Source organism: Mus caroli, unplaced genomic scaffold, assembly GCF_978045245.1.
Source record: "Mus caroli unplaced genomic scaffold, Mus_caroli_1 scaffold_2, whole genome shotgun sequence".
NCBI lineage: Eukaryota > Metazoa > Chordata > Mammalia > Rodentia > Muridae > Mus > Mus caroli.
The window spans coordinates 68,827,933-68,900,021 of record NW_028227257.1 but is presented as its reverse complement, the minus strand read 5'-3'; the positions used below and the strand labels follow the sequence as shown (position 1 = coordinate 68,900,021).

The following is a 72,089-nucleotide window of genomic DNA, read 5'->3' as shown; positions in this document are numbered from 1 at the left end:
TGGCTATTATAAATAAGGCTGCTATGAACATAGTGGAGCATGTGTCCTTCTTACCAGTTGGAATATCTTCTGGATATATACCCAGAAGAGGTATTGTGAGATCCTCTGGTAGTACTATGTCCAATTTTCTGATGAACCACCAGACTGATTTGCAGAGTGGTTGTACAAGCTTGCAATCCCACCAACAATGGAGGAGTGTTCCTCTTTCTCCACATCCCCTCCAGCATCTGCTGTCACCTGAATTTTTGATCTTAGCCATTCTGACTGGAGTGAGATGGAATCTCAGGGTTGTTTTGATTTGCATTTCTCTGATGATTAAGGATGCTGAACATTTTTTCAGATGCTTCTCAACCATTCGGTATTCCTCAGGTGAGAATTCTTTGTTTAACTCTGAGCCCCATTTTTTAATGGAGTTATTTGGTTTTGTGGAGTCCACCTTCTTGAGTTCTTTATATATATTGGATATTAGTCCCCTATCTGATTTAGGATAGGTAAAGATCCTTTCCCAATCTGTTGGTGGTCTTTTTGTCTTATTGATGGTGTCTTTTGCCTTACAGAAGCTTTGCAGTTTCATGAGGCAACTGGTGGTTATCATGTAGAAGAATGCAAATTGATCCATTCCTATCTCCTTGTACTAAGGTCAAATCTAAGTGGATCAAGGAACTCCACATAAAACCAGAGATACTGAAACTTATAGAGGAGAAAGTGGGGAAAAGCCTTGAAGATATGGGCACAGGGGAAAAATTCCTGGGTCTTCATTCTATTCCATTGATCTTCCTGTCTGTCACTGTACCAGTACCATGCAGTTTTTATCAAAATTGCTGGGTAGTACAGCTTGAGGTCAGGCATGTTGATTCCACTAGAGGTTCTTTTATTGTTGAGAATAGTTTTTGCTATCCTAGGTTTTTTGTTATTCCAGATGAGTTTGCAAATTGCCCTTTCTAACTCTTTGAAGAATTGAGTTGGGATTTTGATGGGGAATGCATTGAATCTGTAGATTGCTTTTGGCAAGATAGCCATTTTACTATATCGATCCTGCCAAGCCATGAGCATGGGAGATCTTTCCATCTTCTGAAATCTTCTTTGATTTCTTTCTTCAGAGACTCGAAGTTCTTATCATTCAGATCTTTCACTTCCTTAGTTAGAGTCACACCAAGGTATTTTATATTATTTTTGACTATTGTGAAGTGTGTTGTTTCTCTAATTTCTTTCTCAGCCTGTTTATCCTTTGTGTAGAGAAAGGCCATTGATTTGTTTGAGGTAATTTTATCCAGCTACTGAACTGGAGCTATTTATCAGGTTTTAGGAGTTCTTTGGTGAAATTTAAGAGCACTTGTATGTACTATCATATCATCTGCAAATAGTGATACTTTGACTTCTTCCTTTCTAATTTTTATCCCCTTGATCTCCTTTTCTTGTCTAATTGCTTTGGCCAGGACTTTAAGTATTATATTGAATTGATAGGGAGAAAGTGGGCAGCCTTGTCTAGTCCCTGATTTTAGTGGGATTGCTTCAAGTTTCTCTCCATTTAGTTTGATGTTGGCTACTGGTTTGCTTTATATTGCTTTTATTATGTTTAGGTATGGGCCTTGAATTCCTGATCTTTCCAAGACTTTTATCATGAATGGGTGTTGGATTTTGTCAAATGCTTTCTCAGCATCTAATGAGGTGATCATGTGAGGGGTTTTTTTTCTTTTTTTTTTTTTCAATTTTTTATTAGATATTTTCTTCATTTACATTTCAAATGATATCCCGAAAGTCCCCTATATCCCCCAGTCCTGCTTCCCTACTCATACACTTCCATTTCTTGGCCCTGGCGTTCCTCTGTACTGGGGTATATAAAATTTGCAAGACCATGGGACCTCTCTTCCCAATGATGGCCAACTAGGCCATCTTCTGCTACATATGCAGCTAGACACACAAGCTCTGGGGGTACTGGTTAGTTCATATTGTTGTTCGACCTATAGGGTTGCAGACACCTTCAGCTCCTTGTGTACTTTCTCTAGCTCCTCCATTGGGGGTCCTGTGTTCCATCCAATAGATAACTGTGATCCTCCACTTCTGTATTTGCCAGGCACTTGCATGGCTCACACGAGACAGCTATGTCAGGGTCCTTTCAGCAAAATACTTTCAGCTGGCATATGCAATAATGTCTGGGTTTGGTGGCTGATTATGGGATGGATTATGGGTGGTGTAGTCTCTGGATGCTCCATGTTTTCACCTTAGCTCCAAACTTTGTCTCTGTAACTACTTCCATGGGTGTTTTGTTCCCCATTCTAAGGAGGAATGAAGTATACACATATTGGTCTTCCTTCTTCTTGATTTTTTTGTGTTTTGCATATTGTATCTTGGGTTTAAAAGTTTCTGGGCTAATATCCACTTATCAAGTGCCTTCTTTTGTGATTGGGTTACCTCACTCAGAGATATGGGCACAGGGCAAAAATTCCTAAACAGAACAGCAATGGCTTGTATTGTAAGATCAAGAATCGACAAATGGGACCTCATAAAATTCAAAGATTCTGTAAGGCAAAAAACACTGTCAATAAGACAAAAAGGCCAACAACAGATTGGGAAAGGATTTTTACCAATCCTAAATCTGATGGCAGAGTAATATACAATATTTACAAAGAGCTCAAGAAGCTGGACTACAGAAAATCAAATAAACCCATTTAAAAAATGGTGTTCAAAGCTAAACAAAGTATTCTCAACTGAGGAATACCGCAGGACTAAGAAGCACTTGAAAAAATGTTCAACATACTTAGTCATCAGGGAAATGCAAGTCAAAACATACCTGAGATTCCACCTCATACCAGTTAGAATGGCTAAGATCAAAAATTCAGGTCACAGCAGATGCTGGCAAGGATGTGAAGAAAGAGGAACACTCCTCCACTGCTGGTGGGATTTCAGGCTTGTACAGCCACTCTGGAAATCAGTCTGATGGTTCCTGAGAAAATTTGACATAGTACTACGGGAAGATCCAGCAATACTTCTCCTGGGCATATACTCAGAAGATGTTCCAACTGGTAAGGACACATGGTCTGCTATGTTCATAGCAGCCTTATTTATAATAATCAGATGCTGGAAAGAACCCAGATGTCCTTCAACAAAGGAATGGATACAGAAAATGTGGTACATTTACAAAATGGAGTACTACTCAGCTATTAAAAATAATGAATTTATGAAATTCTTCGGCAAATGGATGTATCTGGAGGATCATGTGGGTTTTTTTCTTTGTATTTGTTTTATAGTGAATTACTTTGATGGATTTCCATATATTAAACAATCCCTGGATCCCTGGAATGAAGCCTACTTGATCAAGATGGATGATTGTTTTGATGTGTTCTTGGATTCACTTTGCAAGAATTTTATTGAGTATTTTTGCATCTATATTCATAAGGGAAATTGGTCTGAAATTATCTTTCTTTGTTGGGTCTTTAAGTGGTTTAGGTATCAGAGTAATCGTGGCTTCATAGAATGAATTTGGTAGAGTACCTTCTGTTTGTAGAACAGTTTGAGGAGAATTGCAATTAGGTCTTCTTTAAAGGTCTGATAGAACTCTACACTCAACCCATCTGGTCCTGGGCATTTTTGGTTGGGAGACAATTAATGACTTCTATTTATTTAGGGGATATGGGATTGTTTAGGTCATTAATCTGATCCTGATTTAACTTTGGTACCTGGTATCTGTCTAGAAACTTGTCCATTTCATCCAGGTTTTCCAGTTTTGTTGAGTATAGCCTTTTGTAGTAGGATCTGATGGGGTTTTGGATTTCCTCAGGTTCTGTTGTTATGTCTCCTTTCTCATTTCTGATTTTGTTAATTAGGATACTTTTCCTGTGCCCTCTAGTGAGTCTCGATAAGGGTTTGTCTATCTTGTTGTTTTTCTCAAAGAACCAGCTCCTGGTTTGGTTTATTCTTTGATAGTTCTTTTTGTTTCCACTTATTTGATTTCAGCCCTGAATTTGATTATTTTCTGCCATCTACTAGTCTTGGGTGAATTTGCTTCCTTTTCTTCTAGAGCTTTTAGGTTTGCTGTCAAGCTGCTAGTGTATGCTCTCTCCAGCTTCATTTTGGAGGCACTCATAGCTATGAGTTTTCCTCTTACGACTGATTTCATTGTGTCCGAAAAGTTTGGGTATGTTGGGGCTTCATTTTCATTAAATTCTAAAAAGTTTTTATTTCTTTATTTATTTCTTCCTTGACTCAGGTATCACTGAGTACTGTGTTCTCCAGCTTCTATGTGAATGGTGGCTTTCTATTCTTTATGTTGTTATTGAAGATTAGCCTTAGTCAGTGGTGATCTCATAGGATGCATGGGATAATTTCAATATTTTTGTATCTATTGAAGCCTGTTTTGTGACCAATTGTATGGTCAGTTTTTGAGAAATTACCATGAGATGCTGAGAAGAAGGTATATCGTTTGTTTCAGGATAAAATGGTCTGTATATATCTGTTAAATCCATTTCTTTCATAACTTCTGTTAGTTTTCAATGTATCTCTGTTTACTTTCTGTATCCAGGATCTGTCCATTGATGAGAGTTGGGTGTTAAGGTCTCCCACTATTATTGTGTGAGGTACAATATGTGCTTTGAGCTTTATTAAAGTTTCCTTAATGAATGCGGATGCCCTTGCATTTGGAGCATAGATATTCAGAATTGAGGGTTCATCTTGGAAGATTTTACATTTGATGAGTATGAAGTGCCTGCCCCTCCTTGTGTTTTTGTTTTTTGTTTTTTGTTTTTTGTTTTTTGTTTTTTGTTTTTTGTTTTTTGTTTTTTGTTTGTTTGGTTTTGGTTTTTTTTTTTTTTTTTTTTTTTGGTTTTTGGTTTGGTTTTATTTTTTAATTACTTTGGGTAGGAAGATGATTTTATTTGATATTAGAACAGCTACTCCAGCTTATTTCTTTTGACCATTTGCTTGGAAAATTGTTTTTCAGCCTTTTACTCTGAGGTAGTTTCTGTCTTTTTCCCTAAGGTAGGTTTCCTGTAAGCAGCAAAAAGTTGAGTCTGGTTTATGTAGCCAGTCTGTTAGTCTATGTCTTTTTATTGGGGAGTTGAGTCCATTGATATTAAGAGATATGAAGGAAAAGTAATTGTAGCTTTCTGTTATTTTTGTTGTTAGAGTTGGAATTCTGTTCTTGTGCCTGTTTTTTTTTAGGTTTGTTGAAGAATTAATTTCTTGCTTTTTCTAGGGCATAATTTCTGTCCTTGTGTTGGTGTTTTCCCATTATTATCCTCTGAAGGGCTGTATTCCTGGAAAGATATTGTGTGAATTAGGTTTTGTCATGGAATACTTTGGTTTCTCCATCTATGGTAATTGAGAGTTTTGCTGGGTATAGTAGCCTGGCCTGGCATTTGTGTTCTCTTAGTGTATGGATAACATCTGTCCAGGATCTTCTCGCTTTCAAATTCTCTGGTGAGAAGTCTGGTGTAATTCTAATAGGTCTTCCTTTATATGTTACTTGACCTTTATCCCTTATTGCTTGTAATATCCTATCTTTATTTAGTGGATTTGTTGTTCTGATTATTATGTGTCGGGAGGTATTTCTTTTCTGGTTCAGTCTATTTGGAGTTCTGTAGGCTTCTTGTATGTTCAAGGGCATTTCTTTCTTTAGGTTAGGGAAGTTTTCTTCTATAATTTTGTTGAAGATTTTCCTGGTCCTTTAAGTAAAAAATCTTCATTCTCATCTATACCTATTATCTGTAGGTTTGGTCTTCTCATTTTATCCTGGATTTCCTGGATATTTTGGGTTAGGATCTTTTTGGTTTTTACATTTTCTGTGATTGTTGTGTCCATGTTCTCTATGGAATCTTCTGCACCTGAGATTCTTGCTTCCATCTGTTATATTCTGTTGCTGATGCTCACATCTATGATTCCTGATTTCTTTCCTAGGGTTTTTATCTCCAGAGTTGTCTCCCTTTGGGTTTTCTTCATTGTTTCTACTTCCATTTTTAGGTCTTGGGTGGTTTTGTTCAATTCCTGTTTGATTGTGTTTTCCTGTAATTCTTTAAGGGATTTTTGTGTTTCTTCTTTAAAATTCTCTACCTTTTTGGCATTGTTTTCCTATAATTCCTTGAGGGATATTTGTGCTTCCTCTTTAAGGGCTTCTAACTGTATAGAAGTGCTCTCATGTATTTCTTAAAATGTGTTATTAATGCCCTTCTTAAAATCCTCTACCAGCATCATGATATATGACTTTTAGATCCAAATATTGCTTTTCAGGTGTGTTGGGTTATCCAGGACTCTCTGTGTTGGGCATATGGGTTCTGATTTTACCCAGTTTTCTTGGTTTCTTTTCATTTATTTATTTATTTATTTATTCATGTATTTATTTATAATTTATTAGATTATTTTCTTGATCTACATTTCAAATGATATCCTGAAAGTTCCCTGTCCCCCCCCACCCTGTTCTCTTAACCACCCACTCCCACTTCTTGGCCCTGGCATTCCCCTGTACTGGGGTATATAAAGCTTGCATGACCAAGGGGACTCTCTTCCCAATGATGGCTGATTAGGCCATGTTTTGCAACATATGCAGCTAGAGACTCGAGCTCTAGGGGTACTGGTTAGTTCATACTGTTGTTCCACCTATCAGGTTGCATACCCCCTTCATCTCCTTGGGTACTTTCTCTAGCTCCTCCATTGGGGGCCCTGTGTTCCATCCAATAGTTGACTGTGAGCATCCACTTCTGGATTTTCCAGGTACTGGCATAGCCTCACACAAGACAGTTATATCAGGGTCCTTTCAGCAAAATCTTGCTGGCATATGCAATAGTGTCTGGGTTTGGTGGCTGATTATGGGATAGATTCCCAGTAGGGTAGTCTCTGTATGGTCCATCCTTTCATTTTAGCTCCAAACTTTGTCTCTGTAACTCCTTCCATTTGTATTTTTTTCCCTGTTCTAAGGAGGAAAGAAGTATCCACATGTTGGTCTTCCTTCTTCTTGATTTTCTTGTGTTTTGCAAATTGTATCTTGAGTATTCTAAGTTTCTGGACTAATATCCACTTATCAGTGAGTGCATATCAAGTGACTTCTTTTGTGATTGCATTACCTCACTCAGGATGATATTCTCCAGATACATCCATTTGCCCATGAATTTCATAAATTCATTGTTTTTCATAGCTGAGTAGTACTCCATGTCTCTGGTTGGAGCTTGTTTCTCCTATGATTCTTTAGCCTCTGTCAGCACTCCTGGATGACCAACTCCCTCCTGCGTCACAGTGAACAGAACACTCTCTGCAGCTTAGCTCTCCTCTTGCAGGGCAGAGGCACAGAAGTCTGGAGCTCAGATCCACCTCCTGATTCCTGGGGTCAGAGCCCTCCCTGGAGTCCCACTCTCCCCTGGCAGGGAAGGGGTCCAGGAGTCTGGGTCTCAGATCTGTCTCCTGGCTGAGGATGAAGGACCGAAGGGACCCTGTCCAAGAAGCTCTTTTGCTTCTGCCACCCATGTGCTCTCCTGTGTAGACTGGTCTCAGTGATCCCAAGGTTCTGGGTGTGCTAGGGCCTGCCTTTGTCCTTTGACCCTGTTGCTTCTAGCACAAGACCCTCTTGGATTTTTGGAACTGATGTTGCATTCCACTCACCAGTGATCTCAAGATCCAGGGTGTTCTAGGGTGCCTGCAACGTGGAGAGTCCTCTGGGGATCTTGGGGCCCTCCACTGAGATCGCCCCCAAGATAGTGCAGTATCGACACTGCCAGAACGTACCCCAGCCACTACTCAGGCGGGTGTCCTTTTCCCTGTTCCTGCTAGCATAAGACCCTCTTCGTTTTTTGGAATTGATGTTGTGTTTCACTCACCAGTGATCTAAGATCCTGAGTGTGCTAGGGTTCCTGCAGTATGGATAGTACTCTGGGGACCTTGGGGCTCTCCACAGAGATCGTGCCCAAAATAATCGGTATTATACAATATTAAGTAATAATTTAAAAAATAAATTTTGGTACTAAATGGAGATAACTTGAAACCTAACTAATATTTATTCATGTTTTATTTTAATTTATTCATCTGCTTCTGGGGATAAAAAGTAAAGTTGATTGCTAGTGTTTTCTTCTTGAGGTTTATCTCTTTGTTTAATCTTTCTAAAAATTTTTCTGCCCACACCATTAGTAATTTGATAGATAGTTGAGATAAGACAAGAATGATGATGTTGGTCATTTGGCAATGAAATTTAAGAATTGGGGGCATATATTGTATATACAGAATGATACTCAGGTCAAAACTTGCTAATATTTTATTTATAACATTAAATATGTGAATTTTGTAAAAATATTAAGCATGTCTTTATTAAAAATATTGAAGAATAGTATCATGGCATTCATGTGGGAAAGCATGTGTATTTATATTTCAGCTGTATAGGTAGAAGAGGATGGTCTTGTTGGACATAAATGAGAGGAGAGGACCTTAGTCCTGAGATGGCTTGATGCACCTGTGGAGGGGAATGCCAAGAGAGGGAATCAGGAGTGGGTGGATGGGTAAGCAGGGAAAGGGAGAATGGAATAGGCGGTTTTCAGAGGCGAAATCAGGAAAGGGGAAAACAATTGAAATGTAAATTAAAAAAATCTAATAAAAATATCTGAAGGATTCATAATGACTGGATAGTTCATCAGTAAATGCCATATTTTCTCTAAAATATTAATTTATGTCTCTATTGAAAGCTTGGTAAAATTTTAAATCAAATAATATTTTGTGATTTTAAAGCTTTTAATATAGTCAGTCTTATTATGTAGAGAAATAAGTTGAGATTTTTATATTAGGAATTTCCTTTGGGACACAGAAATTTGCCAATGAACCTTTTCATAGCATTTTTCATCTCTTTATTTCTCAGTGTATAAATGGCTGGGTTTAGGAGAGGTGTAAAAACAGAATAAAATACAGCAAGAAATTTGTCCAGCCAGGTGATACTGAGGGGCCACACATAGATAAACATGCAGGGCAAAAAGAAGATCATTACCACTGTGATGTGTGCAGTGCATGTGGACAGAGCCTTAGAAGCTCCATCTTTTGAAGTCTGGTGAACAGTGATGAGGATATATGTGTAGGAAAAAAGCAACAGCATAAAGCAGGTAACAGCCACAACCCCACATTCAGCATTCATTAAAGTATTTAAATCATGGGAATCCATGCAGGCTAGCTTAATTACCAGTGGCATGTCACAAAAGAAACTGTCTATTTTGTTGGGACCACAGAAAGGAAGCTGCACAACCACTAAAAAGTAGCTTATACCATGTATGAATCCAATTATCCAGGAAGTCAAGACCAAACCAGTGCATCTCTTCAGGTTCATGATGGTGAAGTAGTGGAGTGGTTTGCAGATGGCCACATAGCGGTCATAAGCCATTACAACCAACAATACCATCTCTCCTCCAGCAATACAATGGGATAAAAAGACCTGGGACATGCATCCTGCAAAGGAAATGGTCTTGTTTTCCCTGAGAAAATCTATGATCATCTTAGGAGTGGTGTTTGAGGAGAGCCACATGTCAACAAAGGATAGGTTGGCCAACAAGAAGTACATGGGAGAATGCAGATGGGGGTCAGTGGTGATTAAGATTTGGATGATAATATTTCCAGACATGATGAGCAGATAAAGCAATAGGAAGATAAGAAAGAGTAAGACTTGAAGATTCTTGGAGTTGGAAAGTCCCAAGAGTACAAATTCTGACAAAACCGTCTGATTGTCTCCATCCATTTTATTCAGAGTGTCCTTAGAAATAACCTGAAAAGAAAGAAAGATTACTTAAAAGAAAAGTAGGTTTAAGGTAGATTACTTAAAAGAAAAGAAAGTAGGTTACTTCATTTGTAAAATTAGGCATCCATATTAGAACTCACCTGAATAAAAATGCATAAATATAAAGGGAAATCTAATGTAACTATGTATGGCCTTATTGACCAAGGGAAATTCAAGTCAAGAGCAACTTTGCAAGAAAAGAAGCATGTGGTGTGACTGCTATCTACATCCTCTATGAGGAAATTCATTTTACAGTAGAGTAATAAGGAGAGAAAGAAAATAATGTGAAATCATAAAAATGTGTTTTATAATTAACTGGTCTGAATTAGTTAGTAACATTTATGATATTCTATAAAAAGTTGAGTTGTAAACTCAGAAACTTATGGGGAATTGCTTTGAAGTTCAGAACAAAAGGTCAGACAGAATGCTTAATTTTTTGAAAGCAAGAATAATTCTTTCAAGGGAGCATTAGTAAAAGAATATCTATGACACTGATGAATTAGAATTTAAGCTTAAAGCTCTAAAGTACCTGTCAAGAAAACCTCAGTGAGCAACAATACAGAATTTTATAAGATATACACGTATACCAGATTGAAACATATGTACTATTGAATTTGTGTACTCAACTAAGTTGATTCTCAAAATACCATCACAAGTATCTTTAGGAGTGGATATTCCAAAGAACAAGACATCCATATTTAAATCTGAGCTGTAATAGTCAGTAAGTTCAATCTTAATACTAGAAAATATGGATTTTAATTTGTATCAACAACTTATATATTTTACAACTACAAGATATTGAAAATTCTTACACTTTTAAACCTTATAGTTTCTTGACATGAATAATGTATCATCTCTCATCAATGTATTGTCAGTATATGTCCTTATTATGTTACTTACATACTAATCATCTTTGTTGCTTTAAAGAATAGATTGAAGCCGGGCGTGGTGGCGCACGCCTTTAATCCTAGCGCTTGGGAGGCAGAGGCAGGCAGATTTCTGAGCTCGAGGCCAGCCTGGTCTACAGAGTGAGTTCCAGGACAGCCAGGGCTACACAGAGAAACCCTGTCTCAAAAAAAAAAAAAAAAAAAAAAAGAATAGATTGAATTACATAAACATGTAAGCATAGCTGTTTTTTGACTGTCAGGCTTTGTTGAATGTGAAGTTATACTAGCATAAGCAGCAGTTATTCACCTCAAAGTACAAGCAGGGTGCTTAAGCAGATTGAATGGACAATATTAACACTGGGTGGTGGATAATCATTCTCTATTTTCTCCTGAATTTAGTAATTCTCTTAGTAAATTTCATCTTGTGGGTTTTAGCATCTTTTAATACCTTGAAAACTCTAGGTGGGGGTAACACAGCAGATGAACAATGAGATACCTGATGCTAACATGAGAATGAATTACATCCCTATTTTTTGAGGACTCAGAAGGGTAAAGTAAGATTTAAAAGAAAAAAGGTCTTATGACATCAGGTAACACATCCATCTGCCATAAATGCATGGCAACATATAAGTAAATGCATGCACCTTACAAGGGTTTACCAATTATCTAAGGATACCCTGATTCTGTAGCAGAGAGTTTGTGTTCCTTAATAATTTTGATTTTTTTTTACATGACAATTTTTGGCCAACTTGAAAATTTCAAGGACTACATTTTGGTTTGGTTTGGTTAAATTATTTCTTTTATGTTTTGAGATTATAGTATAAATACATCATTTCCCCTTTCCTTTCTTCCCTACAAATCATTCAATAGACCTCCTTCATGTGTCTTTCTAATCCATGGCTTCTTTCCCAGTAATTGTTGTAAAGTTTGTGTAGGTATATTGATATACATATTTATTCCTATGTCTAACCTTCTCGGTCTGTAAATGTTACTTGTGTATACATGTAAGTTGTAAGTGCTGATCATTTGATCTTGGATAACCTATTGATGTGCTTGTTCTGATGAAAACTATTGCTCCAGCTCTGGGTCTTTCTTATTTGCCTTTGTTCTTTGTGCAGGGCTGAGTGTTCCTGGACATTTCCCTCTATGCCTTATCACGCCTTCAGGTATTGTGTTTCTTCTGCAACAGTTTAGGCAGTCAGGATAGAGCTGTGCTTCAAATGAAGAAATCACTATCTAAGAGAACAAGTACATTTCTTTAGGGTTTTTTAGATTAAATTATATATTTATTCACTTTATGTACAGAAAAAAGCTTCCTCCTCTCCTTCCAGTCCCACCCTTACAAATCACTCCCCTCATTACCCACTCCTCTTCTCTGAGGAGAAAGTGAAGCTCTCCTTGGGCATCCCTACCTTAGGACATCCAGTCACTTCAGGATTAAGCACAACTTCTCCCACTGAGGCCCAACCAGGCAGTCCATTAGGGGAAGGGGTTCCAATGGCAGCAACAGAGTCAGAGACAGCCCCACAACAAGACCTAAAGAATCAACTAACCTGGACCCCAGAGGGCTCACTGAGACTGAACCACAAACCAAGAACATGTAGGGGGTAGACTTAGTACTCCTATATATTGGGAGCAGTTGTGCAGCTTGGTCTTCATGTGGGTCCCCTTACAATTGGGACAGGGTCTTACCTGACATGAACATTGGATTACAGAGCTGTGCCAGACTATCCAATTTGCTGGAAAGTAGAATCAAGTCTCAAGTGATGCGCTTTAAATTATCCCCTCAAGTAGTAGAGATGTAGCACACTTCTAGATCATACATCTAGATGTATGTAAATAACCTTACATGTAAAATATGTAAATATTATGTAAAATATCTTACATCTGCTTTATGATACATTCTGGTGACCATGACTTTTCAAAAACACTTCTAATAATGTTATTCAGAATATTTTGCTACCAGATGATAAGTGAAATGCTAGAAAATATGGATTCAGATACTACAATAGCTTTAAACATGTTACACAGTTAATGTAGTAATGTATAGTAAAGATGTAGAGAATCTTTATATATAAAGGTATATGAAAATTGTTAACGCTTTCTAGTACTCAGAGAACAATGATACATGAATTATCTCCTGGTGCCATATTTTCTAATTCTCAAATTTATAGGCATTAAGTCTGTTTTTCATAAGAGCACTTTTTGTTCGTAAGAGCTTTTTGTGTATTAATATACTCATATAAGCATACACCTATATATATGTATATATAATATGTATAATATATGTGTGTATGCAATATGTGTCATATATATGTATATATATATAAATATATATATATGTTGTAACATATACATTTGCTATAAAATGCATGTTTGTATGTCTCACTTTTCTTTAAAATATTTGCAACTTATATTTCTAAGTTCCTGCATACCTGTTCAGTAACAATGAGATATACAGCCATGAAAGTCATTTTTGACATGCAAATTTGTTGTTAGGAACTAACCACTTTGCTCTTTTCTTACCTAGGAGCTATTAGTATTTTACAACAACTTATGAAAAACTATAATCTATTAAAGTATCTCAGTAATTTTTGCCTTAAACTTACTGGCAAGTCTAATGTTGGCTTATATATTAACAATCAATAATAAAGGGGTACAAACTGAATTATCAATTTTAGAGTGTAGAAGTAAACGGTTTTCTTCAATGTGTAATTTTTTCCATGTTAATTGCATTTTTCCAAAATACTTAACTTTGTAATTGTCTCAGTATTTATATTTATCTAAGTATTAATGGATGTAGCTATATTTATATAACTTAATAGGTACTAAGTGGTAGATACTGATGACTGATAGAGTGATATTTTAGTAGCTTGTAATAGGTTCATTTGCTAGCAGGATGGTTGTTGGGTTTTTATTTGTCTGTCTGTCTCTGTGTGCCTTTTTTGTTTTCTTTTAGGGAAGGTTGGTATTAAATGTGCTTTTATTGAAGTAGAATTAAATCACTTTCCCCTTTCCCCTCCCTTCCTCAAATCCCTGTCACCTAATCTCCCTTAAACATTTCCAGTACCACCCCTCAAGTTAATAGACTCTTTTTATTTGATTATTATTATTACATGTTTGTGTATTTGTATCCACAAAGCAACACACACACACACTTACACAATACAACCTCTTGTTTCCATTTTTTTTATTATGTACAAATTTTGGTTTGACCACTCTACAGTTAACAAAGAATAAGGGGTTACATCCCTAGAAGATGCTAACTCTTTTCCCTGTATACTAGTTTTCAGATTCTTAAAATTTGAGGTCTACAATACTAATATATTATATCTCTTCTCACTCATATTGCTATCAATTTTATGATTTCTGTGCTCAATTTTTAATACACTTATCTTTAAAATATTTGGTTGACGGGAATATTTGTACAATGCTAGCTTTAATGTTTTATGGAATATCTGACAAAAATTGATGATATTCTGATGTAGAAATGAGAACTCCTGGAATGGGGGAGGTTAAAAAAAACATATTAATTGGCCACTAAACTTGAAAAAGACAAAGAACAGTATTTCAACACAACTCAGAATGAATATTTGTAAAAGGACTTACCATCACAATTTTCTCTCTGGTCAAAGTTTCTTCCCACCCGATGTGTGCTTATGAAGACATGATGTTTAGGAGAGACATTTTTCTCCTCTGCCTGACCAATCTTTCTTCCTGAAATTGTCCCTCGGGTGTCCAATATCACATATTTTGTGTTCTGAACATAATGAGAACTTTGGAAATAATTATCTTGGACATCTCTTGGGGATTTCTCTGTTAGGACTGATACTGAGTGCTGCATGTCTGAGACAATAAAAAATAGGACAAGTAAAACCCTCCTGGTGCTCATCCCAATATTGATTATGTTAGTCAACTTTCCAAAACTATTCTCTTCATCAAGATGGGATAAAGAGAAGCTTAATGCTGCCTGATTTCTTCCTGTATGCATATAATCAAAGGAACTCAAAAAACTTTTATACTTACAAGACCAATTACTAAAGGTGTGAGATATTACCATTAAAAAAAATCCTCTGACCATAATTTCCTAATGCATGCAATCTGTGCCACGCCTTGGTCACATAAGTGATGTATTTCCGTGTGCTCTGTAACTGTTTGTAATGTTGAATTGTTTGTAATTGTTTGTAATGTTGAAGTTTAGAAACATCAGGTTATGAAAATTATTTTGAAAAGTATACTCTATGTTTATTGTGTATGTGTCTATGTGAATCTGTGATACAGTATATATGGAGGAAAGTATGATGGTCACTCTGTTAATTCTCTCCTAGTTTTACCAATTTTCTAGTGATCCAACTTAAACTATAAGCCTTGCCCAAAAAATATCATTATTGGCGAAAACTTGTCTCTTTTTTTTTAAATTTTGCTTTAGAAAAAAGATAGAGATGCACATTTCAAACATACTAATTTTTATTTTAGATTCAAAACATTACAGCTAAAAGATAAGCCTATATAGAGACAAGTACAGCTAAATGATTAGCCTGCATAGAGAGTGAGGGATAAGGCATAACTCGAATTCAAAGATTGCCAACAACAAGATCCAATGAAATTTTTGCATGAGAATGTCCCACCCAGACACATCATGTACCTGAATACTTCCTTGTCAGTTGGTAGCATTGTTTGAGGTTATGGGTTGATGCAGGAAAAGGTGTATCACTGTGAATGTGTGGATTTTGGTTTTATTTTTTGTTTCTTTACTTATTCACTTTACATCCACTCACTGCCCGACTCTCTGTCACCCTCTCAAAAATCTGTCCTCCCTCTCCCATCTCCTCCTCTTAGCAGATGGGCACACCTTCTTGTGTATCCCCAAAACTGGCACTTCAAGTCTCTAAAATATTAGGTATTTCCTTTCCCACTAAGTCCAGACATGGCTGCCAAGTTAAAAGCATATATCCCAGATACAGGCAACAGCTGTAGGATAGCACCCATTCCAGTTGTTTGGAAGCCACGTAAAGACCAAGCTGCACATCTGCTACATCTGTTTGGGGTGGCCTATGTGAAGCCTGTTCATGTTTGTTTGGTTGGTCAGACTCTGAGAGCCCCAAAGGCCTCGGATAGTTGACTCTTTTGTTTTCCTGTGGAGTTTCTATCCTATTTGGGATAACGTTAAGGATTGGTGCTCTCCCATGGGATGGGTCTCAAGTTGGAGTAGTTATGGCTTGCCATTCCCTTGGCTTTATTCCTAATAACCAAAAATTGGAAAGCATCTAGATTCTCCTCAACTGAAGAATGGATAAAGAAAATGAGGTACATCAACACAATAGAATATTATTCAGCTATTAAAAATGAAGATGTCATGAATTTTGCAAGCAAATGGATGGAACTTGAGATATCATCCTCAGTGAGGTAACCAAGTTCCAAAATTACATGTATGCTATGCACTTACATATAAGTGGATATTAGCCATAAAATACAGGTACCATGGTATAATCCACAGACCCAAAGAAGTAAACAAAAAGGAAGGCACAAGTGAGGATGCTTGAAGGGGGAATAAAATTGTCATAAGAGGTAGATGGAGGAAGGGAACTGGGAGGAAGGGGGAACAGGGAGAAGAAATGGGGGTTAAAGATCATGTGTAGGGAAGAACAGGCAAGAAGACTAGATGGTCGCAAAAATGAATGGAAATCTGAAGCTGATGGAAGTGAGGAGGTGAGCAGAATCTCCAGGAGGAGACAGAGACCCTGAGAAGCAGTGGGGTGATGTTAGCTGTGACTCAAGAGGTTGGGAAAGTGGAACTAGAAGAGGCCACCTCCTGTAACCAGGAAGCAACTCCAGTGGAGCTATAGAGACACCAACCCACCCAAAACTTTCAATCCGAAATTTATCCTGTCTACACAAAATGCAGGCAAGGGGGAATCAAACAGAGGGAGTGGGTTTTAAGAGATAAAATATGAAGCCTCTTCAGATTTATGAACTTGGCTTCACCTTTTGCTTGTAGGAATGAGAGCTCTTTGCTTCCTGTTGCTGCCACCAACCCTGCCACTTGTAGCCATGCTTCTTATCCATTAAGGTTCATATCTTTCTGGAACAATCAACCCAAATCAACTCTTCCTTCTAATAAGTAAAGAAATAAATAATAAAATATTTATTTTATTAAATAAGTAATTAAAGCATTAATAACTAAATTTATAATTAAATTAGTAAGATACAACAATATTAACCAACCAGTACCCCCAGAGCTCCCAGGGACTAAACCACCAACCAAAGAGTACACATAATGGGACCCATAGCTCCAGCTGCACATGTAGCAGAGGATGGCCTTGTTTGGTATCAATGGGAAGAGAGGACCTTGTCCTGAGAAGGCTCTATGCCTCAGTGTAGGGGAATGCCAGAACAGGGAAGCAGGAGTAGATGGATTGGTGAGCCAGGGGAGGGGGAATTGGATTGGTGATTTTCGAGGGGAAACCTCGAAAGGGGATGACATTTGAAATGTAAATAAAGAAATCATTTAATAAAAAATAAGAAATAAAACAAACCAATAAATAATGTTAAAATTTAAGAAATGTTGGTATATACATTCAACAATGAAGAAATCATCCCAGCGATAATAATGAAAGAAATGCTTAAGCCATGGTATTATCAATTGTCTATTTGGGTGAAACAAGTGTGTATTTGTTAATATGTTACCAGTATGTGCATATGTAAGGTTGATGGAGTTCAGTAGTGTGTTTCCTTCTATTCTTCTGTGCTTAATATAACAGTGATTATAAGATTATAACAATTTAACTTCTTTTAAAACATTTTAAATTTTTTTATTATTTATTTATTTTTGGATGTCCTTTTTATTATTAGATATTTTCATCACTTACATTTCAAATGCTATCCTGAAAAGTCCCCTATACCCTCCCCCTACACTGCTCCCCAACCCACCCACTCCTGCTTCCTGACTCTGGCATTCCCCTGTACTGGGGCATATAATCTTTATAAGACCAAGGGCCTCTCTTTACATTGATGGCCAACTTGGCCATCTTCTGCTATATACACAACTGGAGACAAAAGCTCTGGGGGTACTGGTTAGTTCATATTATTCCTCCTATAGGGTTGCAGACCCCTTCAGCTCCTTGGGTAGTTTCTCTAGCTCCTCCATTGGGGGCTCTGTGTTCCATCCAATAGATGACTCTGAGCATTCACTTCTGTAATTGCCAGACATTGGCATAGCCTCACAATAGACAGCTATATCAGGGTCCTGTCAGCAAAATCTTGCCAGCATATGCAATAGTGTCTGCATTTGGTGGCTGAGTATGGGATGGATCCCATGGTGGGGAAGTCTCTGGATGGTCCATCGCCAATCTCAGCTCCAAACTTTGTCTCTGTAACTCCTTGCATAGGCATTGTGTTCCCTATTATAAGGAAAAATGAAGAATCCACATTTTGGTCTTTATTTTTCTTGATTTCCATGTGTTTTCCAAATTGTATCTTGGGTATTCTGAGTTTCTGGGCTAATATCCACTTATCAGTGAGTGCATATCATGTGAGTTCTTTTGTGACTGGGTTACCTCACTCAGGATGATGTCCTCCAGATCTATCCATTTGCCTAAGAATTTCATAAATTCATTATTTTTTTATAGCTGAGTAGTACTCCATTCTCTAAATATACCACATTTTCTGTATCCATTCTTCTGTTGAGGAGCATCTGGGTTATTTCCAGCTGCTGGCTTTTATAAATAAGGCTGCTATGAACGTAGTGGAGCATGTGTCCTTATTATACATTGGAACATCATCTGGGTATATGCCCAGGGGAGGAATTGCTGGATCTTCAGGTAGTACTGTGTCCAATTTTATGAGGGATCACCAGACTGATTTCCAGAGTGGTTGTACAAGCTTGTGATCCCACCAGCAATGGAGGAATGTTCCTCTTTCTCCACATCCTCTCCAGCATCTCCTGTCACATGAATTTTTGATCTTAGTCATTCTAACTACTTTGATGTTGAATCTCAGGGTTGTTTTGATTGCATTTCTCTGATGACTAAGGATGTTGAACATTTTTTTCAAGTGCTTCTCAGTCCTTCAGTGCTCCTCAGTTGAGAATTCTTTGTTTTGCTCTGTACACCATTTTTAAATGGGATTATTTGCATTTATGGAGTCCAGCTTCTAGATTTCTTTATACATATTGGATATTATTCCCCTATCTGATTCAGGATTGGTAAAGATCCTTTCCCAATCTGTTGGTGGCCTTTTTGTCTTATTGACAGTGTCCTTTGCCTTACAGAAGCTTTGCAATTTTATGAGGTTCCATTTGATCTTGATTCTTGATCTTACAGCACAAGACATTTCTTTTCTGTTCAGGAATTTTTCTGCTGTGCCCATATATTCGAGTCTTTTCCCCACTTTCACCTCTATAAGTTTCAGTGTTTCTGGTTTTCTGTGGAGTTCTTTGATCCACTTAGACTTGAACTTTGTACAAGGAAATAAGAATGGATCAATTCATATTCTTCTACATGAAATCGCCAGTTGTGCTAGCAGCATTTGTTGAAAATGCTGTCTTTTTTCCACTGGATGGTTTTAGCTCCCTTTTCAAAGATCAAGTGACCACAGGTGTGTGGGCTCATTTCTGTGTCTTCAATTCTATTCCATTGATCTACCTGTCTGTCGCTGTAGCAGTACCATGCTGTTTTTATAACAATTGCTCTGTAGTACAGCTTAAGGTCAGGCATGGCGATTCCCCAGAGGGGTTTTTTTTTTTTTTATCATTGAGAATAGTTTTGCTATCCTAGGTTTTTTGTTATTCCAGATAAATTTGCACTTTTTCCTTTCTAACTCCTTGAAGAATTGAGTTGGAATTTTGATGAGGGTTGCATTGAATCTGTAGGTTGCTTTCGACAATTTAGATATTTTTACTAGATTAATCTTGCCAATCCATGAGCATGAGAGATCTTTCCATCTTCTGAGATCTTCTTCAAATTCTTTCTTCAGAGACTTGAAGTTCTTATCATACAGATCTTTCAATTCCTTAGTTAGAGTCACACTAAGTTATTTTATATTATTTGTGACTATTGTGAAGGGTGTTGTTTTCCTCATTTCTTTCTCAGCCTGTTTATCCTTTGTGTAGAGAAAGGCCACGGATTTGTTTGAATTAATTTTATATCCAGCTAGTGCATGAAGGTTTTTATCAGGTTTAGTAGTTCTCTGGTGGAATTTTTAGGGCCACTTATATATACTATGATATCATCTGCAAATAGTGATATTTTGACTTCTTCCTTTCCAATTTGTATCCCCTTACGTTCTTTTGTTGTCTAATTGTTCTGGCTAGGACTTAGAGTACTATATTGAATAGGTAGGCAGAAAGTAGGCAGCCTTGTCTAGTCCCTGATTTTAGTGGGATTGCTTCAAGTTTCTCTCCATTTAATTTGATGTTGGCTACTGGTTTGTAGTATATTGCTTATATTATGTTTAGTTATTGGCCTTGAATTGCTCATCTTTCCATGAGTTTTATCATGAAGGGGTTTGGATTTTGTCAAATGCTTTCTCAGCATCTAATTTGATGATCATGTGGTTTTTGTCTTTGAGTTTGTTTATATAGTGGATTACTTTGATGGATTTGCATATATTAAACCATCCCTCTATCCCTTGGAAGAATACTAGTTGATACTGAATTCTTTTTTAGATATATATGGCAGACTACATTACTTATTAGTAGAAAGTTCCCTCACACAATCACTAAGAATAATAGCAGAGTTATTCCCGTATGTAGAAATTTACAATGACCTAGGAAGAAGGAAGGTTGTGGTCTAAGAAGGAACTAGAGTAAATACTTAGAACTATAGATAGATAAGCCACTCCCATACACAGGAATTTAATGGCCTGGGGGTAAGATGGACTATACAATAGACTAGAATTGGAACTATGGCAAGGGCATGAAGCTCTTGCCCTGGACTTCAAATATTAAGCTGACCTTATGTGGGGCTGCTTTTGGTCCCAGTTGTTAACATTGATTTTTTTTTTTTCTCAGTTGGTTCCTGTTAACTTTTTGTATGCATTCCTCTGTTTTGTGTAAAAGTCACTTATAAGACTGGTGCTCACTTTGAGAAAAATTACATTCAGATACAGCATACTCCCTTGTGTCTGTCTCTATTTGTCACCCTTTTCATTACCAACTCCTTGCCCACCTGTCCAGAACTCTGATATCTCCCGCGGATTGAGGGAAGCCAACTGAGGCTGGTCCACAGCATTAATGACTCCTTCTATTTCTTTAGGGGATATGGAGCTGTTTTGATGGTTAATCTGATCCTGATTTAACTTTGGTACCTGGTATCTGTCTAGGAAATTGTCCATTTCATCCAGATTTTTCAGTTTCTTAGAGTGTAGCTTTTTGTAATAGGATCTGATGATGCTTTGGATTTCCTCAGGTTCTGTTGTTATGTCTCCCTTTTCATTTCTGATTTTGTTAATTAGGATACTGTCACTGTGCCCTCTGGTGAGTCTGGATAAGGTTTTATCTATCTTGTTGATTTTCTCAAAGCATCAGCTCCTCATTTGGTTGATTCTTTGAATAGTTCTTTTGTTTCCACTTGGTTGATTTTGCCCCTGAGTTTAATTATTTCCTGTCTACTCCTCTTGGGTGAATTTGCTTCCTTTTGTTCTAGAGATTTTAGGTGTGTTGTCATGCTGCTAGTTTATGCTCTCTCTACTTTCTTTTTGGAGGCACTCAGAGCTATGAGTTTTCCTCTTAGTACTGCTTTCATTGTGTCCAATAAGTTAGGTATATTGTGGATTAAATGACATTAAACTCTAAAAAGTCTTTAATTTCTTTCTTTATTTTTTCCTTGTCCAACTTATCATTGAGTAGAGTGTTGTTCAGCATCCACGTCAACGTTGGCTTTCTATTATGTATGTTGTTATTGAATATCAGCCTTATTCCGTTGTGATCTGATAAGATGCATAGGATAATATCAATATTTTTGGATCTGTTGAGGTCTGTTTTGTGACCAATTATATGGTAAGTTTTGGAGAAGGGGCCATGAGGGCCTTTTATTTTAGGATAAAATGTTCTGTAGATATCTGTTAAATCCAGTTGTTTCATAACTTCCGTTAGTTTCAATGTGCCTCTGTTTAGTTTCTGCTTCCATGATCTGTCTATTGATGAGAGTGGGCTGTTGAAGTCTCCCACTATTATTGTGTGAGGTGCAATGTGTGCTTTGAGCTTTATTAAAGTTTCCTTAATGAATGTGGATATCCCTGCATTTGGAGCATAGATATTCAGAATTGAGAGTTCATCTTGGAAGATTTTACCTTTGATGAGTATGAAATGCCCCTCCTTGTCTTTTTGATAACTTTGGGTTGGAAGTCAACTTTATTCGATATTAGAATGACTACTCCACCTTGTTTCTTCAGACCATTTGCTTGGAAAATTGTTTTCCAGCCTTTTACGCTGAGGTAGTATCTGTCTTTGTCCCTGAGGTGGGTTTCCTGTATACAGCAAAAAGTTGGGTCCTGTTTATGTAGCCAGTCTGTTAGTCTATGTCTTTTCATTGGGGAATTGAGTCCATTGATATTAAGAGATATTAAGGGAAAGTAATTCTTGCTTCTTGTTATTTTTGTTGTTAGAGTTGGAATTCTGTTCTTGTGGCTGTCTTTTTTTTTTTTTAGGTTTGTTGAAGGATTACTTTCTTACTTTTTCTATGGCATAATTTCCATCATTGTATTGGTGTTTTCCCTTTATTATCCTCTGAAAGGCTGGATTCCTGGAAAGATATTGTGTGAATTTGGTTTTGTCATGGAATACTTTGGTTTTTCCATCTATGGTAATTGAGAGTTTTGCTGGGTATAGTAGCCTGGGCTGGCATTTGTGCTGTCTTAGGGTCGGGATAACATCTGTCCAGAATCTTCTGGCTTTCATAGTCTCTGGTGAGAAGTCTGGTGTAATTCTAATAGGTCTGCCTTTATATGTTACTTGACCTTTTCCCCTTACTGCTTTTAATATTCTATCTTTATTTAGTGCATTTGTTGTTCTGATCATTAGGTGTTGAGAGGAATTTCTTTTCTGGTCCAGTCTATTTGGAGTTCTGTAGGCTTCTTTTTATGTTCATGGGTATCTCTTTCTTTAAGTTAGGGAAGTTTCCTTCTATAATTTTGTTGAAGATATTTACTGGTCCTTTAAGTTGAAAATCTTCTTTCTCATATATAGCAATTATCCTAAGGTTTGGTCTTCTCATTTTATCCTGGATTTTCTGGATGTTTTGACTTAGGATTTTTTGTATTTTGCATTTTCTTTGATTGTTGTGTCCATGTCCTCTATGGAATCTTCTGTACTTGAAATTCTCGCTTCCATCTCTTATATTATGTTGCTGATGCTTGCATCTATGGTTCCTGATTTCTTTCCTAGGTTTCTATCTCCAGAGTTGTCTCCCTTTGGATTTTCTTCATTGTTTCTTCATTCCATTTTTAGTTCTTGGATGGTTTTGTTCAATTCCATCACCTGTTTGATTGTGTTTTCCTGTAATTTTTAAGGGATTTTTGTGTTTCCTCTTTAAATACTCCTACCTGTTTAGCATTGTTTTCCTGTAATTCTTTGAGGGATTTTTGTGCTTTCTCTTTAAGGTCTTCTACCTGTTTAGCAGTGTTCTCCCATATTGCTTTAAGTGAGTTGTTAATTTCCTTCTTAAAATCCTCTACCAGCATGATGAGATATGATTTTACACCCAAAATTTGCTTTTCGAGTGTGTTGTATATCCAGGACTGGCTGTGGTGGGCGTTCTAGAAGGTTCTGATAATGCAGAGTAGTCTTTGTTTCTGTTAGTACGATTCTTTCGTTTGCCTTTTGCCATCTGGTAATCTCTGATGTTAGATGTTCTAGCTGTCTCTGGGGCTGGAGCTTGTTCCTCCTGTGATTCTGTTAGCCTCTGGGAGTCCCTGGGATTCCCAATGGTCAGAGCTGTCTCTTCCCTATTTCAGGAAAGGTGCCCACAGGTCTGGGTCTCAGCTCTGCCTCCTGGCTGAAGATGAAGGCCCAAAGGGACCCTATCCAAGAAGCTCTGTCACTTCTGTGGCCCATGTGCTCTCCTGCTGTGACTGGTCTCTTAGAGACCTGAGATACAAGATGGCGCTCTCACCTGAGACCTGGGGTCAGAGCCCTCTCTGGAGGCTGACTCTCCTAGTGATCCTTAGATCCTGGGTGTGTTAGAGCGCCTGCGGCATGGAGAGTCCTCTGGGGACCTTGGGACTGTCTGCTGAGTTTGCACCCAAGGTGTCACGGGGCTGGCGCTGACCGGAAGGAACCCCAGATGCTGGTCAGGAGGGTTTCCTGTGTCCTTGTTCCTGCTTGAACAGGCCACTCCCAACTGTTTTGGAACAGATGTTTCATGTTCCACTCACCAGTGATCCCAAGATCCTGGGTGTGCTAGGGCTCCTGCAGTGTGGATAGTACTCAAGGGACCGTGAGAACATCCACCGAATTTGTGCCCAAGGTGGCGTGGGGCTGGTGCTGACCGGAACTTTTTCCAACTTTTAACATATTTACCTCCCAGCTCTCCTCTTCCTCATCTCTTCTCACCCAACTTTGACATTGCTTTTGCCTTCTTTCTCCATTGAGTCCAGTTTGCATTGCCCAGTTATTCTTGGTAATAAGGACTGCCCTGATGTGTGGTCAGCTTACTGTGGATCATGTCACTAAAGGAAAGTATCTGCCCTGACCCCAGTGAGTGATGGAATTTTATGCCCCCCTTCCCACTTCTGGCTAGAACTTCTACAGGTTTCATGCAACCTGAAATATTTATAAGACCCTGGTGACCTATCCACCAAAATTAATGACATTGAGACCTCTTAATATTTTAAGGTTTAAGTCGTAGCTAAGCAGACTCTCAACTAACTCTTCTAAGTTAACACAATCATCTAGTTGCTACCTGCTATACCATTAGCCAAAATGTCCTGGCCAGTAGTTACTTTGCTTTCCTCCCATGTCTCCTTGAGAAATGATCCTCCTTATTTTTCTTCCCAGACTCCCTTTCTCCCCCACTGGTAGTCCAGAGTTCCACTTCCTATGTGTATTAGTCAGGGTTTTACTGCTGTGAACAGACACCATGACCAAGGCAAGTCTTATAAAAAAACAACATTTAATTGGGGATGGCTTACAGGTTCAGAGGTTCAGTCCATTATTATCAAGGTGGGAGCATGGCAGTATCCAGGCAGGCATGGCACAGGAGGAACTGAGAGTTCTCTGTCTTCATCCAAAGGCTGCTAGTGGAAGACTGACTTCCAGGCAACTAGGGTGAGGCTCTTATAACCACACCCACAGTGACACACCCATTCCAACCAGGTCACACCTATTCCAACAAGGCCACACCTTCAGATGGTACAACTCCCTGGTCCAAGGATATACAAACCATCACACTATGCTAGCTATTCATTGTCAGCTCAACAACCAATCAGCAGTGAGATAGCTTTGATACAACTCTTAAACAGTCTATAGATAGATGGTAGTGTGAAAATTTCTTTAGGATTTAAAAACAGGACTCTGGTAATGGGTCAAGTAATGACAATATCAGAACCTGTTGGCATTTTGCTCACTGCTCTATCAGCAATTAATAATCAAATATATAGTGACACACAATAAAATGTGAATGAGGGTCACCTCTACATATGTGAGTACTTACGTGTACCTGCCCTGCTGTATTTGGAGACCAGTTCCCTCAGTGCTATCAACCACCTCCAGCTTTATGCACTTATCCATGGAAAATTAAACTGATTATCGTGACTGTGATAGGCAATTCTATAAAAATTTGACCATGAAGATATCTCTTCAACACATAAATCTCAACAACTGCAGATGTATATATACTTGGAAGCAGCATGGCTGGCTTACCGATTAGCTACATTTTTTACTTTTATAAAACCTACATATCATTTTCCATTACTGTCCTAATACTTTTGTTTCCCATCAGTCAGATAAATGTCTCATTTTGCAATAGACAAATAGGCATGAAAACTTAGAGTTCACTTTTTAAAAATAAAATTAACATGCTCTCAGCTGCAAAAGTAAAGAGATTCAAGTATATTCAACCCAAAGGGAAGAGAAGACATTATTACACTGAATAGTAATAATGATATTGATGACAATGATGATATAATTATAACAATTATAATTACACTAATAAAAATCATCAGATTTTTATATATAATACCTGCCAATGGAGTGAATAATATACAGGAAATGAGAGGTTCCTAGAAACACAAGTAAAATTATGAGAAATTTTAGGATAATATTTCTGTTGTGTAAAAAATATACTGTAAAACTGATATACAGGGATTCTGTATGTATCCTTGAAAAATATAGACTTTAAGCAAGATTATTGCTTAATCCCAGCACTCAGGAGGCAGAGGCAGGCGGATTTCTGAGTTCGAGGCCAGCCTGGTCTACAAAGTGAGTGCCAGGACAGCCGGGGCTACACAGAGAAACCCTGTCTCAAAAAACCAAAAAAAAAAAAAAAAAATGAACTCTAGAAAGAGGAATAATACTGACTGACTTAAAAATATTCTCTAAGGGAACAAAGAGATAGATAAGCCATTAAGCCTAGGAACAGAATCAAAGTGACAAAACATACTATCAGTAGCAATAGTACTATTCTAGAATCATACATAGATAGATACATAGATAGATAGATAGATAGATAGATAGATAGATAGATAGATAGATAGATAGATGATATATATATAGATAGAAAAGTACTATTCTAGAATCATATATATATAGAATCATATATATATATACACATATATATACATATATACATATATATACATATATACATATATATATATATATACATATACAAATAATTTAACTCATTCTGGCCAGCTTATTTTTTAATAATAACAAACAAAACTTATTAATTGGAGAGAAGGGTGTCTTCTATTTAAAAATACTTTTATTAAAAATGTTTTTTATATAAAATATATACTGGCTGGGTTTCTCCTTTGTCCATGCAAATCACACTCTTCCTTTCTCTCTCATTAGAAAACTAGCAAGCATCTAAACAATAATAATAATAAATTGTAGTGATAAAAATAAAATAAGATAAAAACAAACAGAATAGGACAAAACAATGACAAAAAAATAAGAAAAAGAAAAAGGGAAAAAGCCAACACACACACACACACACACACACACACATACACACACACAAATTGACCCTGAGGCACACACACAGAAATCTCCCCCCCAAAAACCCCCACAAAATCTGAAAACATAATGCATAACAAAAGACCAGTAAGGTCTGAAAAATGTTCTGGCAAACATACAATAACAATAATAATAATAAATATACTTCAAAAAATATACTTCAAAAATAACATTGAGTTGATTTGTGTTTACCATCTAGTGTTAGGTATGGAGCCTATCCTTAAGTGTGTTTGCATACCAAGTGAGACTCCACTAGAGAAAATTATTTTTTTCCTGGGTGAGTGTTTTGAAATAGCTTATGTATTGGGTGGGGGCTTGTGTTCACTAACTTTCTCAGAACTGGAAAATACATAGCTTAGAACTGAACAGATCTTGTGCATGATACCTTAAAGTCTGTAACTCCATATGTGTCTAAGTTCTATTATGTCTACAAGACCTTGTTTCCTTGGTGTCTTCTGTACCCACTGCCTCTTATAATTTTTACATAGCCTCTTCCCGATACTTCCATGAGCCATGAGGGGAGAGATTATGTAAAGACACACCATTTAGGGCTGAGCATTCAATATTTCCCACTCTCTATGCATTGTCTAATTGTGGGTCTCCATATTTGCTCCAATCTGCTGCAGAAAGAATGACTAAGAAGGACACTGATCTATAAGTATAGCATGCCACTAGGAGTCATTTTATAACTGTATTCTTTTATTAGAGCAGTAGTATTTGGGATTCCCCTAAGTCTTTGATGTCTCTAGTCTTAATTCTTGGCTATATAAGCACTGTCTAAACAAATTAAGAAGTACATGTGACAGTGGCATATATCAAGAAAAGCTTCAGTAGCTACTTTAGTATTAGACAAAGTATGATTCAGAAGTAAGAATATTACTAGAGAGGAAAAGGAGATTAGGTACATGTTGTGTCCGGCAGGGTGACCACATATATGGCTCCAAACAGCAAAGCGGCAGGTTCCAGCAGTGGGCGTGGCAGAACAATTGAGCGGAAAGCTCCACCCCTGAGCAAGCAGGTTTCAGGCTGGGGGAGGGCAGACTACAGGTACAAATAGTCATTAAATTATATATATTAAATAGCTACACAATTTGTTGCAATAAAGCTATTTTAAATATAAGATGTATATATGTTCATGTATATAAACACACACACAAAGTTGAAATAGATCTGTTTAAAATTCATATCAATGTCCTCTTTAAACCGCATGGGGTCTTAATGATTTGAAAATCAAGGACTTACATTCTGACATAGCAAATTATCAGAGAATATAATGATATGACCTCTATATGATCAGCATTGCCTGCCTGTTTGTGGCAACTCTGTCGTGAATTTGAGAACCACTTTACCATGGTCATAAAAAACACACAGCATATGGTTTCTCTTACTGATCAAGTATGAATAAGGTATCACTGTGGGTTTGTTGGCTAAGGAAAAAAATCATATAACTTCACTAATTTTAAATGACTTATTCATACTTTTCAATTGTATCTCTGTTATATTTCATAAATATGCAGTACTTGGTATCATTCTAAACAAAGAAACCCCTAAGAGATGTCCAAAATAATTACCTACGGAGTTCTCTTTTGTTCAGTATGTAGGCTGTGAGTTTTGCCCATGGGACAAAGATTCAAATGCTGAATAAAAACCAGGCCAACAGACAGTGATTTAAAGACGCTCTCCCTACCCTACATAACATGAGTGTATCCACAAGTACACCGCACAGAGGGAGAAAATCTGAGCTATGAGAAAACATTGAGTCTGGTAAGCTAGATCATTTCTCTGATTACTTCTCTAAGACAACTCTGAAAATATATCCATGTATCTATTTTACCAACAACTACCATGATTGAGGTTAAGAATCATTTTTATGCTTTGTTGCAGATTAGAAAATAATACATGTCTTCTTAACTTCTATTATATCTAAAATTCTGTGGTTTATCATCAATTGCTATACCACAAAAAGCATGCCCTCTGAAATGTGCTTATGTGTGCATCAGATCATTTTTATTTTTCTTCTGAACATATAAACAGCATGCAACTATTCTTCTTCACTCCCACTACTGTTTAACAGGATAGAGCCCCTTTACATGGGATATGCTCAGTATGTAGGACAAACTTCAGCACAGAGAGATGTAAAATGGGTCATCAACCTAGTGAGATGTGATGTGACACTTGCATATTACAAGAATGCAATGAAAAAGAATATGAGAAGTAATAAAGCCATCAATGAGCTCAAAAAGAGAATTCCAAAGATGATTAAATGGAGGATTTTGTGTAGGTTCTTCTGGATAAAAAGACATGAAGCCTGAAACAAATGTTATATTCCTTTAAAGGAGCCAGTACTGTAGTATGTCATTTATGCCTACAAATCCATGTTACTCAGTAAGTAAATGTCAACTTACAGAAATTGCCAGCTATAGTCATTTTGAGGAAAAGTCATTACACACAGATAGATAGACAGAGAATAGCTATTGCTTACACAGAATTCAGCTGAAGGGTAAAATCATTACCCATAATTTTGAACACAATATTGTTTAAAGATACACTAAAAAATGAAGAAAGAAAATAATAAAAATTTTAACATACTCTGATTGTGATAAAATGCATAAGTGTTTTCTTTACAAAATTTTATTTTACATATTCATAATATACTATTGAAACAAAGAAATGTTTGTGTCATGGTTATAATGTCAATAGATCATAGTGATTTGGCCAAGTATCACTATTTTTTTAAATGAATGCCAAGTCTATTAAATATATTATATGTAGATAGCTGTTAATAGAGTGATTACCCATTCCACAGTAGTTTAATAAACTCTAATTTTTAAATGTTATGTTTTCTCTTGCTCCAATGTTTCATGAGAAGCCACATAATTACATTTTAATAAATTCCTTTCTCAAGCACACAATATCCTGCCCTTAACTATTATTGTTACAAATTATTCAAGATTGTACAAATGGTATTTTTAGGAAATTTTCACACTGATGAGAAACTAAATTTGGATTGGAATTCAGATGGTTCAGCCTTTACAAATATCACAGACATATTTGTTAAAAATCCAACTATTTTCCTTAGAAAATAGGCATGTCTTTGTTGTAGAAAATAGATTCATTTTTGAGTAAAAAGATTAATCTCTAATATATACATTTGCCAAAGCAAATATTTTACATGATTTATTTCCTTTGTTCCTTAGTGCATGCTTCTGACTTCTCAGAATATGGGAAGGTAAAATAGCATCCTATACAGGGAGGTCAACTTCTTCACTTCATGACCCCAGGGACTTCAAATGATATAACAGGTAGGACACAAAATTTGAAAATAATTCTCAAGGAATTACTGAAGGAAGAGGGGAAATTTGTAAATGTCAGCCCCATTCAGCTTGAGTATTGTTAATATTACCCGTCAATATGTACACTATTATATTTTGATATAAATAATTAGTTTTTAGTGGATGCTCAAATTCACATTACTGCAAAACTAACAGTCAAAGACAAAATTTATTTATTTACATATGTATGTGATATATTATCATCTTTCAAATAATAGCAGTGATCAATAAATAAGTGATACAAGTTGAAGAGAGATTAATAGATAATAGATAAATATACAGTAGATGGATACATATTTTATGATAAGAGGCACAGTGTATTGATTCATTGCTATTTATTGATATCATTAAAAATAAATATGTTCTAATTATAGCCTTAAATTGTATGTAATGTTCAAGTCTGAATGTGAATGGTCCTTCTATTCAATTAATTGATTTCTACATTCATCTGTACTGACAATTTGCTAATGAGCTTAGTTGTCCATGAAAGTTCCCTGATATATTTTAATTTATGTTAAATATGAACACTCTGCTCATACCCCAATTAGTATGAGCTTTAGCATCCTACAACGTATGCTGGAGGTTTTCTCTGAATGGTTGGCACATTTCCTTCAGAAGAGTAAGATAAATATTTAACGTTATAAAATAATATAAAAAACATATTGTAGCTTAAAGAAATCACTAACTATAGTAATAAAAACAGAAAGACTGTAACACGTTTTGTACATTGAAATTCAATGTAATTCATAATCATTTCCCCAAGGATATGAGTTAAATTTTATCATATGGTGGAATGAGTGTTGGCTCCACATTGAGAGTTTGTTTAAATTGAACTAGCGAGTAAGATATCCCTCACAAGGAAAACCAATAATTTGTAACCTCTCACTTGTAACCAATGTTTTTGCATACCATCATACAGAGCATATTTCTGAAACAATGTTCATATAAGTGAAATCTTACCCTTTGCTTCCACAGAAGTTAACAGTGGCTCATGATATTGATAGTAATATTATATTGATAGTAATACCATTCATATTTTGTGAAGATTTCTATTTACATTTATTAAGTCTCAAGTTGAATGCCAAATTCTATAAGCAATTTGTACTACACATACATCCAAAATATTTCTTTCTCTGTAGGTTCTTAGGACAAAATGAATGGAGGAAATGAGTCCACGGTGTCAGAATTTGTACTTTTGGGACTTTTCCGCTCACAGAATCTTCAGGTCTTGCTCTTTGTGATATTTTTGATACTTTATCTGCTCATTCTGTCAGGAAACATTGTCATCATGATCTTAATAACCATTGACCGCCATCTCCATTCCCCTATGTACTTCTTGTTGGCCAACCTGTCTTTTGTTGATATATGGCTTTCCTCAGTTACCACACCAAAAATGGTCATAGACTTTCTCAGGGAACACAAAACCATTTCTTTTGAAGGATGTATGTCCCAGGTCTTCTTTGCCCATTGCATTGCTGCAGGAGAGATGGTGCTGTTGCTGGTAATGGCTTATGACCGCTATGTGGCCATCTGCAAACCTCTCCACTATTTCACAATCATGAACCTGAAAAGATGCACTGGATTGGTGTTGACTTCCTGGACCGTTGGCTTTGTGCATGCCTTGAGCCAGCTTGTAGCAGTTCTGCAGCTACCTCTCTGTGGCCCATTGGAAATAGACAGTTTTTTCTGTGACATGCCACTGGTAATCAAACTAGCCTGCACAGATTCCCATGATTTGGACATTTTAATGAATGCTGACTGTGGGATTGTAGTTGTATCTTGCTTTATTATGTTGCTCATATCCTACACATATATCCTTATCACTGTTCGCAGGAGCTCTAAGGCTGGGGCATCTAAGGCCCTGTCCACATGCACTGCCCACATCACTGTGGTGATGCTGCTTTTTTTGCCCTGCATCTTCATCTATGTTTGGCCCCTCAACATCACCTGGTTGGACAAATTTCTTGCTGTGTTTTATTCTGTTGTTACACCTCTCCTAAATCCAGCCATTTATACACTGAGAAATAAAGAAATAAAAAATGCTCTAAAGAGATTTAAAAGCTATGTTATGAATCACAAGGTAAATACTTAATGCCCAAGAAATCCACCATAAATATTTTAAGATGATATTTCAATGAAATGAGGACAGGTTAAATTTTGGGGTATTTAATTTATAAGTATAATTAGTTACAGTATTTTGACATGTTATAAGTATAATATAATTTTAAAGATTGAAAGTTTTAATCATATAGACCAACAAATTGTTTCTTAAAATTTTCAAAAACTGACAGTTCTTTGGAGAGAATTATTAATAGCTCTTACATGTCTTCAGTAATATGAAGAAGAACCTAAATGTATTCATCAATCTCATAGCTATTTTTGTAAAATTATCTTAAATATTGTTCTAACAACATGAAAATTTTATTCTTATTCTCTACCTTATTAATATCCTACAAACATTTTACTCACCCCTCTGTAAAATGGCAATATCATTTACTTTATTCTAGCTTTCTCCAAAAATATTAAAGGGAGAATATGAAAATTGTGGACAAATAAAGTTTATGAACATCACAAGAAACAGCAGTGGACATTACTTGTTATTAATTTGATTAACTTAATAAAAATAAATTGTTGTATAAACAAATATACTGTTTTTCTCAATTATCTGAATTTCAAGAACTAAAATTTCCTTTAAATTGTTGTTTACTATTTAAATAAATTCATGAACTATAGTTTCTCCATATGTATCAGTCCAATTGTGTCCATAAAGTCTTATTTCTTTGATGTCTTCAGTCCCCATTGGCTTGTATAATCTTTATGTTTCTTCTTTTCCATAGTTCCTTATGCCATGAATGGAGAAATCAGATGACTACATACCACTTAGGACTGTTTCAAGGTTTCTTGTTCTCTGCTTATTGTCTACTTGTGGGTCTCTGTATTTGCCCCTATCTGCTGCAAGAAGAACTTCTCTGATAATGGCTGAGCAAGTAACTGATCTATGAGTATAGCAAGTCATTAGGAGTCATTTTATGGCTATATTCTTTTAGTAGAAAAGAAGCATTTAGTTACCCCTAGGTCATTGATCTGTCCAGTCTTAGGCCCAGGGCTATATGAGCAATGTCCAGCATGGGTTCTATCTCAGAGAGAGAAAGAGAGAGAGAGAGAGAGAGAGAGAGAGAGAGAGAGAGAGAGAGAGAGAGAGACAGAGAGAGAGACAGAGAGAGAGACAGAGAGAGAGACAGAGAGAGACAGAGAGAGACAGAGAGACAGAGAGAGAGAAAGAGAGAGACAGACAGACAGACAGACAGAGAGACAGAGACAAGAGAGAGAGAGAGAAAGACAGAGAAAGAGATAAACAGAAAGAGAAAGAGACACACATATAGTGCTAAATTGCTAAATTAAGAGAAACTGCAGCTACTTTGATCTTAGGCAAAGTATGTTTCAAATAGAAGAATACTACTGGAGAGAAAAAAAGAGCATTTTACACGAACAAAGCAGATAAATTAATTATAATACAGCAATTTTGACCAGCATGTTTTAAACTACAAACTTTTAAATGTGTGAATATTCTAAATTCTAAGAATAAGAATTCTAGTAATATTTTAAATTTGTGAATATTCTTAATTCTTACAATAAGAAATTCTAAGAATAAGAAATCAGTACTTGAAAAAGTATAATAAAACAATCAAAACCTTATCTAAATAATTAATGTAAAACCACACAATTTATCGAGGACAAACTGATTTGATAAATTTATATTTACAAAAATTTGAACCAGAATATCACACTCCTACTCCCTAAAATAATACAATATACAATATGTTATATGATGATCTGCACTATGAAACAAGTATTACATTTTTAAAATCTTACTTTTGAGTGGTTCATATATGTGTGCAATGTAACCTAATCATATCCATCCATATTACCTTCATCCAATTCCCCAAGATTTCTTCCAGTACATTTTTTGAAATGGAAACTTGAGGGTTCTTTGAAAAGTTGTATAGATGGTGTTTTTCTGAGGCAAACACATGAAAAAAACATTTAGCTGAAGCAGACACAGGTGAAAGGATGTTCTACTAAAGCAGGCATGTAAAAGGACATGTGATGAAGGACTCTTTGCTAACAACACACATGTATTGGTCTGCCTTAGACTGTGTAGTTGAGCTGCCTTTGTCAGGATTCCATAGAGAGAAACACACCAAAAAACTTCTGGTGATGTACTGCAGTTTCTTGAAGCTTCCTCCCACTCGGGCTGATTGGCAATGATGTCAGTTCATACAGGTGTACAATGTAACTTAATCATATCCACTGGCAAATCCTGTGGAGGACACGTGATGTTTGGAGGATATAAATAGGACTCTACTGGCTAAGGCTGAGCTTGGCTTGCTTATAGAGCTAGCTGTGCAAAGCTTGTTAGTCTTATGTCTTCAGTGATCTTTCCACCTCTGTGAGAGGCACAGCTGAGAACATCTCCTGGAGTTCCTCCTTGTCCCTCCTGCTGAGTCATGCTAAGGCTGAGGCCTGGATATCTGTGCTAGGTCATGTCACTGCTGTTGCTAACTCAACTCTACTGAACTGGTAGATGAGTGAAGTGTTTCCGAGTAGATTGAACTGCTCCTGCTAACCTGTGAACTGAATTGTTGATTTCCAGAAAACAGAGATGTGAGTTGCTCCAAAGAACCTTTCTGAAAAGATTCACTTCTACCATATCCTTTCTTTCTCACTATCACTGCTGGGTGGTGGGCTAAGAGGGAGTTTAAAGCATTTAAGAACCATCATTAAAAATAAGCTTTGACAAAATTTAAGTTCCAACATCCCTTCTAAATTCATGTTCTCTTATTAGTAACCATGTGAGTACAATTAATGCTGCCAAAGCAAGCATGAGTGTCCGGTTAACTACTGGGATACAAGAAAGCGTTAAGTAGACAGCCCTGAACAGTTATCTATTATAAATAACTGCTTAACTGGAGATGATTTAGAAGCTGCTCTTCTCTTCACATTGAAATTTTTAACTGGTTTGATCTTGCTCTTGGTTGATCAACATAACAAGGTAGATAAGAGCTGTGAGTAGAAACAGTCTAGAATCTCACATGACAAAACCAATACATGTCCACAAGCTCAGATAAAATGTAAAAAAGCACAAATGTTATGAAAGGTCAACAATTGGCAATGTTTTCCAACAATTACTACTCCAATAGAACTGGTCTTGAATGAAAATCACTCCTAAGAATCTCAGGACATGTAATTTAAAAGAACAATTATAAATATAGTTTTAAAAGGAAAATACAAATATGAAAGAACTTAAAAGTTGAAGAATAAACTAATATTTAAAGTCCAAGAAAACAAATATACAGCAAAGTCAAATGATAAAGACAATTTAGAATTTGAAAAGGCCAAAGTGCATATGTTTTAGTCCTTCTTAGAAGAGGGAACAAAATACTCACAGGAGGAGCTACAGAGACAAAGTGTGGAGCAGAGACTGAAGGAAAGGCCATCCAAGGACTGCCCCACCTGGGGATTCTTCCCATATAGAGTCACCAAACGCAGACACTATTGTGGATGCCAAGAAGTGCTTTCTGACAGAAGCCTGATAGAGCTGTCTCCTGAGAGGCTCTGCCAGAGCCTTACAAATACAGAAGAGGATGCTCACAGCCAACCACGGGACTGAGCATGAGATCCATTGGAAGAGTTAGAGAAAGGACTGAAGGAACTGAAGGAGTTTGCAACCCCATAGGAAGAACAATATCAACCAACCAGACCCCCCAGAGCTCCCAGGGACTAAACCACCAACCAAGGAGTACACCTGGAGGGACCCATGGCTCCAGCTGCATATGTACTAAAGGATGGCCCTGTCAGGCATCAATGGGAGAAGAGGTCCCCGGTCCTGTGAAGACTTGAGGCTCCAGTGTAGGGGAATGCTAGGGTGGGGCGGTAGGAGTGAGTGGGTGAGTGGGAGAACACCTTCATAGAAGGAGGGGATGTGGGGGTAGGATAGGGGTTTTCAGGAAAGGGGATAACATTTGAAATGTAAATAAAGAAAATATCAGATTAAAAAAAAACAATAGAATGATTATTGTCGGAAAAAAAAAGAAGCAAAAAAATTGCCCCACTTGTTATCCACTCTTGGGCACTAGACAGGAAACTCCAGTTGCTGATGAACAGGACACGGAAGATAGAACACCATTTCATTTGACCACCCTATAATGACATTCAACACCAGGGAGAAAGCAAAAGTCCCTTAGCATGGAAAGTGTTTGGACATAAAGTCTATCCTTTTCGTGTCATGATGTATAAGCCCTCTCCGTAATAGGACACCCACAGCAATGTGGGCTCTACTCCACTCAAGTGCTGTGTGTTATTTATGAATGCAAGAGATAATTAACATACATAACTGTAGCATTGGTGGCAATAGATATAATATACAAACCAAAAGCCAGTTCCTTCAGAGATTCTGTCCATTGTTAGGTCATCATCAGAGAGACTTTCTACTGCAGCAAATGGGGACAATGTCATTGACTACAGATAAGGCATTTAAAACCTAATCAGACCCCCCCACACAATTTTTTTGATATGGACTATCCATTTGGGTACAGACTTAGTCTATGAAGAATAATATGTCAATCGTGAATTTGAGAGAAAACAGTTTCAGCTATGGTATAACAAGAAAGTATTGACCAACTATGAATTATTAATGAATGATTAAGACTATGAATGATTAAGACTTACATCACCATCTAGTGCTGAAGAGTGGTAAGACAGGCACAAATCAACATTATATATAATTTCCATTAAGAAACTAATCTTTTCTCAAGTTCTTTATTTTGGATATTACCCCTCTATCAGATGTGGGGTTACTTAAGATTTTTTCCAAATCTGTAGATTGCCAATTTATCCCATTGACTATGTCCTTTGCGGTACAGAAGCTTTTCAATTTCATGAGGTCTCATTTATCAATTCTTAATCTTAGAGCCAGAACCATAGGAGTTCTGTGCCAATGAGTTTGAGGCTCTTTCCCACTTTCTCTTCTATTATACGCAGTGTATGTGGTTTTATGTGGAGGTCCTTGATCCACTTCTACTTGAGCTTTGTTCAGAGAGATTCATATTGATCTATTTTCATTTATCTATGTAGACTGCCAGTTAGACCAGCACCCTTTTTTTTTTGAAGATGCTTTCTTTTTTTTTTCTTTGTATGTATTTGGCTTCTTTGTCAAAAATCAAGTGTCTATAAGCATGTGGACTTATTTCTGGGTCTTCAGTTCTATTCTCGTGACTGACCTGTCTGTCCTTCTACTAATGCCATGCAGTTTTGATCACTACTGCTCTGTAGTATAGCTTGGGGTCAGGGATGGTGATTCCCAAAGACATTTTTTATTGAGAAGAATTGTTTTTCCTAGTCTGAGTTTTTTTGTTTTTACCAGGTGAATTTGAAAATTGTTCTTTCCAGGTCTTTGAAGAATTGTGATGGAATTTTGATGCAAACTGCATTGAATCTGTAGATCACTTTAGGTAGGATGGACATTTTTATTATGTTAATCCTACCAATCCACAGGCATGAGAGATCTCTCCATTTTCTGAGGTCTTCTTCAATTTCTTTCTTCAGAAACTTGAAGTTCTTCTCATAGAGATTTTTCACTTGTTTGGTTAGAGTTACACCAAGATATTTTATAATATTTCTGACTATTATGAAGGGTGTTGTTTCCCTATTTTCATTCTCAGCCCATTTATCATTCATATACAGGAAGGTTATTCGTTTTCTTTTAGTAAATTTTATATTCGGCCACATTGCTGAAGTTGTTTATCAGCTGTAGAAGTCCTCTGGTACAATTTTTGTGGTCACTTATGTATACTATCATATCTGCAAATGTGATACATTGACTTCTTCTTTGCCAGTTTATATCCCCTTGATCTTCTTTTGTTGTCTTACTGCTTTGATTATAACTTCAAGTACTGTTTTGAATAGATATGGGGAAAGTGGGCATCTTTGTATTGTCCCTGATTTTAATGGGGTTGCTTCAAGTATCTCTCTATTTAATTTGTATTTCTTACTAGTTTGCTGTCTATTGTTTTTATTATATTTAGGTATGGGCCTTGTATTCCTGATCTCTTCAATACTTTTAGCATGAAGTTGTGAGTGTTGTATTTGTCAAATACTTTTTCAGCATCTAGTGAGATGATGATGGTATGTTTTCATAGAGTTTTGCTATGTTAATGTATTTCCATATATTGATTCACTTGCATCACTGGAATGAAGCCTACTTGATCATGGTGAATGATCGTTTTGATGTGTTCTTGAATTCAGTTTGCTAGAATTTTATTCAGCATTTTTGCAATGATATTAATAAGAGAAATTGTTCTGAAGTTCATTCCTTTGTTGGGTCTCTGTGTGGTATCAGAGTAATTGTGGCATCATAGAATGAATTAGCTAGTGTTACTTCTGTATCTATTTTATAGAAGAGTTTGAGGAGTGTTGTTGGTCTTAGCTCTTTATTGAATCTCTGATAGAATTCTACTCTAAAGCCACCTAGGTCTGAGTTTTGGGGTTTGTTTGTTTGTTTGTTTGTTTGTTATGAGGTTTTTAATTACTTCTATTTAATAGGGGATATAGGCCTGTTTAGATAGATTACCTGCTCTTGGTTTAACTTTGGTCCCTGATATCTGTCTAGAAAACCAACAATTTCATTTAGATTTTCCAGTTCTGTTGAGTATAGGCTTTTGTAGTAGAATCTGATTTCTTTTTTAATTTCCTCAGTTTCTGTTGTTATCATTTCTTATTTTGTCAGTATCCAAATTGGATACTGTATTTGTGACCTTTAGATAGTTTGACTAGGGGTTTACCTATCTTGTTGATTTTCTCAAAGAACCAGCTTCTACTTTTGTTGATTCTTTGATTCTACTTGGTTGATTTCAGTCCTGAGTTTGACTTCTTCCTGCCTTCTATTCCTCTTGAATGTGTTTGCTTCTTTTTGTCCTAGGGCTTTCAGGTATGCTGCTAAGTTGTTAGTGCAGGATCTTTCCAATTTCGTTACCAGGGCACTTCATGCTATGGACTTTCCTCTTAGCACTGCTTTCACTGTGTTCCATGCATTGGGGTATGTTGTGCCTTTATTTTCACTTAATTCTAAAAATCATTTATTTCTTTCTTTATTTCTTCTCTGATCAAGTTATCATTGAGTAGAAAGTTGTTCAGTTTCCACGGGTATGTGAGTTTTCTGATGTTTTTGTTGTTATTGAAGTCTAGCCTGAGTCTGTGGTGCTCTGATAGGATGTATGGGATTATTTCAATCTTCCTGAATCATTTGGGTCTTGTTTTGTGACTGATTATATGGTCAACTTTGGAGAAGACATCGTGAGGTGCTGAGAAAAAGGTATATTCTTTTGTTTTAGGGTGAAATTTTCTGTATGTATCTATTAAATTTATTTGGTTCATAACCTCTATTAGTTTTACAATGTCTTTGTTTAGTTTCTGTTTCAATGACTTGTCCATTGGAGAGAGAGGGGTGTTGAAGTCTCCCAGTATTACTGTGTGGGGTTCACTGTATGTTTTGCTCTTTAGTAAAGTTTCTTTTGTGAATTTGTGCCCTTGTATTTGGGGCATAGCTGTTCAAAATTGAGACTTTCTCTTGGTGGATTTTTCCTTTGATGAATATGAAGTGTCCTTCCTCATCTTGCTTGATAACTTTTGGTTGAAAGTCTCTTTTACTGGCTATTAGGATTTTTCTTGGAACTGTTTGCTTGGAAGCCTTTTTCCAGTCTATAACTCTGAGATAGTGTCTATCTTTATCATTGGGTGTGTTTCTTGTATGCAGGAAAATGCTGGATCCTGTTTGTGTATCCAGTCTGTTATATCTTTTTATTGGGGAATATTGAGAGATACTAAAGACAGATGATTGCTAGTTCCCGTTACTTTTGATCTTGTAGGTGGCATTATATGTATGTTATTCTCTCCTTTTGGTTTTGTTGTGAGACGGTTAATATCTTGTTTTTTCATTGGTGTACATACCCTCCTTGTGTTGGAGTTTTCCTTGTAGAATCCTCTGTAGGTCTGGATTCATAGATACATATTGTTTAAATTTGGTTTTGTCATGAAATATTTTGGTTTCTTCTTCTATGATGACTAAGAATTTTGCAGAGGATAGTAGCCTAGGTTGGCAATTGTGTCCTTTTAGGGTCCACATGATCTCTGTCTTCTAGCTTTTATGGCCTTTGTTGAAAAACCTGGTATAATTCTGATAGGTCTGCCTTTATATGTTATTTGGACTTTTTCTCTTACAGGTTTTCCTTCTTTGTTCTGTGCATTTGGTGTTATGATTATTATATGAAGAGAGTATTTTCTTTTCTGGTCCAATCTATTTGGTGTTCTATAATCTTATTGTACGTTTATGGTCATCTTTCTTTAGGTAGGGGAAGTTTTCTTCTATGATTTTGTTAAAGATGTCTTCTGGTCCTTTGAACTGGGAATCTTCACTCTCTTCTATTCTTATTATTCTTATGTCTGGTTTCGTTGTGTCCTGGATTTCCTCAATGATTTGGGTTAGGAGTTTTTTATGTTTTGAATTTTCTTTGACCATGTGTCAATATCTTCTAAGGTATCTTCTATGCCTGAGATTCTTTCTTCTATTTCTTGTATTCTGTTGTTGATGCTCGCATCTGTAGTTCCTGGCCTCTTTTTTAGGTTTTCCGTTTCCAGAGTTTTCTTTCTTTGTGTTTTCTTTATTGTTTCTATTTCCATTTTTAGGTCTTGGGCTGATTTGTTCAATTCTTTCACATGTTTAATTGTATTTTCCTGTATTTCTTTAAGGCTTTTTTTTTCCTCTTTAACGACTTCTACCTATTTATTTGTGCTTTCCTGTACTTCTTTCAGTGAGTTATTTATATCTTCCTTTAAGGAGCCTTTTATCTTCATGAAATAGAATTTTAGGTCAGCATCCTGGTTTTCAGGTGTGTTGGTGTGTCCAGGGCTTTCTGTGGTGGGAGAACTAGGTTATGATGGTGGCAGCATATATTGGTTTCTGTTTTTTATGCACTTGCACTTGCCTCTCACCATCTGGTTATCTCTGGTGTTAACTGGCCTAGCTGTCTCTATCTGGAACCTGCCTCCAGTGTCCCTGCATTGCTGAAGGTCTCCTGGAAGGCCTGTGGTCCTGGCTGTAGCAGACCTCCTGGAAGGCCTTCAGAATGTGGGGTCTTCAGAGAAGCAACCACAATGTTGTTAAATGTATGGAAATGAGGTATTATGAAGTAGTACTTACTGAATTACTAACTCTACCAGGCAACAGCACACATGGACAGATGTGGACAGAGATGTCAAGAATTAATCCAAAGTATACTTGCCCAAGATCCTGGTCAATTTTTTTTTTACAGGATCTAGTAAAAGACCTGATTTTCTCATCCCCCAATGCAACAGAATACTCTATGCCAAGACTAGAGCATAAATGACTAGATTTGGTCCAAGTCCTACCTCTCCTATTACTCCATTCATCTCTCCTCAGTAAATTCATTAAACCTCTAGCTTACTATTCTTCTTTGGGTCATCAGTCTGATGGGTTAAAAATTCATTTAAAAAAAAATGAACCATATAAATCCAGAAGATAACATTTTATAACAAAACCACAAACGTCATAAAATATCACCTCTTAAGATATCATTAGTCATAGACCAAAGGTCTCCAACAAGAACAATTTGGAAATATACAAGTCACGAAAGTATTCCTGTGCAAAAAGAAAAGTACTCATTGGATTATTTCACACGAGCTCAAGTTCTACAACAAAACCATGATAATCAAAACATGTGGCAATGGCATGGTTGTCTAATGTTTTCTAAATTAATATTATAAACTAGGAGAATTTGACTTAAGTCCACAAACTTACAGTGACCTGATTTTCAACAAAGATCACAAAATAACATATGAGACAGAGAAAGAATCTCCAACAAATGTGGGGAAATCTGCATACACACAAGGAGAGTGAAATTAAACCCTTTTCTCTCACCCTTAAAAAAAAAGACAACTCCAAGTGAATAAAATAAAATAAATGCAAAATCTGACAAGAGTAAACTGTGTGAATGGCTTTTGGGTTTTAACCAATTTTATAGCACTAGGCATAAATTCTATCCTGTGGAAAAGGCATCAAAAGATTGTTAGTTTCTCTATCAGACAACAGCTATACTATAGTAGTAGACACATCTTGCCAGATAGGATTCTATTTTACCATAACTGGTCTAGAGTTGAAAAAGGCCATTGAAGTCTTTTTTTTTTTTTCTGCCAGTTCCCTGAGCAACTTTTAGCACCATGAATCCTATAGACTGGGAAAAAGCACCCCCAGTCAACTTGAAATTGATTGCTCTGTCTCCTGACGAAAAAAGTTTTGTTTCTTTTTTAATCAACAAGGTTTTTCATATATATGGTGGACAAACAAGGGCAAAGGCAACAGTCTGGGTTGTTTTAGAGACTTCTGAAGCCTTGCTGACCAACAGCAACATATTTGTACTTACAAATATATTTGTTAAATGCCTAATGTGTTTATTACTAAATTAAATACAATAGTTTTAATAATTAGACAATCAATGGATACTGTCCTCATGGAGATTAAATTTCAGGATATTATACAATATTAAATAATAATTTACAGGATACGTTTAAGTGCTAAATCGAGATAATTTTGAAATATAACCATTCATTATTCATACATTTTTATATATTATTCACCTGTTTTTTAAAATAACAGAAAGTAAATTCACTGCTAGTTTTTGTGAAGCTTATCTCTTTGCTTCATAATTGTTTTTTATCCACAAAAGTGGTATTTGGAAGCTAGCTAAGACAAAGTGATGATTTTAGTCATTGGGTAAATGAAATGAACAATTTCAGGCATATATGGTAGTACTCAAGAGGATATTATTTAATGTCTTATTTATGAATTGAAATGTGAATATGCCCCCAAATTTTAAGTACAAGTAATTAAAAACATGTAAAAACTGCTTGATGGCATTCCTGTGTGGAAAAACCATTCCTATTTATATTTTAAGGTGAGGAATTTACAGTGATGTGATGGTTGATAACTAAATGTCATGTTCTCTTACAATTTGAAATTATATCTCTGTGGAAAGCTTGATACAAATTTTAATTTTGGAACTATCATTATTATTATTATTAATTATTAATTATTTAATCTTTTTTCTACAGTCTTGTTGTTATTCCCCTTCTAGTCTACCCTTTGACTGTCCCTCATCACCTCCCCCCCCATGTCCAAAATGATGTCTCCACCCCACCAGACCACCACATTTCCTGAGTCCTCAAGTCTCTCAAGGGTTAGGTCGGTCTTCTCTCACTGAGGACAGATCGGGCAGTCCTCTGCTGTATATGTGTCTGGAGCTTTATATCAGCTGGTGAATGCTGCCTGGTTGGTGACTCAGTGTCTGAGAGATCTCAGGGCTCCAGGTTAATTGAGACTGCTGGTCTTTCTTTGGGGTTGCCTTCTTCCTCAGTTTCTTCCAGCTTTTCCCAAATTCAACCACAGGGGTCCCCAGCTTCTGTCCGTTGGATGGGTGTAAGTATCTGCATCTGACTCTGTCAGCTGATTGTTAGGCCTCTCAGAGGGTACCCATGCTAGGCTCCTGTCTATAGGCACGCCATAGCATCAGTAATAGTATCAGGCCTTAGAGCTGTCCCTTGAGATGGGTCCTAATTTGGGCCTGGCACTGGACCTCCTTTCCCTAAGGCTCTTCTCCCTTTCTGTCCCTGCAGTTCTTTTAGACAGGAACAAATCTGGGTTGGAGTTTAACTGTGTGATAGCAACCCCAGACCTCCAATTGATGCCCTGTCTTTCTACTGGAGGTAGACTCACAATTTCCCTCCCCTGACTTTAGGGCATTTCATCTAAGGTCCCTCCTTTTGAGTCCTGAGAGTCTCTCACCTTCTAGATGTCTGATACATTCTAGAGGGTTCACCACCTCCTACCTCCTGAGGTAGTCTGTTTCCATTATTTCTGCTGGCCCTCAGGGTTTCATTCCTGATTCCCCCTCCCAATATATGATCATGTTCCCCTTTTCCCTTCCCTGTCCCCTCTCCCACCCAGGTGTCTCCCTCCCTCTACACTCCACCCCCTTCCCCGAAGTGATTGCTTTTTTATTTTTCCCAAGTGGAATTGATACCCTTCGGCATTCTCACTTGGATCCTTCAGCTTGTCAACCTTCTTGAGTTCTGTGGATTGTATCCTGGGTATTCTGCACATTTTTTACCTTATATCTACTTATTAGTGAGTACATTCCATCCATGTCCCTTTGGGTCTGAGATATCTCACTCAGGATGACATTTTCTAGCTCCTTCCATTTGCCTTAAAAATTCACGATGTCCTCATTTTTAGTAGCTGAGTCCTTTTCCATTGTGTAAATGAACCACATTTTGTATATCCATTCTTCCACTGTGAGACAACTGGGTTGTTTCTAGCTTCTGGCTATCACAAATAAAGTTGCTATAAACATAGTGGAGCATGTGTCCCATGGCATTGTGGGGCATCTTTTGGGTATATGACCAAAAGTAATATAGCTGGGTCTTCAGGTAGATCTATTTCCAATGTTCTGAGGAACCTCCAGATTGCTTTACAGAGTAGTGTACCAGTTTGCAATTCCACCAGCAATGAAGGAATGTTTCATTTTCTCTCATTTACTTGCCAACATGTGCTGTCACCTGAGTTTTTTTTATCTTGGCCATTCTGATTGGTGAAAGGTAGAATCTCAGGGTCATTTTGATTTGCAATTCCCTGATCACTAAGGACTTTGAACATTCCTTTAAGTGCTTCTCAGCTGCTCAAGATTCCTCTGTTGTGAATTCTCCGTTTAGTTCTATACCCCATTTTTTTAATTGTGTCACTTGTTTTTTGTTTTTTTTGTTTGTTTGTTTGTTTGTTTGGAGGTTAGCTTTCTTGAGTTCTTTATATATTTTGGCTATTAGCCCTCTATTGGATGTGGAGTTAGTGAAGAATTTTTCCCTATCTGTAAGTTTCCAATTTTTCCTATTTTCTATATCCTTTCCCTGACAGAAATTTTCAATTTTATGAAGTCCCATTTATCAGTTCTTGATCTTAGAGCCTGAGCCATTGGTACTCTGTTTAGAAAATCTGCCCCCCCCCCCCATGCCAATGAATATAAGGCTCTTTTCCATTTTCTCTTCTATTAGATTCAGGGTATCTGGATCCCCAGGTGGGGCAGTCTCTGGATGGTCATTCCTTCAGTCTCTGCACCACACTTTGTCTCTGTAACTCTTTCCATGGTTATTTTGTTCTTCCTTCTAAGAAGAATAAAAGTATCCACACTTTGGTCTTCCTTCTTCTTGAGTTTCATGTGGTTTGTGAATTGTATCTTGGGTATTTTGGGCTAATATCCACTTATCAGTGAGTGCATATCATGTGTGTTCTTTTGTGATCGAGTTACCTCATTCAGGATGATATCCTCCAAATCCATCCTTTTTCCTATGAATTTAATAAATTTATTGATTTTAATAGCTGTGAAGCACTACATTGTATAAATGTACCACATTTTCTGTATCCATTCATCTGTTGAGGGACATCTGGGTTATTTCCAGCTTCTGGCTATTATAAATAAGGCTGCTATGAACATAGTGAAGCATGTGTCCTTATTACATGTTGGAGCTTCGTCTAGATATATGCCCAGGAGTGGTATTGCTGGGTCCCCTGGTAGTACTATGTCCAGTTTTCTGAGGAACCACCAAACTGATTTACAGAGTTACAGAGACAAAGTGTGGAGGAGAGACTGAAGGAATGACCTTCAGAGACTGCCCCACCTGGAGATCCATCCCAAATACAATCACCAAACCCAGACACTTTTGTGGATGCCAATAAGTGCTTGCTGACAGAAACCTGTTATAACTGTCTCCTGAGAGGCTTCACCAGTGCCTGACTCATACAGAGGTGGCTGCTCGCAGCCTACCATTGGACTGAGCACAAGGTCCCAATGAATGAGCTAGAGAAAAGACCCAAGGAGCTGAAGGGGTTTGTAGCCCCATAGGAGGAACAACAATATGAACCAACAAGACCCCCCTATTGCTCCCAGGGACTAAACCACCAACCAAAGAGTACATATCATGGGACCCATGGGTCCAGCTGCATATGTAGCAAAGGATGGCCTAGTTGGTCATCAATGGGAGGAGAGGCCCTTGGTCCTGTGAAGGCTTTATGCCCCAGTGTAGGGGAATGCTAGGGCCAGGAAGCTGGAGTGGGTTGGTGAGCCAGGGGAAGGGAGGTGATGGGGGGGGGGGGTTGGAGGGGAAACCAAGAAAGGGAATAACATTTAAAATGTAAATAAGAAAGTATGTAAGAAAAAAAGAAGAAAGAGTTACAACCTGGAGCTATTTCAGATTTGTGCACTTGGCATCATGCTTGTGTTTGAAGATGTGAGCTCTCAGATCCCCCTTCTTCCACCAAGTCTGACACTTATAGCCATGCTTCCTGCCATTTAAGATTCTTGTCTTTCTGGAACAATCAACCCAAATAAACCCTTCTAAAAAAGAAACTATTTACTTAAAAATTAAATAAATTATTAATAAATTAATAATGACATCAGTATGATACAATATAAAATGCAAAACTTCAGAAGTGTTGGTATATACATTTAGTCATTTCTAACCATTAAGAAATCATTACAGGCCAGGTGGTGGTGGCGCACACCTTTAATCCCAGCACTTGGGAGGCAGAGGCAGGCAGATTTCTGAGTTCGATGCCAGCCTGGTCTACAGAGTGAGTTCCAGGACAGTCAGGGCTATACAAAGAAACCTTGCCCCCCACCAAAAAAAGAAATCATTACAGCATAAAAAGTAAACTAGATGCTTACTACCAATAGGTAGTTCCTATTTTCTATTTGTGTGAAGCATAAACATGTATATGCATATGTTACAAGAATGTGCATCTCTAAGCTAGATTTAGGTCAGGGTTTTGTACTCTCTCTATTATTCTGTTTTAACATTTCAGTGATTATGTTAGTGGTATTTATCATAGTTTAATTTATTTTTCAAACTTTTAACATATTTACCACCCTCAACCTCCTCTTTTTCCTATGCCTTCTCACTCATCCACCTTTGACATTACTTTATTCTCCAGAGTCTGGTTTGCACTGTCCAGTTATTTGTTCTTAATAACATGGTATATATATATATAACACCTGATGTGTGGTCAACCTACCAGAGATCATATCATAAAAGGAAAGGGGCTGCCCTGTCCAGCTTCTACCAAATGCCAGTAGATCCTCAGTAATAGGCATTTGTGAGTGTCTCCCCACTCCTGGCTAGAGCTTGTAAGGTTTCATGAAAGCTCCATTGCTTTGTGCCAAATCAGAGACCTTTGAAAATTTTAAAGCTTCGACTTTAGCTGGGCAGACTCTCAACTAGATCATCTGATACTCATCACATTGCTAACTATGCCTTCCTGGCCAGGAATACATATCTTCTCTCCCATATCTCCTTTCAAAAATTCTCTCCTGATGACTCTACTCTTTCTTCTTCCCAGACTCTATTTTTCTCTCCCCACCCCCAGAAGTCTTACCTTCTACTTCTTGCTCTAGCTACTGGTCGTTTGCTCCTTATAAAACTCAATCAGCAGTAAGGCACATCCGATACAAATCTTTAACAGTCTATGGGTAGAGGACAGTATGACCTTTTCTTTCAGATTTACAAAACAGGAGGCTGGTAATGGGTCACTGTAATGGCAATACCAGAATCTCTTAGCATTTAGCTCACTGCTATATCAGCAATTAACCATCAAACATATAGAGATACAATGAATACAATGTGAACAAGGATCTCCTCTACATCTGTGAGTACCTATCTGTACCTGCCCTGCTGCATTTGGAGAACAGTTCCCTCAGTGCTATCAACCATCTCCAGCTTTATGCACTTATCTGTAGAAAATTAAACTGATTGTGACTGTGATAACTAATACTATAAAAATATGACTGTGCAGATATCTCTTCAACACATAAATTTCAAAAGCTGCAGATATATAGTAGAAAGCAGCATGCTGGCTTACATATTATCTCTATGTTTAATTATTATGAACCCTAAATATTGTTCTCCACAATGATCCTACAATTTTTCTTTCCTATCAGTCATATAAATGTCTGATTTTGCAATATGCATATATGAATTGGAATGAAAAGTTAGAGTTGACTTTTAAAAGATACAAGCAATTATCTCTAGCTACAAAAGGTAAAGGGACTCAAGTATATGCAATTCAAATGGAAGAGGAGACATTATGACAAAATAATAATAATAATAATAATAATAATAATAATAATAATGTAATAGTAGTAGTAGCAGTTTTTATTGTTGCACTAATAATAATCACCAGATTTTTAAATACTATTACCTGTCAGTGGAGTGAATAATCTATAGGAAATTAGAAGTTTCTAGAAACACAAATAGAGACAATAGAAATTCTAGGATATTTTAGTGTGAAAAAAATAGCTGGAAACTTGAGAGAGAAGAATTCTCTATATATACTTGAAAAAATATAAACATTAAGCAAGATTATCACTTATATAAATGAATCTTAGAAAGAGGCATAATATTACCTAACTTACACATATGAGCTATTAAGAACTAGGATCACAACCAAAAAAACAAGACATACTATCAGTACCAATAAGGAGTGCATAGTACTAGCACAAATTCAGATATATAAATTGATATGACAAATAGTAGGTACAAATAATTTAACCCCTTCTGGCCAGTTTATTTTAAATGATGATATACAGTAAATAAAATGGGAGAGAAGAGTGTATACTACTTAAAAATAAGTTTTTTACTAAAAAAGAGAGGATGGGGAGGAGAAAAAGGCAGGAGTGGGTGGCAGATCTTATATATGGAGAGCAGAGGAAAGAGAAGGGAGATCTGAGAGGATGGTCAATCTCTAGGACATGCCAGCAACCTGAGATGGGGAGAGGTCCTTGGTGTCTCTGGGGATGGCTCTAGCTGAGACCCCTAGCTGAAAGGGATATACACTCTGAAGTGACTACTTCCTGTAGCCAGGCAGGACTTCCAATGAAGGACAGCAACTCACCCACAAAACCTTCAACCCAAAATGTGTCCTGCCAAGATGTGTAAAGAAAAAGAGCAGAGACAGGGAGAATGGCTAGCTAATGACCACCCCAAATTGAAACCTGGGCAAAAACCAATCCCTAACACTTTGATACTCATCTATGTTTGCACAAAAGAACCCTGTCCTCTGACAGGGTCCACCCTGCAGACAATAGTAAAAGATACAGAGACTCAAACCCAAACATTAGATGGAATTCAGGGACTCTTACAGAAGAGTTAGGAGAAGGATTGAGTGATCCAAAGAGGATAGGAAATCCACAGGAAAACCAACAGAGTCAACTTACCTGGACACTTGTGGTCTGCCACAGACTGAATCACCAACCAAAGAACAAGCATGGGCTAGATCTAGACCCCCTCCACAAATGTACCAGATTAGCAACTTGGTCTTCATGTGGATCCAAACATCTAGAGCAGGGACTATCCCTGAGCCTCTTACATGCCTACCTGTGGATCCCATACCCCTAAAATGATGATCACGTCTGGCCTCAGTGGGAATGGATGAGTTGATATGTGTAGTGTGGCTACATGGGAGTTAGTAGGAAGTAACACCCAGAAGTGAGCTTCTCCTTCTCAAAAAAGAAGATATAAATTTATATAAGCATGTGTGTGTGTGTGTGTGTGTGTGTGTGTGTGTGTGTGTGTGTGTGTGTGTAGTTTGTTATAAAATATATTCTGGCTGTGATTGTTTCTCCCCTAGATCCTCCTTGCCTAACCAAGTTCATACCATTGCTTTTTCTCTCATTAGAAAACAAGCAAACATCTAATAGTAGTAGTAGTAGTAGTAGTAGTAGTAGTAGTAGTAGTAGTAGTAGTAGTAATGACAAAAACAATATAAAATAAAAGCAAACAAACAAGACTAGAACAAAACACACACACACACACAGAGAAAAAAAAAAGACAAAGGAAAGGGGGGAAAGCCAAAAAGGGGGGCTTAAAAATCTACAAACAGATCCTGAGGAACACACCTTTGTAAAAAATCCCATAAAAGAACAAAGGAGAAGGCAGGCTGGACGGTTTGGGATCAGAAAGCATAATCCATAACAAAAGACCTTTAAGGTTTGAAAAAATGTCCAGGAAAGGTACTATAAAACAACAACAAAATATGTATATTTCAAAAATAACATTGAGTTAATTTTCTGTTGACCTTCTACTGCTGGGTATGGACCCTGTCCTTAAGTGTGTTTGTATGCCTGGTGAGATTCCATTAGAGAAAATAAATTTTCCTGTGTGAGTGGTTATCAACTGGAGATAGCATACATTACGAATAAGGATGGGGCTTGTGTCTACCACCCTTCTCAGCACTGGGACTCTACTTGACTTAGATGGGAACAGACCCTATGCATGATGTCACAGACTCAGTGGGTCTTATTTTGTCTACAAGGCCTTGTTTCCTGGTCTTCTGTCCTCATTGGCTCTTATAGTCTTTATAAATTCTCTTCTGCACAGTTCCCTGGGCCAAGAGGAGAGATTAGATAAAGACATCCAATTTAGGGCTGAGTCTTCAAGGTTTCTCACTCTCTGTGTACTGTCTAGTTGTGGGTCTCTATATTTGTTCCTATCTGCAGGAAGATTCTCTATGATGGTGGTTGAGCATGACACTGATCTATGAGTATAACATGTAATTAGGAGTCATCTTATCCTATATTCTTTTAGTAGATCAGTAGTATTTAGTTTTCCCCCTAGGTCCTTTATCTGTTTAGTCATAGGATCTTGACTACATGAGCAGTATCCAGCATGATTTTCATAAATTAAAAAAAAACTAAATGAAAAATGCACATGACCATAACATACCTCAAAAAACTTCAGAAGATATGTTAATATTAGCCAAAGTATGTTTCCAATAAAAGAATATAAATAGAAAGAAAAGGGAGATGATTAGATAAAGACATCCAACTAAATTACATATAATAAATAGTAGTTACATAATTTATTACCATAAATCTGTTTTAAATATAAGGTGTTTGTATGAATACATGTACACACACACAAACACAGTCAAAATAAATGTTTGAAACAATGTCCTTTTTATAAATGTCCTGGGGTCTTAATGATTTGAAAATTAATTTCATAATTCCAACATAGCAAATTATCAGAGAGTATACTGAAATACAATTTATACATGATCAGTATTTCCTGGCTAATTGAGACAACTCCATCAAGTATTATATGACCTTGCTGTGGTCATACAGAACACACAATATGTGGCTTCTCTTAAAACTGGAAACAAAATTTTTATGAACTCCACCTATGTAGAGTAGAGGATCAAATATGAATAAGGTACCACTGTGTCATTTTCTGATCACAGCAAATTTTCATATTACTTAACTAATTTTAAATTCTGGACTAATTTATATTTTTGCTTGTATCTCTGTTATATTTCATAAATATGTAATACTTAGAATTATTCTTAACAAGGAAACCCCAAAGAGATGTCCAAGATAATTGCCTACTGTGTTCTATTTTGTTCAGAAGGTAGGCTGGGTAAATTTTGCCCATGGGACAAATTCAGGTGGTACATAAAAGTCAGGTCAAGACATTCTTCATATACAACATGGGTGTATTCGCATGGACACAGCACAGAGGAGGAAAATCTGAGATACTAGAAAATAGTGAATCAGGTAAGCTAGATGATCTCTCTGGTTCTCTTCTTTAAGCTAACTCTGAAAATATATCTGTGTATATGTTTTACCAACAACTACTATGACTAAGGTTAACAATTATATCTTTGCTTTGCTACAAATTAGAAAACATTATACATGGTCTTCTTAACTTCCATTATATCTAAAATTCTGTGGTTTATCTCCAGTTTCCACAAAGAATTATGCCCTCTGAAATATGCTTATGTCTGCATCAGATCATTTTATTTGCCTGCTAAACCATAGAAGCAACATAAAACTATTCTTCACAGCTGCTACAATTTAACAAAATGAGGCCCCTTTGCAACAGATATGCTTGGTATGCAGGATAACTTTCAGAATAGAGAGAGATGTAAAATGGGTCACCAATCTAGTGAAACACGGTGTGAAACTTAGTTGTTGCAGGAATAAAATGAAATGAACATGAGACGAAATAAAGGCATGAAAGCTACTGGAATATGTTCCTTACCAGATCAGTGTACACCACACAGATCTACATTGTTTAAGTTCTAATATATGATTAATTGCTTCAAGAGTATAAATGTTAAGAATATTTTAGAGTTCATAACATATAATACTTCTATTTACATGTTCATAACACACTATTAAAACAGAAAAGTGTTTGGGACAGGGATATAATGTCAATAGATGATAGTGATTTGAACAGATCTCCATAAAGTTTTTAAATCTATGCTCAATATATTAAATATACTACATGTAGATATCTGTTAATACAGTAACCATTTTACAGTAATTGAATGAACATTATTTTTACATTATGATTTTCCTGCTCAAGTGTTTCATAAAAACACACATACTTATTTTTTCAGAAATTCCTTTCTCAAGCAAGCAATTTCCTGCCCTTGACTGTTACTGTTACAAATTATTCTAGAATGTGCAAATTGAATTTTTAGAAAATTTTTTGAAAATTTCACACTGGTGAAAAACTAAGTTTGGATTGGGTTCAGATTGTTCTGCCTTTACAAGGCCCAAAACATAACTGGTATAAAACCAAAACATACTCCATAGAAAACTGGCAAATCTGTATTATAGAAAATAGATTTATTTTCAATTTAAAAAATTACTATTGAATGTAAACTTTTGCAAAAGCAAACATTTTGACTGATTTATTTCCCTTGCTCCTTAGTTCATGCTTCTGAGTTCTCAGAAGATGGGTAGGTAAAATAACACAAGATACGGGAAGGTCAGTTTCTCCAATTCCACATGGGATTTCAAAGAATACCATAGGTAAGACACATACTTTGAGAAGAATACCCAAAGAATTACTGAAGGCAGAGAGAAAATATGCATATATTATCCTTATGCAGCTTGACTATTATAAATATTACCTGTCAATAGAGACACTGATGTGTAAATATATATATATATATATATATATATATATATATATATATATATATATAATTAGTTTTCACTGGATGGTTAACTTTACATTAATGCAAGACTAATAGTCAAAGTCTTTATTTATTTATTTATTTATTTATTTATCTATTTATTTATTTATCTATTTATTTATATGTGTATGTGATGTATTATTCTACAGTATAGTGATTTATTACTATTTATTGATATTATTTAAAATAAATATGTTCTAATTATAGCCTTAAACTTTATGTAATGTTCAGGTATGTATCTGAATTGTCCTTAATGTTCAACTAATTCATTTCTGCACTCATCGGCATTAACATTTTTGCTAATGAGCTTAGTAGTCCAAATAAGTTCCCTGATACATTTTAACTTATGGTACATATGAACATGATATTCACCTTCCATTCATGTGCTTGAGTATCCTGTACAGTATTCTACAGGTTCTCTCATAATCCTTAGTACAACATTTCCTTCAGAGGAGTAAGATAAAAATTTAATGTTATAAAGTACTATAAAAGAAACTGCACTGTGGCTTAAAGGAATTACTATTTATAGTAATAAAAACAAAGACTGCCGGGCATGGTGGCACACACCTTTAATCCCAGCACTCAGGAGGCAGAGGCAAGCGGATTTTTGAGTTTGAGGCCAGTCTGATCTACGGAGTGAGTTCCAGGACAGCCAATGCTACACAAAGAAACTCTCGAAAAAAACAAACAAACAAACAAACAAAAAAGACTGTGACATATCCAGTGCATTGAAATTCAGTGTAATTAATAATCATTTCCCAAAGGATATGAGTTAATTTTTGTCATGTAGTGGAAGAACTGTTGACTCCACTCTGAGAATTAGTTTAAACTGAATTAGCAGGTAAAAATCTTCCCCTCCTCCCCAGAAGAAGACATAATAATTTGTGACCTCTCAGCTTGCTGGCCTGTGTTTTTGCCTACCCATGTACAGAGAATATTTGTGAAACACTATTCATATAAATTTAACTATTCTCTGCTTCCATGAAAGTTAACCATGGCTTATGAGCTTTTACGTTGAATAGTAATGACATTTATATTTGGTGAAGACATCTATGTACATTTACGTGATTTATACATATTAAGTCTCAAAGTGAACATCATATTCTACAAGTAATTTGTCCACCACGTCCCTACAATCATCTTTCTTTCTCTGTGGATTGTTTCTTAGGACAAAATGAATGAAGTGAATCAATCCATGGTGTCAGAATTTGTGCTATTGGGACTTTCCAACTCACAGAATCTTCAGGTCTTGCTCTTTGTGATATTTTTGATAGTTTATATGCTCATTCTGTCAGGAAATATTGTCATCGTGATCTTAATAACCATTGACCGCCATCTCCATTCCCCTATGTACTTCTTGTTGGCCAACCTGTCCTTTGTTGATATATGGCTTTCCTCAGTTACCACTCCAAAAATGGTCACAGATTTTCTCAGGGAAAACAAGACCATTTCCTTTGAAGGATGTATGTCCCAGGTCTTCTTTGATCATTGCATTGGTGCAGCAGAGATGGTGCTGTTGCTGGTTATGGCTTATGACCGCTATGTGGCCATCTGCAAACCTCTCCACTATTTCACCATTATGAACCTGAAAAGATGCACTGCATTGGTGTTGATTTCCTGGACAATTGGCTTTGTGCATGCCTTGAGTCAACTTGTACCAGTTCTGCAACTACCTCTCTGTGGTCCATTGGAAATAGACAGTTTTTTCTGTGACATACCATTGGTAATCAACCTAGCCTGCATGGATTCCCATCATTTGGATACTTTAGTAAATGCTGATTGTGGGGTTGTGGTTGTAACTTGCTTTATTCTGTTGCTTATATCTTATACTTATATCCTTATCACTGTTCATCAGAGCTCTAAGTCCGGGGCATCTAAGGCCCTGTCCACGTGCACTGCCCACATCACTGTGGTATTGCTCCTTTTTGTGCCCTGTATTTTCATCTATGTTTGGCCCCTCAATATCACCTGGTTTGACAAATTTCTTGCTGTATTTTATTCTGTTGTTACACCTCTCCTAAATCCAGCCATTTATACACTGAGAAATAAAGATATAAAACATTCCCTAAAGAGATTAAAAAGCTCTTTTATGAATCACAAGGTAAATACTTAATGCCTAGGAAATCCACCATAAATATCTTAAGATAATATTTCAATGAAATGAGGAGAGTTTAAAATTTAGGGTATTTAACTTTCAAGTTCAATTAGTTCAAATATTTTGATATGTAATAGCTTTAATATGATTCTGGAAGTTAAAAGTTTTATTCTATAGACAACTAAACTACTGAATATCTTTCAAAAGCTGATCCTTCTATCTGAGAAAATTATTGAATGGTTCATAAATGTCTTAAATAATATGGAATACAACTAATTGTATTTGTCAGGCTCATATCTAATAATTTTGTAAAATTTACTTATTGTTCTAACAGCACAATTTTTTGCTACCTTAAAATATCACACAAACTTTTATTCATTCTTTTGTAAAAGGACAACATCATTATCTTTTTATTCTACCTTGCTCCAAAAACACTATAGGGAGAACTTAAAACTCATGGAAAATTAAACAAAATTCATGAATGGCACAATAAATAGCAATGGATATTATTTGGTATTGATTTTATTATTTTAATAAAAAATTATTGTATAGAAAAATATGTTTTTCTCAATTATCTGAATTTCAAGAACTAAAACTTTCCTTTAAAATAAACTCATAAACCATAGTGTTTTTCATATATATATATATATATATATATATATATATATATATATATATATCAGTTGTGTTGCATCCATATGGTCTTATTTCTTGGTGTCTTCAGTTCCAATGGCTCTTATAATCTTTATATCTCCTTCTTTCTGTAGTTCCCTGAGTTCTGAGAAACAATATTAGTTGAATTTAGGACTAGTGTTTTAAGATTGTTTCAAGTTTTCTCATTTTCTGCATATTGCCCAGTTCTGGTTCTCTGTGTTTGTTTCTATCTTCTACAGAAAGAACTTCTCTGAGGATGGCTGAGAAAGGAACTGATATGTGAGAGTAGCAAGTCATTTGGAGTAATATTGTGCCTATATGATTTTAGCAGAACATTAGTATTTCATTTTTCTTTGCTTAGGCTTATGTTCTTAGATACATGAACAGGGTCTAGCGTAGATTCAATGTCAAAACAAAAACAAAAAAACAAAAAAGAAGAACTGCATGATATAGTGACATACATCAAGAGAAACTGCAGCAGCTACATTGATATTAGGTAATGTATGTTCAGATGAAAGAACATAACTAGAGAGGGAAAAAACATTTTATATAAACAAAGTATGTCAAGTAATCATAAAAATACAGCAATTTTGATCAGCATGTTCTAAATTTTGTGTTAATATTCTGAATTCTAAAATAAGAATAAGAAAGCATATACTTGAGTAAGCATAATAAAACAGTCAAAACATTATCTAAATAATTAATATAAGTACATACAATTAAAGATGAAGTGATTTGATAAATTTATATTTACATAAAACTAGAACCAGAATATCACACTTCTGCTCCCTAAATACATAGAATATACAATGTGTTGCATAATTAACTGGCTATGAAACAAGTATTACTTTCCTTAAATCTTATTTTTTGAATAGTTCATATATGTGTACACTATAACTCATCATATCCATCCATATTACCTCCCTTCAAATCCCCCAAGGTTTCTTCCAATACATGTCCCTTCTAAATTCATGTTCTCTTATTAGTAACCCAGTGAGTCCAATTAATGCTGCTAAGTGCACATGAGTGTTGGGTTATCTACTGGGATACAAGAAAGCTTCAAGTAGCCAGTCCTGAAAGTAAAAGGTGTTTTCTCCATGAACAGCTACCTATTTAAATGACTACTTAACTGGAGATGATGCCTCACAAGCTATTCTTCTCTCCATTTTGGAATTTTTAACTGTTTAATCTTGGTCTTAGTTGTTCACCAGTGGGAACAGGCTAGAATCTCTTATGACACACAAAACCAATACATTAAATCCACAAGTTCAGATCAAATTAAAAGAAAAACTGCTCAGTAAGGATAATAGATGCCAATGTCCTTCAACAACTACTAGTTCTATAGAACTGATCTTGAATTAAAATCACTCATAAGAATATCAGGGCACTGAATTTAAAAGAACAATTATAAATATAATCAAGTAATCTAGTGACTTTAAAAATGACAAACACACACATGAGAGATGTTAAAGGATGAAGAGTAAATTATTAACTAAAGTCCAAGAAAACAAGCATAGAGCGATGTAGAATGATAAAGACAATCGAGGGCTTGTAAAACAAGTTTATTTTGTTTTGTCCTTCTAAGTGGGATTGAAGCATCCTCACTTGGCCACTTCTTTTATTATTTAATCCTTTTATACAGCCCAGTCATTATCCCCTTCCCAGTCCTTCATCCTTTGACAGTTCCTCATCCTATTCCTCCTCCCCCATCTCCAAGAAGACATCCCCACACCCAAACCTCCCCATTTCCTAGGGCCTCAAATCTCTCTAGAGAGTTAGGTGCATCTTCTCTCACTGAGGCCAGACTAGGCAATCCTCTGCTGTATATGTGTCAGGATCTTCTATCAGTTAGTAAATGCTGCCTGGTTGGTTGCTCAGTATCTGATCTCTGGAGTCCAGGTTAGTTGAGGGTGTTAGTCTTCCTATGGGGTTGCCCTCCTCCTCATTTCAACCATAGGAGTCCCTGACTTCAGTCCATTGGTTGGGTATAAATATCTGCATCTGACTCATTTATCTATTTCTTGAGCCTCTCAGAGGCTCCTGTTTGTAAGTTCACCATTGTATCAGGAATAGTATCGGGCTTTGGAGCCTCACCTTGAGTTGGATCCCAGTTTGGGTTGGTAACTGGACCTCCTTTCCCTCAGGCTCTTCTCCATTTTTGTACCTGCAATTTTTTTAGACAGGAATAATTCTGAGTCAGAGTTTTTGACTGTGGAATGAACGGGACCTCATGAAACTTAAAAACTTCTGTAAGGCAAAGAACATAGACTATAGGACACATCAGCAACCTACAGATAGGGAAAAAGTCTTCACTAACCCCACATCCAGTAGAGGACTAAAATATATGTGTGTGTGGTGTGTGTGTGTGTGTGTGTGTGTGTGTGTGTGTGTGTGTGTGTGTGTGTAAAATCAAGATGCTAACATCCAAAAAACCAACAACCCAATCAAAAAATGGGGTATAGAACTAAACAAAGAATTCACAACAAGGGAATCTTGAATGGCTGAGAAACACTTAAAGAAATGTTCAAAGTCCTTAATGATCAGGGAAATGAAAATCAAAATGACTCTGAGATTCTGCCTTACACCAATCAGTATGGCTAAGATCAAAACCTCAGCTGTCAGCACATGTTGTAAACAATGTGGAGAAAAAGGAACACTCCTCCACTGCTGGTGGGGTTGCAAACAGTTATAACCACTCTGTAAACCAATCTAGAGGTTCCTCACAAAGTTGGAAGTACATCTACCTGAAGACTCAGCTACACCACTCTTGGGCATATACCCAAAAGATGCTCCACCATGTCACAGGGTGTTCATAGCAGCCTTATTTGTGATAGCCAGAAGTTGTAAATAACCCAGATGTCTCACAACCAAAGAATGGATACAGAAAATGTGGCTCATGTACACAATGGAATACTATTCAGCTATTAAGAATGAGGATGCCATGAGTTTTGCAGGCAAATACATGGAAATAGAAAATATCCTGAGTGAGGTACCTCAGACCCAAAATACCTAAAGGACATGTATGGTATGTACTTATTAACAAGTGGATATTAGCCAAAAGAGAACAGAACATCCAGGATATAATCCACAAAACTCAAGAAGGTTAACAAGTTGAAAGCCCTAAGTAAGGATACATCAATCCCCCCCCCCCCTGGGAGGGAAAAGAAAGCAATCAGAGGGGCAGATGGAGGGAGGGACCTCAGTGGGAGAGAGGAGGGGAAGGAAAAAGGGGAACATGATCAGGTGTTGGGGGCAGGGGGAAGGAAACAGGAGTGAAGCCCTGAAGGCCAGCAGAATGAATGGAAATATGCAACCTCAGGAGGTGATAGGTGGGGAGACCCTTTAGATTGTAACAGAAACCTAGAAAGTGAGATACTCTTAGAACTCAAAGGGAGGTACCTTAGATGAAATGCCCTACCGTGGGGAAAAGGAACTTGTAGAGTCCACCTCCAATAGAAAGTCAAGTGGAAGGATGGGGTTACCATGCCAAAGTCCAAAATACTTGGCCTCATCTAAGTAGGACTAAAGTTTTCTCACTTGACCCTTCCTTCTTTAGTAATTTCTTTGGGTTTGTGGTGTATATCATGGGCATTCTGTACTTTATGGCTAGTATTAACTTATCAGTAAGTATATACCACGTATGTCCTACTGAGACTGGGTTCCATCATTCACGATAGTATTTTTCTACTTCCATCTATTTGCCTGCAAAATTCATGATGTCCTGTTTTTAAACAGCTGTATAGTATTCCAGATCAAAAAGTCTACTGTGAAATTCTGTTTCCTAGAAATGATGGGGAGACCCTTCTGGTCTGTACCACCACTTGCACCCATGGTAGATTGGCCTGCCTACTCCACTATCCCATAGCTCTGCCTGTCTCCCAAGAGGACTGCTCTAACCAGGGATACAGGTGAGATTCCCTCCCTGCTCTAACCTAGGACATAGCACCTCTGCATTCTGATGAGGCCTGCTCAGGCCAGTTAACAATAGAGACAAGAAGATGGTGAAATGCAAATACAAAAACATCATGAGGGGAAAGAGAGATGGCTCAGTGGTAAAAGCACTGACTGCTCTTCCAGAAGTTATGAGACTAATTCCCAGCAGCCACTTGGTGGCTCACAACCATCTATACTGGGTTCCAATGTCCTCTCCTGGAATGTCTGAAGAAAGTGACAGTGTACTCACATACATAAATAAATCTTTAAATAAAAAAGAGGATCCATCCCATAATCAGCCTCCAAACGCTGACACCATTGCATACACTAGCAAGATTGTGCTGATAGGACCCTGATATAGCTGTCTCTAGTGAGACTACACCAGGGCCTAGCAAACACATAAGTGGATGCTCACAGTCAGCTATTGGATGGATCACAGGACCCCCAATGGAGGAGCTAGAGAAAAATACCCAAGGAGCTAAAGGGACCTGCAACCCTATAGGTGGAACAACATTATGAACTAACCATTACCCCGGAGCTCTTGACTCTAGCTGCATATGTATCAAAAGATGGCCTAGTCGGCCATCACTGGAAAGAGAGGCCCATTGGACATGCAAACTTTATATGCCCTGGTACAGGGGAACGCCAGGGCCAAAAAGTGGGAGTGGGTGGGTAGGGGGGTGGGGGGGAGGGTATGGGGGACTTTTGGGATAGCATTGGAAATGTAAATGAGGAAAATACCTATTATGAACAGAAGCCAATGCAATTTTGACACCATCAGAACCCAGCTCTCCTATCACAGTAAGCCCTAGATACCCTAACACATGGAGAGCAAGATTCTGACCATAAGTCACATCTCATGGAGATAATAAAGGCCTTTAGGCCATAAGTAATTCTCTCAAACAAATACAGGTAAACACAGTCAAACAGGTGGAAGCCCTTAAGGAGGAAACAAATAAATCCCTTAAAGAAATACAGAAAAACTCAATCAAACAGGTGAAAGATTGAACAACATAGTCCCAAGACCTAAAAGTAGAAACAGAACCAATAAATAAATCACAGATAGAGGCAATCCTGAAGATGGAAAATCTAGGACAGAGAACAGGAACTACAGAATCAAGCTTCACCAACAGAGTACAAGAGGTGGAAGAGAGAATCTTAGGTATAGAAGATACCATAGAATATATTGATACATTAGTCAAAGAAAATGTAATGTGTAAAAAAGTTCCTAACCCAAAACATCCAGGAAATTTGGGACACAATGAAAAGACCAAATCTAAGAATAATAGGAATAAAAGAGGGTAAAGATTCCCAGCTCATTAAGCCAGAAAACATCTTCGACAAAAGCAAAGAAGAAAACTTTCCTAACCAAAACAATGAGATGGTCATACATGTACAAGAAACCTACAGAACCAGAAAGGAAAATTCTCCTGTCACATAATAACCAAAATAGTAAATGCACAGAGGAAAGAAGGAATATTAAAAGCTGTAAGGGAACACGACCAAGTAACATATAAAGGAATATAGGAATTACACCTGACTGCTCAATAGAGTTAAAAGCCAGAAGATCCTTGACAGAGTTCTTACAGACCCTAAGAAAATGCAGATACTAGTCAAGACCACTATAACCCTCAATCACCATACATGAAGAAAGCAAGATATTCCATGGGCAAACCAATTTTTTAAAGGTTCTACATTTTGTTACCAATTTAGACATGAGCAAGTCTCCAGGTTACCATCCCATAAGCAGCTTCTAAATGTTGACACCATTGCATACACTAGCAAGATTTTGCTGAAAGGACCCAAATATAGCTGTCTCTTGTGAGACGATGCTGGGACCTAGCAAACACAGGAGTGGATGTTCACAGTCAGCTATTGGATGTATCACAGGGCTCCCAATGGAGAAGCTAGAGAAAGTACCCAAGGAGCTAAAGGGATCTGCAACCCTATTGTCGGAACAACATGATGTACTAACCAGAACCCCAGAGCTCTTGTCTCTAGCTGCATATGTATCGAAAGATGGCCTAGTCGGCCATCACTGGAAAGAGAGGCCCATTGGACTTGCAAACTTTATATGCCCCAATATAGGGGAATGCCAGGGCCAAAAGAATGGGAATGGGTGGGTAGGGAAGTGGGGGGCGCTATGGGGGACTTTTGGAATAGCATTGGAAATGTAACTGAGGAAAATATGTAATAAAAATATTAAAAATTAAAAAAAAATGTTGAACTTTCTGGTAAAATTGATGATGGCCATGACTCATTATAAACCCCAGTCTTGCCATTGTGTGAATTCTTACAGATCCTGCTTCATTCTCCTCCAGTGTCTTCTCTTAGAGTTATACCTGATTTTGTTACCAGTTTTCATTCAAATCCATTGAGAAATAGGACAATTTTGCTTCTGTTTCATGGCCAAGAATCACTTGATTCTGAATGTCTTGTGAGAAAACATGTTTAAAAGCCAAATCAGGTAAAGAACACAGGATGACACAACCAAACTTAATCAATATCTTCCTTCTAATTCAGCCTTATGGAGGATACTAAAAGGAAAACTACAACACAACTACAACTACATGAAGAAAACATAATAAATTAATCATTTCCCAACAATCATAAAGAAGAGAATCACACACACACACAGAGCACCTCCAATATTAAAATAACAGGAACTAACAATAATTGGTCATTAATGTCTCTAAACAACAATAGACTCAATTCCCCAATAAAAATATGCAGGCTAACAGACTGATTACATAAACAGGACCCAGAATTTTGCTGCATACAGGAAACCCAACTCAGTGACAAAGAAAGACACTATCTCAAAGTAAAGGGCTGAAAAAAAAATTTTCTAAGCAAACCATCCCAAGAATCAAGCTGTAGTAGCCCTTCTAATATCTAATAAAATAAACTTTCAACCAAAAGTAATCAAAAGATGTAGGGAAAAACACTTCATGCTCATCGAAGGAACAATCAACCAAAGTGAAGTCTCAATTCTGAACATCTATACATCAATTACAAAGGTACCAGATTTGTAAAAGAAAATTTACAAAAACTCAAAGCACACATTGAACCCCATACAATAATAGTGGGAGATTTCAATAACCCACTCTCACAAATGGACAGGTTATCAAAACAGAAACTAAACAGAGACACAGTGAAACAAATAGAAGTTATGAACCAAATGGATTTAACAGATATCTTTAGAACACTTTATCCTAAAACAAAATAGTACACCGTCTCAGCACCTCATGGTACCTTTTCCAGAGGTGACCACATAATCAGTCAAAAAACAAGCCTCAACAGAAACAAAGAGATGGAAATAATTCCTTGCATTCTATCAAATCATCATGGGCTAAGGCTAAACTTCAATAACAACAAAATCAACAGAAAGTCCACATACTCATGGAAACTGAACAACTCTCTACTCAATGATAAGTTGATCAGGAAAGAAGTAAAACAAGAAGTTAAAGACTGTCTAGAATTCAATTAAAATGAAGGCACATAAACATATGGAACACAATGAGAGCAGTTCTAAGAGGAAAATATATAGCACTGAGTGCTTTCATAAAGAAATTGGATAGATCCTACACTAGCAACTTAATAGTACATCCTTTCGGATCAAACACATCCAAGAATCAAACACATTCAAGAAGAGTAAAGGCCAGGAAACAGTCCAACTCAGAGAGGAAATCAACGAACTAGAAACAAAGACAACAATAAAAAGAATCAACAAAACCAAAAGCTGGTTCTAAGAGAAAATCAACAAGATAGATAAACCCTTAGACAAACTAAGGGCACACATACACTATTCATATTAACAAAATCAGAAATGGAAAAGGAGAAATAACAACCTAAACTGAGGAAATTTAAAAAGTCATTAGTTACTACTTCAAAAGCCTGAATTCCACAAAACTGGAAAATCTAAATGAAACGAATTTTTTTGTAGACAGATACCACTTACCAAAGTTAATTGAGTATCAGGTACACTACCTAAACAGTACTACCACATTTAAGGAAATACAAGGCGTCATTAAAATCTCACAATCAAAAACATCCCAGATCCAGATTGTTTTAAGGCAGAATTCTACTAGACCTTCAAAGAAGAGCTAATATCAATATTTATCAAGTCATTCTACAACATAGAAATAGAAGAAACAGTATCAAACTCATTGTATAAAGCCACATTCAACCTGATACCTAAACCACACAAAGACCCAACAAAGAAAGAGAACTTCAGACCAATTTTGTTTTCTCACATCAATAAAAATTACTCAATAAAATTCTCAAAAAACAATTTCAAGAACACATCAAAAACATCATTCACCACAATCAAATAGGCTTCATCCAAGGTATTCAGGGATGGTTCAACATAGGAAAATCCATCAAGCGTAATCCACTACATAAACAAACTCAAAGAAAAAAAAAAGCACAAGTATCTCATTAGCACATCACCACATATTTATCCATCTATCTATGGAATATCTGAATTGTTAACCATTGTTTGTTTCTAGCTATTTACTACCTGTTAAACCTAGAAAATAAAATATATTTCTATAATAAACTAGACTAGTATATAAAATGACCATAAGTGTGATTAACTTGCATTTCTTTTTTTATTAAATATTTTCTTTATTTACATTTCAAATGTTATCAACTTTCCTACTTTCCCCTCTGAAAACCCTCTATCTCCTCCCCCTTCCCCTGCTCACTAAACCACCCACTCCTGCTTCCTAGCCCTGGCATTCCTCTATACTGGGGCATAGAACATTCACAGAACCAAGGGCTTCTCCTCCCATTGATGGCCTACTAGGCTAACTTCTGCTACATATGCAGCTCGAGCCATGAGTCTCACCATGTGTTTTCTTTGATTGCTGGTTTAGTCCCAGGGAGCTCTGAGGGTACTGGTTAGTTCATATTGTTGGTCTTCCTATGGGGCTGCAAACCCCTTCAGCTCCTTGGGTCCTTTCTCTGGCTATTTCATTGGGGACCATGTGCTTCATCCAGTGGATGGCTCTGAGCATCGAATTCTATATTTGTCAGGCACTGGCAGAGCCTCTCAGGAGACAGCTTTATCAGGCTCCTGTCAGCAAGCTCTTATTGGCATTCACAATAGTGTCTGGGCTTGGTGGTTGTTTATTGGATGGATCCCCAGGTGGGGCAGTCTCTGGATGGTCATTTCCTCAGTCTCTGCTCAGAACTTTGTAGTTTGTTCCCCCTTCTAAGAAGGATCAAACTATCCATACTTTGGTCTTCCTTCTTCTTGAGTTTCATGTGTTTTGCAAATTGTATCTTGGGTATTCTGAGCTTCTGGGCTAATATCCACTTATCAGTGAGTACATATCATGTGTGTTCTTTTGTGATTTGGTTACCTCAATTAGAATGATATCCTCCAGATCCATCCATTTGCCTAAGAATTTCATAAATTCATTGTTTTTAATAACTGCGTAGTACTCCGTTGTATAAATGCACCACATTTTTTGTATCCATTCCTCTATTGAGGGACTTCTGGGTTCCAGATTCTGGCTATTATAAATAAGGCTCCTATGAACGTAGTGGATTATATGTCCTTATTACAAGTTGGAGCATCTTCTGGGTCTATGCAAGGAGTGGTATTGTTGGATCTTCTGGTAGTACTATGTCCAATTTTCTGAGGAACTGCCAGACTGATTTCGAGAGTGGTTGTAGCAGCTTGCAATGCCACGAGCAATGGAGAAGTGTTTCCCTTTTTCCACATCCTAAACAGCATCTGCTGTCACTTGAGTTTTTCATCTTATCCATTATGACTGTTGTGAAGGGGAATCTCAGGGCTGTTTTGATTTACATCTCCCTGATGATTAAAGACATGGAACATTTTTTCAGGTGCTTTTCAGCCATTCAGTATTCCTCGGTTGAGCATTCTTTGTTTAGCTCTGTACCCCATTTTTATTAGGGTTATTTGGTTTCCTGGAGTCCAGCTTCTTGAGTTCTTTATATATATTGGATATTAGCCCTCTATCAGATATAGGATTGGTAAAGATCTTTTTCCAATCTGTCAGTTGCTATTTTGTCTTATTGACAGTATCCTTTTCCTTACAGAAGCTTTGCAATTTTATGAGGTCCCATTTGTCAATTCTTGATCTTAGAGCACAAGCCATTGGAGTTCTGTTCAGGAATTTTTCCCCTGTGCCCATATATTTGAGGCTTTTCCCCACTTTCTCCTCTATAAGTTTCAGTGTCTCTGGTTTTATGTGGAGTTCCTTGATCCACTTAGACTTAAGCTTTGTACAAGGAGATAAGAATTGATCAATTTGCATTCTTCTACATGATAGCTACCAGTCAAGCCAGCACCAACCATTTGTTGAAAATCCTTTTTTCCATTGGATGGTTTTAGCTCCTTTGTCAAAGATCAAGTGACTATAGGTGTGTGGGTTCATTCTGGGTCTTCAATTCTATTCCACTGATCTACCTGTCTGTCACTATACTAGTACCATACAGGGTTTTTTTTTAAATCACTATTGCTCTAGAATATTGCTCTTGAGGTCAGGAATGGTGCTTCCCCCAGAAGTTCCTAGGAAATATCTTTCTGTAATAAACTAGATTAGTATACAAAATGACCATAAGTCTGATTAACTTCCATTTCTTAACTATCCTAAACATATTGTAATAGCAGCATTCAAAGGAATAGAACTAAACATTGCATTTAATTACATATGTGAAATACCTTAAAAGGAGTTAATACATAGTATATTTTAACCAAATATAACCTTAAGTTTTTATCAATATACCACGATTAATATTACTGTAAGGTTTTTGGCAAATTGGGGCTCTAAAGTTTAAGAGTAGATTCAATAATCACCACTTATTTCTATTATTCTTGCATCCCCTCTTTTCTCTTCATTACTTCTCTCCCCTTTGCCCTTAAGGCTAAATAAGAGAGAAAGAAGGAAAGAGGAAAGAAAAACAAAGAGAAAAAAATCATTGATTCTAATTTCTCTCATTGTGTTTTTTCGGTGACAACCCCCCCGCCCCCTCAAATGACAACATACATCCATCACCCTCTGAATGACCAAAATCCACCCACCATGTTTTGGAATGGGTCAGTTTTCTCTTCAAATTGCTTCCTGCTCCTTATGGGTATCATTTTCTTTTGGAGGTTCAAAGAAAACTGAGATATTTGAGACTCTTAAGGCTAGATGTAACATTTGTTATGTAGTTTCTTTGTGCTGAGAAAGTTCAGGGCTTAACTGAAGTCCTGGACTAGAACAGTCTGTGATACAGAACAAGCTATCCAGCTGTTTGAAATTGTCTCAAATGTAGATTTTTGAGGAAATAGTTATTGAGGCGGCCTATGATGCTGAATATAGCAGGATGTTGGTTAAAATATTCCACAGTATCTCGGCATTCATAATCTTGTCAGGGCTATATTGACATCATTGATGTCTGCAAACTCTCACAGGTTACATTTCTGCAATAAAAATGATTCTCTGCTCTCTGTTTCAGTAAGTAAGGCATCTGTCTTCATAAGTTAGTTTCAATTGTATAATCAAACTGCAATTTAGTTTTCTACCTATGCAATTTCTATGAATGATTCCTTTAAAGTCATTTTTAATTAATTTATTTATTTATCACTTTACAACCCAGTCACTGCCCTCACTCCCCCTTCCATGCACCTCACACAGTCCCTCCTTCATCCCCTCCCCCCTCTCCTGTCCTCTCAGAGGGTAGGGCCCCTGGGTATTCCCCCAGGGCTTGTGTTTTACCCAGTGTCCTCTTCTCATTTGTTTTCTCCTCTGAAACTTCTTTTTTCTGACATGGGATGCATTGCTTCAAGTCCCGCTAATCTGCTCTGGCAAATGACTTGTTCAGTCTCCTTGCCACCCCTGCTCATTTCCATTTAGAAACCAACATTCCTTCACTACATTGTTGAATTTATTATGACATTTGACAGCAAAGTGGTGGGATGACTTAGCTAGGGGTTTGGTAAATGATTCATGCTTAGCATTAAAAACAAACAAACTCCCTCTGTGCATATAGAGTCTTTATTGTTATTTATATTTTATTTTAAATCAATATTTTTCCTGGAAGGGGGGATGTGTCCTGGTGCAAATATGTAGGTCAGAGGATAACTTGTAGAAGTTAGTTCTCTACTTCCAGGGGACTGAACTAAGGTCATTAGTCTTTGTACAGATGCCTTCATCTGCTGTGCCATCTGCTCAGCCCCTGCCAAGATTTTTGGTACAAGTGTGTATCAGGTGACAACTTGTGCCAGTCAGTTCTCTCTTTCTACCACCTAGATCCCAGGGACTGAGTTGACATCATCAGGTGCCTTTACCTTTGGGCCATTTTGCTTCCCCCCTCCAGGAACAAGCTGTGTGCTAATCCTCAGGCAGGATCAGGAATCTGCTTAAACCTGCTGCAGGAATGTTGACAGTCATTCACAGGGTGTTTAGAGGTGTTTCCAGCTGTAGTGAATTCAGGAGTACTGAAGACAGCCTATGCAGCTCTCTCCTCTGTTTCCTGGCACTCATGTTCTTCCTTCCTTGTCTTCCTACCTGAGTCTTGGAGAAGTAGATACAGATGCCTCAGTTAAATTTTGTGTTTTCATCTCAATGGATCAAAACCAGGGTCTGCACTCTAGGCAGGCATCCTAAGACTGAGTTGCATCCCAACACCAGATGTTGACATAGTCTATTATTTTTAAGATTAAAATCTGTTTCATTTTCAAGTTAGGGTTTCTCTGTGTGTAGCCCTGGTTGTCCTGGACTCACATTATAGATCTTACTGACCTCAATCTCACAGAGATACACCTGCTTCTGAATTCTGAGTGCTGGGATTCAAAAGTGTCTGCAACTAACATGGAGGGGGTAACAGGATGATTTTGGGATATGGAAGGAGAGGGGGACAAGGGAGGGAGAAAGGAGGAGGAGGAAATAATAGTGGCAGTATGGGAATCTGGAGGAGTCTTGAGAGAGGTACAGAGGATCAGGAAATCTTTAAAAGAAAATATTAATGTTAAATATTTTGAAGTAAAAATAATAAATAATAAGTCTTTAGAATATGAAAATTTAAATTTAAAACTTAATCTACCAAGGTGTTAGTCGTGGACATGTTTGAATTCTTTAAAGTCTTGCTAGAACTCTGTACAAATGCTTGACCTGTAGAATTGTAAAATATATCTGCAACTGGTTTTATGGCATAATGTCTAAAATCATTGTATTCTAGTGGACATGTATGTTGAAGCATCATTAGCTTCAATCTATAAAGGCATTTTCAAGATAGCCATCATCTCCAATAAATGTGCAATCTCAGAATCGTCTCTTTGAGAATTCAAAGCAAAAACCCATTAAAATTCTGAACATGCATCAGATGTTATGCTCATCAACAAATGTAAATATGTTAATTATTCAAACTCTACAAAATGAAACACATAATCAGTTGTATGATAGTATTCTAAAGTAGCATCAATAAATAGAGTCTCACCCCAATATGTTGTATCTATATGGGTTGACATTCCAATTGTTGATAACCCTGTGGATTCCTCTCATCTGGAATTATCCTCTTTGATGTTGCTGAAGGTTCCAGATTAGATTCTTCTAAAGGTTCCTTATTCTGATTGAAAGAATCCTCTAACCTCTGTTCTATGGCCTCTAATTTAGCATCTAATTATTCAGTCTCTTCATTCTTCAAGTCTATGTTATTCTGATCTCTCTTAAAGAAAATATATAAAATTGCAGTCATTACTGAAAAAAACAACCATTTGTATGCTGACAAGTGAAACATTGTGTCATTATGTTTCTGTCCATTTATAACATAGAAAATACTTTTTTAATTTTAAAATCTCTAAGGACTTTACCTTCTTCTATTCAAACTAAATATATTACCAGTACAGAAGTTTGGGGCCATTCAGTCCATTGCAGCTCCAGAAAAATGTTCCTTTTGAACATTAGTCAACACATGTCCAAGGAGGCAAACTCTACTTCAACTCAGTTAAGATAGCTGCCTCCTCTCCTGTCCCACCGTCTAGCAGCCTTGGCCAGACCACTCCAATCCACTATGCTTCTGTGTGACTTCAGACCTTCACCAGTGGGCACCTACCCACACCAGCTCTGGGTCACAGTGTTGTATGCTGTGATTCAAACACATATTGAACCCCACACAATAATAGTGAGAGACTTCAACATCCCACTCTCACTAATGGACAGGGCATTGAAACAGAAACTAAACAAAGACACAGTAAAACACATAGAGGTAATTAGCCAAAAGGATTTAACAGATATCTATGAACATTTCACCCTAAAACACCTTCTTCTCAGCACTTCATGGTGCCTTTTTCAAAATTGACCACACAACTCGTCACAAAACAAGCCTCAACAGATATAAGGAGATTGAAACAATCCCATGCATCCTATCAGATCACCACAGAGTAAAGCTAGACTTCAATAACAGCAAAAACAACAGAAAGCCCACATACCCATGGAAACTGAACAGCTCTCTACTCAATGATAACTTGGTCCAGGAAGAAATAAAAGAAGAATTTAAGACTTTTTAGAATTCAACAAAAACGAAGGAACAAAATACCCAAATGTGTGGGGCACAAAGAAAGCAGTGCTAAGACGAAAATTCATAGCACTAAGTGCCTTCATAAAGAAATTCTAGAGATCCTACACTAACAACTTAACTCCTGAAAGCCCTGAAGAAAAAGAAGCAAACACACCCAAGAGGAGTAGAAGGCAGGAAATAGTCAAACTCTGGGAGGAAACCAACCAAATAGAAACAAAGAGAATGGTACAAAGTGTAAACAAAACCAAAGGCTGGTCCTTTGACAAAATCAACAAGATAGATAAACCCCTAGCCAAACTAATTGAAGGACACAGAGACATTATTCAAATTATCAAAATCAGAAATGAAAAAAGGAGGCATAGCAACACAAACAGAAGATATTCAGAAAAACATTAGATTCTACTACAAAAGTTTATACTCAACAAAAATGGAAAATCTACATGAAATGAATTATTTTCTAGAAAGATAGCATGTACCAAAGTTAAATCAATAACAGGAAAACTATCTAAATAGGCCTATATCCCTATTAATTACAAGTCATTAAAAACCTCACAACAACAACAACAAAAAACAGACCCAGATATCTTTGTTATGCCCTGAATAGACTGGAAAACCAGACAAGCACAAGAATTTCAAAGTCCGCTGCAAACTTGCAAAAGAGTCTTTTATTGATTCAAGTTCTAACTCAGATTCACATGCCTTACACTCATAGGGTGAATGCTGGGACGCAATGCTTGAGTTCAGAAAACACTGGGTTTGTATACAGCACAGTTAGGAATCCCCTGAATTTTCACAGAAAATGGTACTGGAGGGCTGTAATCATTTGGTGGGATGGAACTGAAGCTGGGAGGGGGGTTAATGGGTGTCTGTTCAGGGACTAATTTTATGACCAGTCATAACTGTCTGTGACCTCTGATTACCTTTTTTCCATGATAATCTCCTTAGAGTGTGTTATTTCTTTTTTTTTTTCTTTTTCCAATTTTTATTAGGTATTTTCTTCATTTACATTTCAAATACTATCCTGAAAGTCCCCTATACCCTCCCCCCACTCTTTTCTCCCCTACCCACTCACTCCCACTTCTTGGCCCTGGTGTTCACCTGTACTAGGGCATATAAAGTTTGCAAGACCAAGGGGCCTCTCTTCCCAATGATGACCGACTAGGCCATATTCTCCTACATATGAAGCTAGAGACACCAGCTCTGGGGGTACTGATTAGTTCATATTGTTGTTCCACCTATAGGGTTGCAGACCCCTTCAGCTACTTGGGTACTTTCTCTGGCTCCTCCTTTGGGGGCCCTATGTTCCATCCAATAGCTGACTGTGAGCATCCACTTCTGTGTTTGCCAGGCACTGGCATAGCCTCACAAGAGACAGCTATATCATCAGGGTCCTTTCAGCAAATCTTGCTGGCTATGCAATAGTGTCTGGGTTCCGTGACTGATTATGGGATGGATCGCCAGGTGGGGCAGTTTCTGGATGGTCCATCCTTTCATCTCAGCTCCAAACTTTGTCTCTGTAACTCCTTCCATGGGTATTTTGTTCCCAATTCTAAGAAGGGGTGAAATATCCACACTTTGGTCTTCCTTCTTCTTGAG

The 72,089-nt window shown here is 37.0% G+C and overlaps 3 protein-coding genes and 1 pseudogene across 3 annotated transcripts; 2 read left to right on the top strand and 2 right to left on the bottom strand.

The window, feature by feature from the left end:
* Window positions 1-8,749: 8,749 nt before the first annotated feature.
* LOC110289750 (olfactory receptor 4K3-like) lies at window positions 8,750-9,691 on the bottom strand. The gene has a single exon (XM_021156117.2). The coding sequence runs from the start codon at window positions 9,686-9,688 to the stop codon at window positions 8,750-8,752; it is 939 nt and encodes a 312-aa protein (XP_021011776.1). The 5' UTR covers window positions 9,689-9,691.
* Window positions 9,692-31,273: 21,582 nt separating this feature from the next.
* On the top strand, window positions 31,274-32,701 carry LOC110289828 (olfactory receptor 4K3-like). The gene has a single exon (XM_021156223.2). It carries the CDS (start codon window positions 31,274-31,276, stop codon window positions 32,210-32,212), a length of 939 nt encoding a protein of 312 aa, XP_021011882.1. The 3' UTR covers window positions 32,213-32,701.
* A 21,748-nt stretch (window positions 32,702-54,449) lies between these two features.
* LOC110289904 (olfactory receptor 4K3-like) lies at window positions 54,450-55,388 on the top strand. The gene has a single exon (XM_021156304.1). The coding sequence runs from the start codon at window positions 54,450-54,452 to the stop codon at window positions 55,386-55,388; it is 939 nt and encodes a 312-aa protein (XP_021011963.1).
* Window positions 55,389-62,250: 6,862 nt separating this feature from the next.
* Window positions 62,251-62,406, bottom strand: LOC110290528 (large ribosomal subunit protein eL39-like; annotated as a pseudogene).
* Window positions 62,407-72,089: the final 9,683 nt, after the last annotated feature.

Bases quoted from the DNA above. Each gene is read 5' to 3' on its own strand.
- LOC110289750 (XM_021156117.2), bottom strand. From the start codon at position 9,688: ATGGATGGAGACAATCAGACGGTTTTGTCAGAATTTGTACTCTTGGGA.
- LOC110289828 (XM_021156223.2), top strand. From the start codon at position 31,274: ATGAATGGAGGAAATGAGTCCACGGTGTCAGAATTTGTACTTTTGGGA.
- LOC110289904 (XM_021156304.1), top strand. From the start codon at position 54,450: ATGAATGAAGTGAATCAATCCATGGTGTCAGAATTTGTGCTATTGGGA.